The sequence below is a fragment of the Hypomesus transpacificus genome, chromosome 14, assembly GCF_021917145.1.
Source record: "Hypomesus transpacificus isolate Combined female chromosome 14, fHypTra1, whole genome shotgun sequence".
In the NCBI taxonomy this organism is placed as follows: domain Eukaryota; kingdom Metazoa; phylum Chordata; class Actinopteri; order Osmeriformes; family Osmeridae; genus Hypomesus; species Hypomesus transpacificus.
The window spans coordinates 7,156,216-7,207,388 of record NC_061073.1 but is presented as its reverse complement, the minus strand read 5'-3'; the positions used below and the strand labels follow the sequence as shown (position 1 = coordinate 7,207,388).

Here is a 51,173-nt window from a genome sequence, read left to right as displayed (position 1 = left end):
CCTATATGAATATTAATAGTTTAATTTTCTGAATTTCTATTTTGACCAAGAGATGGTGTACTTAGGGCAGAAGAATAAAGGCTGATCTTGTAAGGCTAGCAACCTGCCCCCACCTCTCATGGTAAAATATGGAGTTACTGGATGGAGTCTCAACTTGATGGCTTTCACATCTCATTGTGTAACTTACTGTAGCATTGCTAGTCATGTTATTAAGTAAGGGTCAAGATTCTGGTGTGATTGTAGTTGTTCTTAAGGAATTGTGAAGCATTGTTCTGTGGATTATTGATCTCCTGAGACGTTCTCCTCAGCTCTAACTTGTCCTACTCCTTCTTCCTCACTCTTGCTTTCTATCTCTAGTTTACAATAATCATGGTAGAGTAGGCCTAAGAGTTAACCTTCATTGATATAATTCATTTGCAATATGATAAAAATTATTTAACCTTAATTTGACCACTCTTGCTCTGATTTAACCCAAAAATCAAAATAGTCAAATAACTGTAATTCCATTGGTATTGGCATTATTTGATTAATGTTAATACACTGTTCAGTTTCCCATCTTCCTTCAAACCATAGGGGAATTAGTTTAGGTTGTTTGGCCAGTATTGACCCCCTACAATTTTGAAATAGATTTGCTGAAACACCAGTTTCTGGATGGTAGACTACATCATGTAAATTGTAGGAATCATATGAATCATGTAAATTGAAGGAACAATAGCCGATAGAAATAGGCTAGGCTACTCATTGTGATTTCTCTTTGTAGGCAATGAAGAAGACCAAATACAATTTCAATTATTTGTATTTATTTCAGTGCCCAAAAGCATTTGGTCAATTCTGAGTGCATGTCCACGGCATGTAACACTAGCGACGAAGGCCGAAGGGCTGAGAATGTTGCTAAAATAAATTACAGATTGTGACGGGAAACGATAACGATTAACCTAAGTATTCATCAGGGAATTAAAGCACATCAAATCGCAATCTTAAAATCGTCTCCCAGCGTATAACTAAGCAAATTAAATTTTGTTCGAGATCGCTCGGCTGAACCAGGAAATGATATGCCGTGTCTGCCAAAGCTATCGGGCTCATAAAGTGGGAAGGGATCGGTAGAAACGCTGAGTTTGGCATGGAAAACCTGCTAGCGAGCAGGTTAGTTTCACGGAGTAAGTTACCATGGAAACTTACCAAAGGGTTTCGTTACCTCTCTTTCTGGAACATGGAACTCGAGTATGCCTCTTTTCAGGGTTAAACAACTCAAAGTTTTAACTAAACCCGCTACCTGGAATACCCTCCTGGAGCTACAATTCTTGTATGAAATGTGCTATATAAATAAAGTCTTACTTACTTACAACAGCATTGGTAATTTGACTATATTAGATGTGGAGGTTCAACAAGTACTTTAAAGATGACAGAGAATATAAATTGTGATCTGAGAAATATAGGTACCAAAACCACTGAAAAGAACTGTCATCACCAGCTCAAATTCCCTGTGGTGTGGGGGGTTTGAGCTGTCAGGACCTGCTTGGTCGTCGGTCTGCCAACGTTGGACCAGGTCGTCACCCGGAATCCAGTCTCCATGACGGCCAACAGCGAGTTTCCCGGTCCCATCCAACGTCTATAAAGGCGAACAATGGGTTTTGGTGTTTCAAAACCCTTTGACACTGTATGACTATGTTTAGCTGGTGTTCTGCTCCTCTCTCCTACCAACCGTCTCTGGAGGAGGGGATCCCTCTCTGAATTGCTCCTCCCAAGGTTTCTTCCATTTTTTCTCCCGTTGGGAGTTTTTCTGGGAGTTTTTCCTTGTCTTCCTTGAGGGTTTAGGTTGGTTGAGGGGCAGTTCTATGAGCGCATGTGAAGCCCTCTGTGACATGCTTACGTGTAAAAAGGGCTATACAAATACATTTGATTTGAGCTGCATCCATCTATCTACAATTCCAGGAAACTGTGGTGTGCCACCAATTTTATCACAGCACTATGCACTATCTATAGTCCAAGGAATCTGTATTTGTTTATTTCACTGACATCTTAATCACGAACTGCATCACGGGCACTGTGCACTAGCATACAAACATGGGTGATAAAAGTTTCAAGTTAACTCCTATACTTTTGTAGGCCACCCGACTTTCTGCACATTCTGTTTTTTACAGCATATGTGTCGTTAGATAAGAACAATAAAGCAAATGAGCACATGAGTGATACAAATGTGTTTTAAATGTGTATTAATGCTTTATTCCAAAATGTGTTTGCGATGCAGCGTCAAAGGCACGTTTCATTTCAGCCAACAGTCCAGAGTGTGGAAACTAAACGTCCACTCCATGTGCCTTGATAACCCACGTAACTAATGCTGCATTCCATTTGTCATCAGAAGTCTTGACCATATACCTATTTATAAAACAATTGGGTTCTATCGACTTATTTAGCTGTTTCTGATTGGGCGAGAGACGTTCCATGAGTTGAAATATCCCAGAACAACCCAACTCTGACTTTTCACAGCTAATAATAAATCACTCCGCGATGAAACATTTGCGTTGAAACAAATAAGTAACCATAACAACAGGGACGAGTCAAAGTCTCCATTTACAATTTTAAAAGACTTGAACAAGCTAACTTGTATTTAAAACAATGAGTGACTTCAATATTTATTTATGTGTTAGGTTCTGTGTACTTTTATGTTATGCCAGGTTGCTTTGCTTCTTGTCCTAAGAATTTCCGTGCCCAGTCGGCACCGTGTTGTTCTGTGCACCTGACAATAAGAGACTTGAACATTTATATTTGTAGTAGCCTACTTGATGCAAGTTGAATCAAATCTAGATAGCAATCACACCAGCAACTGCTTAATTTAAGACAAGAAAGGAGTTTGGTAAATAGAACAGAATATACAAGGCAACCAATTGCATTCATTTCCAAGTAAAAAAAAAGAAGCTAAGTATACTAAATCTTAGCATACTTGAGTATATTTTAAGACTGATTAATCATCAGTATGCTTCAAGTTATTGAATGATTAGTTAATCATATGCGTGCTATTTTGGAACTATTAATTTTGTACTTAATATATTCAAGTTGTAATTAAATTGTACTAAAGCACAATTTAAAGTATAGTGCACTTTTATGTGCTAAAGTGGAACAACTTCAAGTATACTTAGTACACTTTAAGTATACGGCTATGTCCATATACTTAAAGTGTACTAAGTTTACTTGAAGTTGTTCCACTTTAACATATAAAAGTACACTTAATACACTTTAAATTGTGCCTTAGTACAATTTAATTACAATATACGTGTTACAAAATTGGTTGTTCCTAAATAGCACATGTCAAATTAACTTATCATTCATTAACTTGAAGTATACTGATGATAAGTCAGTCTTCAAATATACTCAAAATTCCTAATTTTAGCATACTTACATATATTTTTTACCTGGGCCCCCAGAGCAAGCACTTTGTGCAACTTATTAACAAACCGCACTTATACAGTAACCGTTACCGTTGCGCCCCAGCGTTGAGCGAATTCAAACTCACGATAAGTTACCTGCTTAAACTTGCAACGGACAGCTTGGATATCTATACAATATGGATAACTAGTCAACATTCCCAATCAGGGTGAACACTCAAATTATCTAAACTATAGACCATAGCATTTATCAAAACAAAACGAACACAACAGTAAAACTCCAAACAATGCTTATTTAACTATATATATATAGTTAAATAAGCGATCTCACAGCATTGTGTAACATACTTCGGTTGTGGATAGTATCTCCAGAAATAAAGCCAAGCCACTCATTTAGTGGCGGAATCCATTGTTATATCCCAAAAAATATTTTAGTGTAAGTTTAGCTAGCTTGCAAATCATGAGGATAGCCTGTTGTAGCAGACCTTTCTATGTGACAACGGTCCTAAAGAATTTATAATATTACAGTACAATTCATGAACTGTCATCACCAGCTGTATCACGGGCACGGCACTATCCATAATTCCAGTTATTAATATTTGTGACATCTTAGTCACCGAATGCATCACGGGCACTGTGCACTAGTGAATATAGCAACGGGAACAATGCTTGTACGACTTTATAAAGGAAGCATGTATTAAAGTTATGTATTGTGCTTATTAAATTTGTCTTATGAACTTAGAAGTGTGCTCAGGCTTAAACATTGTGTCTCACACAAGGTGTGGGAAACAGGCTGTATTTTGTGTTGTTATCTCTCCATTTCAGAAGCAACCTTGACACCGGGCTGAGACAGCACCCAAGCAGGTGGGATGCGTGGGTAAGAACAAACTCCCTGATGCACGAGAAAACAAGCTCAACCCTTTTTTGATATTTCTATTTCAATTGCACTGTATAATATATGCTGGGGCAGGGACAGATAGTCAGTTGGACTTCTGAACCAGCCCAAAACTCTGTTGCGGGTAGGGAAACGTAGACAACCCCAGAGCTCTGTACTGTTGATTTCCAACTGCTGCATTAAAGCTGATATTATCGGACCTCTGCGACTCCAGACCACTCTTTCTAGAACACAGACTTGTGTCATTGAATACCATCATTACATATTGGATTAGACACAAAGATTTTGAGTCCTTCAGTCCCTCGGGAGTTGCCGTAGGCTTGATGCTGAAACCGGAATGTTTTGAGCTTGGTATGTATCTACCTATTAAAGTACAATGTTTTGTCATAACAGTTTTTTTTTATATCCTATCCACATTTCTGACGAGGGACTAGAAAAAGCTCTAGCCATTAGCACTAGCTAGCTACAGTACCAGTACAGAGTTGGTAAATTGGCTATACACATTCAAGAATACAATATTGATGGAAACTTCACTATGACTAAATTTAATGTGGACAATAAACGTCAGCCAATATTACATTTGGTACAATTTCACATTAGATCAATATTCTGCTTACCTGATGTGGATCCACAAATGAGAAGAACAAGTTCATCTGACAGTGATTTACCAAACGATGATCTCCCGGTCAACTATAACTCAATGACTTTTCGATCATATTTCCCTGTCAACTATAACTCAATGACCTTTCGATCATATTTCCCTTTCAACTATAACTCAATTACTTTTAGATCATATTTCCCGGTCAACTATAACTCAATGACCTTTCGATCATATTTCCCGGTCAACTATAATTCAATTACTTTTCAATCATTGTTCCCTGTCAACTAGCTCTATAATCATGTTTTCATTTACCAGTCAACTATAATTCAATCACTTTTTAACAATTTTGCTGTTTACCTGGTGAACTACAAATCGATGTTTAATCAATTAATCAGGACAACTATAAATCAATGTTGTTCCAATGTACCCTGTGTTTCATCGATATTGCAATAGTGATTCAATGTTTATATAGCATTGAGATTTCAATCTCAACCATTCTGATGATTTAGATGGAAAATCTATATTAATTCAATGTCATCTTGCTATCTGGGTAGTATTTTTTTTAAAAGTGTGTTCAAGTATTAACGTTAAAATTGGTAAAAGCATGATGGTAGTATACTTTTTATTGGGGATGGGAAGATTCACCGATTTGCATCGGTGCATCGGCATAAAAGCTCAGGATGCGATGGCCCGGATCAAACAAGTGTGCACCGGATACAATGTGGGATGATATCGCGATGCATCGTTTCTAACATTTTAGCACATTTTTGGATTGAGGCCTGCCTCACAGACATCTCCGCCTGGATGACCGAGCACCACCTCCAGCTGAACCTCGCCAAAACAGAAGTTCTCATCATCCCGGCTAAACCTTCCATCTCCCACGATCTTGCACCCTGGGATCTGCGACGGTGACCCCTTCATCCTCTGCCAGGAACCTTGGGGTTACCATGGATGACGAGCTCTCCCTCACGGCCCACATTTCTGCAGTCTCCCGGTCGTGTATATTCACCCTCTACATCATCCGGAAGATCAGGAGATACCTGTCCGAGTAGTCCACCTAGCTGCTAGTCCAAGCACTTGTCCTCTCCAAGTTGGACTACTGCAACTCGCTGCTCGCTGGTCTCCCAGCATGTGCAACCCGCCCTCTTCAGAGGATTCAGAACGCAGCGGCCCGCCTGGTCTACAATCCAGCCAGACGCTCCCATGTTACCCCGCTCCTTATCTCTCTCCACTGACTACCCATCACAGCCCATCTCAGATTCAAGACCTTGGTACTTACCTTCCGAGCAGTGAACGGGACTGCACCCGACTACATCAAGTCTCTCCTGCAGCCTTACACCCCCACCCGCCACCCATGGTCTTCTTCAGACAACCGCCTGGTGGTCCCACCGCTCAAGACCGCCCGATCCTAACACAAGCTCTTCTCCTGCGTGGCCCCCCAATGGTAGAACCCGCTCCCCACCTCCATCTAGGACACTGACTGTCTCCCCACCTTCAAGAAAAGGCTCAAGACACACTTGTTCCGGGAGTACAACGGCACTTAGGAATGCTTGGCTGGACCTGATGTTAGTTTCCTCGAGAATCACAATGACTCTTATTGAGAGACTTGTTGCTCTTGTAGGTTAGTTATAACGAAGTTAAGTCTTGTACTCGCTGTGAAATATTTTACTGTTGATTGTTACAGGAGTCTTGTGAGTCGTTGTCTTCAAGTCTTCTCTAACAATAAAATAAAATTGTCTTATTCTTGTGCATCGTACCAAGCTCGCGTGTGTATCAAGGGGCTCTGGCCCCTTGTCTGTGTGAGAATGTGGAGCACGCGAGAGAGGATTTGGGGAAACAGCCAGCGCTAGAAATTAGCCAAGCATGCATATTTCAAATGTTCACCTAAAATCTACTTTTCATCTTTCAATCTACTTTTTCTCGGATTTGTGTACTAAACATTCTTAAGAGTCTTCATATAAACTTGTGATTGAATCAGAGTATCAGTTTTTGACCGGCGGATGTGTATAGCATTATTTAGCGTTAGCAAAAAATGCAATTTGCATCAATCATTTTTGAAGATATGAAGTTGCCTTTGCAATATAGTATAGTGGGGTCGAAACTGACATCAATAGATTCTGCAACATAACCATGAGCACATTTACCTGTATCACACTTACTGAATTTTCCAAAATTGTCAGCAAATCTAACTCCACAACCTCAGATATTGATCCTATACCCACAACATTCTTTAAGCGAGTGTTTGATAGTGTCTCAGGTCCGGTGCTAGAGATTATAAACACATCCCTTAGAACTGGCGTCTTCCCAGATGCCTTCAAAACAGCTGTTGTAAAGGACCTATTAAAGAAACCCAAATTGGATAACAGTCTACTTGCAAATTACAGACCACTATCAAACCTTCCATTTATTAGTAAAGTACTGGAAAATATAGTTTTAGTCCAATTGAATAATTTTCTTGAAGAAAATAACATCCTGGAAGTCTCGCAGTCAGGTTTCAGGAAATATCACAGTACTGAAACTGCTCTCACCAAAATAATTAGCGACCTCAGATTAAACTCTGATGCAAATAAAGTCTCTATCCTTATCCTGCTAGATCTCAGTGCAGGATTTGATACCATTGATCACGACATCCTAATCAATAGACTGGAAAAGCTTATTGAGTTCACGGATAGTGTATTGAACTGGATAAAATCATATATCACAGGAAGGAAGTTTTATGTTAGTTTAGGAGACCATAGGTCCAAGAAACATGAGAACTGCTATGGGGTTGCTCAAGGGAGTTGCTTAGGTCCATTACTTTTTTCTCTACTGTTTCCACTCTGCGACATAATCAGAGAACATAACATAGATTTCCGTAGCTATGCGGATGACACACAACTATATATATCCACTGAACCCAACGATGCAACGGCCATCAATGGCATTACCAACTGCCAGTTGGCAATAAACAAATGGATGAATGATAACTTTCTTAAATTAAATGAAGACAAAACTGAAGTCCTACTATGTGGCCCCAAATCCAAAAGAGAGATGCTTTCTAAGAATCTAGGAGGCTTAACCCCCTGTCTTAAACCAGAGGTGACGAGTCTCGGTGTAATCCTGGACTCAGATTTGAATTTCAACTCTCACATAAATAAAGTGACCAAAACAGCTATCTTTCACCTGAGGATTATAGCAAAGGTACGACCATTCATGAAACAAAATGATGCAGAGAAGTTAATTCATGCTTTTATATCCAGCCGGCTGGACTACTGTAACGCACTTTTCACTGGTCTTCCCAAGCAAACCACTGAAAGACTACAGCTCATTCAAAATTCAGCAGCTAGATTATTAACCAAAACTAAAAGGAGAAAACACATTAGTCCTGTCCTAGCTACTTTACACTGGCTCCCTGTTACCTTCAGAATTGACTTTAACCTTTAGAGGAGTGAGTTCTAAATATTACCGACGCTACCAGCAGAGTGAGTTATTTTTTCGAAACGAAAGCTAGCTAGCTTTAGTTAGCTTCCGTTACCTAGCAACCTAGCATAATACTTGTAGCAATGCTATTACCTGCAAGTGTTACTTGTTAGCCTCCTAATTGTACATTTTAAAGCCATACTATAGCGTTTGTCATATAGTTTTTGTCTATCGGAAAATAGTCGGTTGGAATGTTCAGAATCACATGTGTGACGGTACTCTGTGGGGCCTGCTTTCGAACGATCACATATATGTGACGCTACTAATTAACGGGATAAGGTCCTTTTCCTCACATACAAAGCTATACATGGACAAGGACCGAGCTACATTGCTATCTCCCTTATAAACTACACACCAGCTAGAACACTGCGATCATCAAATGCAGGCCTATTAGAGGTCACCAGAAGCAGTCATAAGAAGATTGGTGATTCGGCCTTTGCTAAGTATGCCCCAAAACTATGGAACAAATTACCCATAAATATTAGGGCAGTAAACACGCTTTTTTTAAAAATTCAGCTTAAAACCTACCTTTTTACCGAAGCATTTAAGTAATTTTATCTCAGAAGGGTTTTACTACTTTTATTAGTTATATTATTGTTGCTATTTTAATTATTACTTTTATCACTTGTATTATTGTTTTTATTGATTTTATGTAAAGCACCTTGAGCTACAATTCTTGTATGAAATGTGCTATAAAAATAAAGTCTTACTTATTTACTTACTTACTTTGCACATGGTAACATGTTAGAGCGTCATTCAACCTTTTTTTCAGATTTGTGTAGTAAACATTCTCTAGAGTCTTCATATGAACTTGATTGAGTATTCGTTTTTGACTAGCTGATGTGTAAAGCATTATTTTAGCGTTAGCAATACATTTGATTTAATGTATATAAATCAGATATACATTAATTTTTGGAGATATAAAGTTGCCTTTGCACATGGTAACATGTTGTAGTGTCTTCCACCGATATACCAAGTTTAGTGTTGATATCTCAGAGATTTGCTGAGATTTGATCCAAATTCCTGTTAGGTTGCTTTGTTGCAGAATTTGATTGGCTGTACCGGACAAACCGTTTTGAAAATCCAATACAAAAGTAATGCCTGAGTGAGGCTTGCTCTGACGATGATGTGTGCCAATTCTGGGGAAGATTGGGGATCAACGTGGGGATCAACATGCTCTACCATAACTTTTGTGCGGCTTGGTCTGAAGAGCATATCTGGTAATTTTGAAGAAGATTTGACAAAAATTGTAGGAGGAGAAGGCTTTCAGAGGTTTTTGATAAAACCGGAAATAGCGGAAAAATCTATATATCCGGAAATTGACGACACGGTGTGCGTTAAATTCGGCTTGATCCAGGGAATCCATTGGTACCTCATTTGTGAAAATTGGTCATACGGTTCAAAAGTTGCGTGTGTAAACACAAGTCCAACTTTGACCCGTTGGTGGCGCTAGAGTGCCCAAGTATGGGACATGAAACTTTGTGAATTGGACCAGGGGACTGTCCCCAATGAGTGTGGCAAATTTCACAACTTTCGACCAAGCGCTTATGGGGGCTGCCATAGACACCCAGTCCTAAGAAGAAGAAGAAGAATAAATGTAGCTGCAAGCAGCAATGGAGGGGCCAAGCAGTCCAAAGCAGGACATGGCCTCCATAGCACTTGTGCAACGATTAAGTCACAATAACCTGTGGCACTCATACGACACACCAAGTTTGGTTGAAATATCTGTTTGCGTTCCAAAGTAGTGAGTGTTCAAAGTGTTTTTTTTCTGGTATAACACCACAGGCCTCCTCTGCTCCTCGTGGGAACGATGGAACCCAAGTTTGGTGACAATCGCACAAATGGTTGCTGAGTTACGCTCTCACGTGTCTTTCGCGGCTTCGCCGCCGCCTTTGATCGTCTCTACCGAACCAACGGTTTTGAAAATGGAAAATCCATCTGACACCTTTGTGAAGCTTGGTCTGAAGATCATCTGTGCCAAATTTAGTAAACATATGACACAATTTGGGGCGTGTAAAAGGTTTTTACACTTTTCCATTAAATCCAAAATGGCGTCCGCGTCAATTCGGTTGTTATGAAATATTATCGATGGTCAAGTTTGATATTTCACGAGACATCAACCGACAAAGAAATTACTTTATTAAGGTAAACACTTCAACAGTTATTAGCCAAAACACGTTTATGCTTCCGGCCACGCCCCCTTTTAGTCACATGACACCATTTTTGGAGGACATACTCAGAATAAGGTTCCGAGTAGGCATATCAAATCTGGTGTCACTGCCTCAAAGAACTGCTGAGATAAGACTTCATTTCCTGTTTGGTGTCTATTCTGCTGATTTTGATTGGCTCTCACGGACAAACGGTTGTGGGGATCAACATGCTCTACCATAACTTTTGTGCGGCTTGGTCTGAAGAGCATATCTGGTAATTTTGAAGAAGATTTGACAAAAATTGTAGGAGGAGAAGGCTTTCAGAGGTTTTTGATAAAACCGGAAATAGCGGAAAATCTATATAACCGGAAATTGACGCCATGGTGTGCATTGAACTCGGCTTGATCCAGGGAATCCAAAGGTACCTCATTTTTGAAAATGGGTCATACGGTTCAAAAGTTGCGTGTGTAAACACAAGTCCAACTTTGACCCGTTGGTGGCGCTAGAGTGCCCAAGTATGGGAAATGAAACTTTGTGAATTGGACCAGGGGACTGTCCCCAATGAGTGTGCCAAATTTCACAACTTTCGACCAAGCACTTATGGGGGCTGCCATAGACACCCAGTCCTAAGAAGAAGAAGAATAATAATACTAACAATAACAATAGGTGCCTCACAGCTTCGCTGCTTGGCCCCTAATAACAATAGGTTTCTCGCAGCTTCGCTGCTTGGCCCCTAATAAGAAAAGGTAGAATCACTTATGTGGCTTCGCCGCTTCGCGGCTTGGCCACCAAATATAGCTGCAAGCAGCAATGTGGTGGCCAAGCAGGTCAGATGTAGCCTGGCTGCCAGCCCAACTTCTCCCCGCCCAAAAGAAATTTGTTTGGGAAATTGGGTCTGGAGGGTCTCGTATTGGGGACCAACTACAGAAAACCAGAATCTGGGCGAACCAATGAAATTGCCAGGGCGGGCTTTATACGATGATGGACAGATGATCAACAGTAACGTAATCACCCACGTCACAAAAGAGCGCTTAAATTGAATTCGTTTTGAACAAACATGGCTACCGCTGGAGATCTGGGATGTTGTGATTCTGCCATCGAGTCTGTTTTAGAAGACATCGACAGCGCATTAATTTTGAAAGAGGAACAGAGAGACGCAATCAAGGCATTTGTCGATGGAAAATATTTTTTTGCCGTCCTTCCTACGGGATTCGGTAAAAGTTTAATTTATCAGCTGGCCCCGATGGAGTTGTAATCCTAAACGGAGAACTTCGTATATGCATTGCCCTTTATTGTTTCGCTCAAAAAGGTTGACCGTGTGAACAAGTACTCTCCCTACCCTTAAATTAATTTTACAACACCGGCAAAAATCGTTTGTATTCATTCTTCAAGCATACTTCAAGTCTGCTTGTAGTTTAGTTCTGTTGACAACAACTATGCGGTGCTTAACATACATCACATAGGCTACTCTGTTGCTCTGATAGGTTGTAGATCTATCCAATTGAGCGAAGTGCCAGGCTCGTTTGAAACACGCCCTGTAGTCAAAGCCCAACGGAGAGTTCTCAGACTCATATTCTGACTAGAATTATGAGTATGACAACGTCAGGCTAGGTCAGATGACCCAGAAGAAACTTTCGACATCTAGTGAATGTGGTTTACCTGGCTTTCTTTGCAGTGGCTTATAGTCTCGCTAAACAGAGAATCAGAGACATAACAAGCTTGTCAGCTTTGGTTGGATTTGAACCTCTGACGTTGCCAGGACACCAATTTATCCTAGTGAGCTATTCTGAGTGCTGGAAATCAGATTTCAGTGACTGCGTAAAAATATAAAGAATTTTTCCTGTGGCAAGCGGTTGTCAGATTTGTCCCAAGTTTAAACAGCTGTAATTCAGTCCTATTTTGATATGTCAATGTGATTGTGGTCTGAAAACGTGCAATTGCCTCAAGTAACATTTTTGAATACGTCAATGATACATATCTGTACCAAATGTCAAGTCAATTAGACCTTTGGTTCAAGAGAAGAGGAATTTTGAAGGTTTTCCAAAATTATCACTGTACAGGAAAATCCATCATGGCGGACCTTATGGGTCCTTGAGACTTTTTTGTTCCTCATGAAAAATGAAGCAAGCACACCAAGTTTCAGAAGAAGTGGAGCAAAGGGTTGGAAATGCCATCACTTTGAAAATCGGACTTGGGCGTGGCCTGTGGCGCCCCCTATGGTCAGATGTGGCCCATATTTGGTTTGGGGGTACCCACTTGGATGTAGTATCAATGTGCCAAATTAGAAAATTTATGACGAGGGACCTTTTGAGATATTGGGGCGCAAGGAGAAGAAAATTATAAATAATAATAAGAATAATAAGAATACCAACAATAACAATAGGTTCCCTCCTACCGGAGGAACCTAATAAGAATACCAACAATAACAATAGGTTCCCCCCTACCTGGAGGAACCTAATAATAAGAATACCAACAATAACAATAGGTTCCCTCCTACCGGAGGAACCTAATAAGAATACCAACAATAACAATAGGTTCCCTCCTACCTGGAGGAACCTAATAATAACAATACAAACAATAACAATAGGTTCCCTCCTACCGGAGGAACCTAATAAGAATACCAACAATAACAATAGGTTCCCCCCTACCTGGAGGAACCTAATAATAACAATACCAACAATAACAATAGGTTCCCTCCTACCGGAGGAACCTAATAAGAATACCACCAGTAACAATAGGTTCCCTCCTACCGGAGGAACCTAATAATAAGAATACCAACAATATCAATAGGTTTCCTCCTACCGGAGGAACCTAATAATAAGAATACCAACAATAACAATAGGTTCCCTCCTACCGGAGGAACCTACTAAGAATACCACCAATAACAATAGGTTCCCTCCTACCGGAGGAACCTAATAATAATACCAACAATTACAATAGGTTCCCTCCTACCGGAGAAACCCGAATTATCCAAACCTTAGATACAGTATAAAAACATCTGCTTCTGCAATTATATTACTTCAAAAACAACATATCTCAGCTGAAAAAAAAGAAAGACAAATGGACACACAGCTGATTTATGTTGGGTAAAGTGGGCCAACCACAGCTGATTCCAGATATTTTGTTCACTGTAAGCATTACTGTAAAACCTTTTCTGTTCTATTCCAGTATACTGTGTTTCTACTGTACTTCCTTTAGTAAACAGTAAGAAAAAAAAACTGATTTGCTTTTTACTGAAATGTGTTTGAATGTGAACACTATTGTCTATGTGGACATACAGTTCCCAACCAAGAAATTTACTGTAAATGGTGGATTGCATGTTTTGCATGCAAATACCTGAAACATAAGTCTATGCAGTTTTTATTATGTCAACAATACCCAGTATTTTGAAACCTGGTGTACTTTGATTGACTGCATGAACCTTGTGAAGTGAAAACCAGTGTTATTCTTTGACAGAATAATTTCATTTTGAGTCAGATTCCAGTGTATCGAAAAGTTACATTTTAATTCAGATGCTGATTTACACGTACTGTTTAGCTGAAATATGAATTGTAAAAACGTACAACAATGGCGGTCAAAGGATTCTGTTCTCTTGTTGGTCACGACAACCCCGCCCCCACCCCTGACGCAAGCGGTTCTTAATACGGACCAATCACAGCCAAGGGGTATCCGTAAAATGACGGACGGACAGACGGATCGTCAGGAAAATCAGTAGGTGCACGCAGAGCTCTCCGAGGGGCTCGGAGAGGACACGGAGAGGGCGTTTCTTGACGGAGAGGGCGTTCCCCGTGTGCGTAAAAACGCAGAAGTATAAATCGGCCTTCAGCTTCTTAGGAGCATTCTAAGAGCGTTCCGTTCTTAAAACGCTCCTACGAAGCTCTTAATAAATCCGCCATTGTGAGTGAATCACTGACGGCTGCTGGTCTTGCAAATAGGGGAAGCTCATTTTCGGCCTACATAATTTTCCATTTATTTTGCTAGTTCACTGGCTAGTTCTTCCCTAAGACACTAGCCTAGCCTACTGTATGAATAAATTAATCAGGGCTCTCAAGTTTTGAAGACAGGCAAAAGTGACATTCTCTCCCCCCCCCCTCCCTCAGGGGGTCAAAATTAATTAATTAATTGCTTTTTACCTGACATCTTTGAAAGGCAGCAATGATTAATGCATTCATGGCCAGGATATAATAATAAATAATAAATAAACTATGACATCATTTTTAAAGTCAAAGCAATCGGGCCTATTTACATGCCGCACTGGTTCGATCCTGCCACCTCTCACGTCCCAAGCGCCGCCACTACCAACTACGCCAACGAAAAGCTAGATAAAAGTTGATGCGGGTGGCCTCTTACTTACCTGACGAGTGAGTTTCACCGATACACACCGGCTACATCTATGAACTACTTGTTCTGAGCAGGTGTTGTCAGTGAACAGGCTGTAAAACTGTTGGTTAAGAGACTCGTGAAAAACTGATGCTAATTATCTGGGAAACATTTTTTTAAAGCAGTGAAGTTGTCATTGTTTGTGTCAAACAAGTTGTGAATTTGTTGTAACATTAAAAAAGGAGATCATGACTGTGCTCAAAGTGATGCTTTTTTAAGTGATGCTTTTTGATTGGCTGATAAGTGGCAGGCTCGACTAAGAACTCCAGGGGAGACGCGCTTGACTGACGGTTCCATAGTGAGAGTGGGGCGGCCAGAGGAATTCTGGTTGGGTGCTGCGGCATATTGAATATATTATAAATATTTTTTTTCGGCGTGAGAAATACAATGTGTGGCGGGAGGGCGTGACTAAGGACCGAAATGAATGACTGTCACTCTCAATGCGTGACACTTGAGAGCCCTGCACTCCTCAGGTAAGTAAAACGCCACCCGCATCAACGGGTATCTAGCTTTTCGTTGGCGTAGTTGGTAGTGGCGGCGCTGGGGATGTTAGAGGTGGCAGGATCGAACCAAGTGCGGGACGTAAATAGACCCGATACCTCTGACTTTTAAATAATGTCATATTTTATTATTATATCCTGGCCATGGATGCATTAATCATTGCTGCCTTTCAAAGATGTCAGGTAAAAAGCAGTTAATTAATTAATTTTGACCCCCTGACGGGGGGGGGGGGGGGGGGGGGGAATGTCACTCTTGCCTGTCTTCAAAACTTGAGAGCCCTGGGAGTGAGTTTCACCGATACACACCGGCTACATCTATGAACTACTTGTTCTGAGCAGTTGTTGTCAGTGAACAGGCTGTAAAACCGTTGGTTAAGAGACCCTGATGCTAATTATCTGGGATTTTTTGAACAGCAGTCAACTTGAACAGCAGTCAAGTTGTCATTGTTTGTGTCAAACAAGTTTTAAGTTTGTTGTAACATTAAAACAGGAGATCATGACTGTGCTCAAAGTGATGCTCGAGCTCCAGCGGTTTGCTTTGTAGGTGAACAAAACTTTCGGAAGACGTATAGAATCACGAAAAATTACAGGATATCCTTTTTTTCCATTGGTTGCATTAAATCTTACCCAGATACAATGGTGCTATTTTCCGATTGGCTATTGTATAGACCCTTTCTATTTTTTGATTGGCTGATAAGTGGCAGGCTCGAATAAGAACTCAAGGGGAGACGCGCTTGCCTGCCGGTTCCATAGTGAGAGTGGCGCGGCCAGAGGAATTTTGGTTGGGTGCTGCGGCATTTTAAATATATGATAAATATTTTTTTCTGCGTGAGAAATACAATGTGTGGCGGGAGGGGCGTGACAAAAGACCGAAATGAGTGACTGTCACTCTCAATGCGTGACACTTGAGAGCCCTGGATTGACTATTTCGCCCTTGATCCCGTGTGTGACACATGATAACTTGTGATAACAGCCGAATTGATGCGGCCGCCATTTTGAATGACTGAAAAAAAGTTTTTTCTCTACTCCTCCTACAAAGTGTTGCCAGCCCAACTTTGCCCCGCCCACAAAACAATTTGGTCGGGAAGTTGGATCTGGAGGGGCTCGTATTGGGGACAAACTATATAAGACCAGGAGCTGGTCGGACCAATGAAATTGCCAGGGCGGGCTTTATATGATGATGGACAGATGATCAACAGAAACTTAATCAACAATGTCACGAAAGAACGCTTGGGTTGAATTTGTTTTCAACAAACAACATATTACGTTGCTCTGATTGGTTGTAGGTCTATCCAATTAAGCGAAGAGGCATTTGTTTTACGAGTTTTGTTGAAACACGCCCCATAGTCACAGCCCAACGGAGAGTTATCAGACTCATATTCTGACTAGAATTATGAGTATGACAACGTCAGGCTAACAAAGTATGTCCAATCTTCACCAAATCTGGCAGAGATTATCTTCAGAACAAGCCTCACGAAAGTTATAACATGGTCTTTTTATTTTCAAAACTGTTTGCCCGGTAGAGCCAAACAAAATCTGCGGCCAAGCTGGCAAACAGGAAGTTGGGTCGTATCTCAGCAAATCTTTGATGGATTCACACCAAACTTGCTGATGTCTAAATGTTTTCGGAGTCATTTGACTGCTTGGCCACCTCATTGCTGCTTGCAGCTATATTGTAGGCTACATGTAATAGTCGCAATTACATTATAATAATGTATAATTTGTTTTCAACAAATGTCAGAATTTAGAATTACATAATCGCATTCAGTATTAAGTTACTTTATTTGGTAAGAGTAGTGCCTTTATTTTAAAGGCCCTTTGGGACGCTCGTGAGTAAGAGAGTCGACAAGCTAACAGTAAGCCAAGCATGGACAATTTAATGCTCCAACAAAAGTTTAAGGTTAAGTATGTTGGCAATCTAAGGAAAACTCTATTCCTTTGGGTACACGACAGCATGCAGCCAATGATGTATGTTGTTTTGTGTCAGTATTTTAGTTTGGTGAATGTTATGTACATGCTGCGCATGCTATTATGTTTATATTAAGCTACTGTGGTCTGTATTTTATCATTATAGGCTACTGTGGGTTTAGTAAACCTGTAGCAAGAAAGCCACCTTTTGTCTGCCCGTGCTTCGAGGGAATTATAGTACACTTGTGATTTACTTGTGTAATAAATACTGTGTTTTAATTTAACCAATTAAATAACTGTTTTCAGATTTTTGGGGTGCGGCATTTTGGGGTCGGCGTTTATTTGAGGGCGGCATTTAATCGAAGAATACGGTACAAGCTGTGAGTCGGTGGAGACCAACTCAGTGAACGACAAGGTTGAAGTCATTTTGCTACCTTCATAGATAGCTACAGCTGAAAAATACAGCCCACGGTAGTTATTGCAAGAAAAATAGCCGGCTAAATCCGCTGCACTCTGTATGTTTTTGCAGATATTTTTCAGCTTTTTGTTAGCTAGCTTGTTAGTCTTCCCTTCCAGACTGCTTCTGGGAGGTAGGCTACTGTATTGCAGTCTGTCTGGCTGGTAGTAGGCCTGCTGCAAAACAACTAGACTACTAAACAACAGCTACAAGTCAGTTAGCTAGATAAATTATTTGTCAGCTTTGTTGTCCATGTCTTTGTGCTGTGGCTCAGATAGGATTGTGATGGGACTGATAGATTATTATAGCAATACACCAAGAGAGGGGTATCAAATTATGATTATAAATCCTGTAGAGCAATCTCGATGCCATTCAATATCTGATAACTGTTTCAACTAAGCTGACGTTCCCACATCACCATTAGCCTATAGGAAAATAAGAGAACCCTGTTTCATTCTACACTTTCACACTTTGTATTTTAAAGAGTAAATAAACAGCAACAAATGTTTGTTGTGTGCTTTTTAATCTATTCAATCTTTGATAGTAAGTATGCATCTTTTTTTCAAACTTATAAGTATCCTACACTTATGAAAAATATTGTCTTTCTCCAAATGTTTGGATGTTTGATATTAGTTTTGACAATAGGTTTGGAGGTGATACCCCATCAATGCCCCAGCTGCAACGGACGCAAGCACACCTCACAATTTCCCCAGAAATCATAAAAATCATGGCTTTAAAGTTTTCTTATCAGAATTCAGTCATGAAGCCTAAATGTTCTTAGTTTCATTTGGACACATTTGACATAATGAATAATTGTAACTGTAAAATCCCGACTTTTCACATTTCAAGTATTCTAAACTTTCAAGTTATTGTCTGAAGTTGGGAGAGGGTAGGCAGGTTCATTTAGGGCCAAACGATATCCAATGAAAAGGCAGTTTCCCTGACGACGCTGCCAAATGCTACCGTTCGACACGCCCCCAGCATGGATACAGTCGGCAAGAACTGGTCCTCAGTAGACGGTGACTATGCTGGCGAGAATATAGCAGCCGCAATGGGAGTTACATGCAAGTTTTCCGGTTTATTATTAGCTGCAGAATTTCGTTAAATAGAGATCCTCTTGTTTTGTTTGTATACATTTTTGTTTTTAACGTTTCCCAGTGAAATGTTGATATTGTTAGAAAGCCGGTAAGATCCCATAGTCCTCTTATGAGAGCAACCGAATCAGCATCACACAAAGGGAACCACGGAACAAGTTCTTATAACAGGCCGACACATTTTCTTTTTGAATGTCTTAAAAGAATAGGGACTGTTTCTATTACGGAATGGATCACTTTGCAGCGGAGTGCCTTGTTTCCATGTCCAGTCGTGCAATTGTCCACGGCCCTAAAGGGGATAGAGAGATAAAACCAGAAACTGCGACTGCTCCCAGGAACGGAGAGGAGATTAAAGAACCTTTGGTAAAAGACAATTCCTCTCTCTTTGTGGTGGCTAGGATTTTGGCGGATTTCAACCAGCAAACCCCCAACAATTTTGCCTATCAGGCAAAAATAAAGGAGGAAAGCCTAGCGCCACCGAATATAACGAAAGATGATGGAAACTCTGCCACACCTACCACCATCTCCGACCCTATGCTCAAACAAAGAGGCAAACGATTGAGAGGTCGAATTGAGCACGAATCACCCCAGAAAAAGCACAAATGCCACTATTCAGGGTGTGAAAAAGTTTATGGGAAATCATCCCACCTCAAAGCTCACCTAAGGACACATACAGGTCAGTGTCACTGGAACGAAATGTAAATTCATTGCTATAAAGAAAATAAAATGCACTGTGGTTTTGCCAAAATACTTTAAGGAACCATTTTCTTTTTTTCCCCAATTCTACTGCAGAATTTCCTTTATTTTATATATATATATTTTTTTATCAAGTTACTTATAGCACATTGATGCCGATGTGTCAGTGTGGGCGATTACATGGATTCTTGTGTTAATTTTCAGACTCATAGATTGGACAATTTGACAAATTAAGATGTTTCTTAAAGTTAAACTAAACTTTGTTCTAGCAAAATACTCTTAATTTGATATGGGGGAGGGTGTCACAAATACTACCACGCCCACTCAAAGCACCCAGCCTTTATCGGAAACTAGTTCTCCCCTTCCCCCTTTGGCTTGATATTCATCTACTCTTTCAGGGCGTATTACCCCGACTGCAGTGCAAAGGCAGAAACAAACTTGTTTTGTTTGCGCACATAAAGTAAATGCAAATACCGGACATATATCAGCATGCAGTAAATAGTTAAATCTGACAAGTTGTTGTACCGTCACGATGCATCAACTGAAAGCAGGGATATCCACACACCAACATCGAAACGTTCCCGATACATTGTGGATGCACAAATTGAAACATTAACACCTAATAGTACAAGTTTGTTGGTAACAGTTTTCCTATCTGCTTGAAAGTCTTTGTTGTGAAGTGCCACACCCCCACTAGACAGTCAGCCAACTGATCTGGCCAGTAACAGACTCAGCTAGTTGAGCGCAGACGTGAGGAAGCGAAAGATCCAATGCATAGTTCACGTCAGAACACATTGAAGTATAAACTCAACTGTATTTTCTCTAGTTACCGTAATAGCCTACATTCCAGTGCGGTGACATTGGTCAAGTCCACACGTATTCTTTTACCCAATCAAATACTTCGTCTTCAAGCTTGTTAAGGTTATTTGTAAATAAATTTCAAAATGTGAATGTGTTTTGTAACGTTTCATATATTTGCTGCGATACTACACTTTAAAAAGTACATACACTACATAGGATCATTTTTAAAGATGAAAGAAAATACAAATAAACTAAAGGTTCCATGTAAAGCAAATAGTTCCAGATTAAACCATAGTACACATTATGTAAATGTGTGCTATGGCTACTGCAAGGACACACCTACTGAAATTGAGGGAATAATACAGACACACGTAGAAAGGCACTGTGTGATGCTATATTAGTGTTTGGGAGAATAAGAATTCTCTTAGTATTATCTAAAGGACAATTGATCTATTACATTAACTACATGCACGTTTTTATGTTACAGAAAACTGCATTGACAGTCCCTTAGTATAAGACACTCACAGCCTTTGTGTCTGAGGGTCACAAAATTGTCTTTGTAAATCCCTTTTTAAATGACTGCATACTGAATTATTACGCTCATATTGAAGACATCTGGCAGGGATCATCACATTTAAAGGTTCCCCATTATTTTATGAATGTATTTTCCTTTTGGAATGTGAAGAATGCCTTGATTTATTGCTTGTCTCTGAGTCTTGCCCATATGTCTTTTTATTGGGGCATTCTACAGTCTCTTGCTCACGATTGGTTTGTCTCATGAGTGTTCCTGCTCTTTTGTTTGGGTAATCAAAGAATGTGGGTCATCTGAGTTCAGCTGCCCTTCTTTAGCCAACCTTCAGTGTCCCAGAGTGCCTTTCCCCCGCACTCAGCACGCTTCCTTTCAGTCCCAACTAGCTGAGCAGAGAGTGAACGGATCATTTAAGCCAACACCACTTTGTACAGAAATTGATGGGGAACGCAGTCTTTCAGAACAGAGGGCCAGAAAGCAGGAGTCCTTATTTGACTTTTGAAATCCCCAAACTCCACCCTCTTTAAAGATTTGTGGTATATAATTTGTGAGGGTACAACAGGAACAGCGAATGAAACAACATTTTAGTCAGTTTGGCAGAACATACATATAGAAACACTTCTGTTTAAACACAAGTTAAAGATAAGCTTTGACATGAAAACAAATGGCATGAAAGAGGCGTTAACTGTTTTGACTCTTATCGAGAACATGTCAAGCAGTGAGTTCAGACTACACATCTTTAGAGGAGTGTTTTTTTCATTGCAGTTAGAGGGAGATGTTTGGCTTCTGTGGACAATAGTCTTTACCTGATTGTGTCTTTCTATTTGCTTTGCCCTCACTGATAATCACATTTGGTCATACAAGGTATTCTGCTTTTCCTTACCACTAAACTGGTGTATTTACATAGGGTGTCTATGACGTCAATTTCCGGTTATATAGATTTTCTGCCATTTCCGGTTTTATTAAAAACCTTTGAAAGCTTACTCCTCCTTAATTTTTTTCCCAATCTTCCCCAGAATTGGCACACATCATCGTCAGAGCAACCCTCAGTTAGGTATTAATTTAATATTTGATTTCAAAACCGTTTGTCCGGTACTGCCAATCAAATTTGGCAACAAAGACACCAAACTGGAAGTTGGGTCATATCTCAGCAAATTAAAAAACACTGCAACATGTTACCATGTACAAAGGCAACTTCATATCTCCAAAAATGCTCTGCCAGGTAGTAGCGGTGCTCGTTCCGTGTACCGTTGGGGGGCGGCCAACGGGGTAGGGGGCAGCACAAGATTTCTTCGTCCCGGGGGGGGGGGGGGGAAATTATTTGGAATTGTAGATGTATGTATGGTTCATCTTAAGGTAACTTTTGGTAATGTTAACTCTATAAAGTTCATCTGTAGCTCTTGGTTTGCCATATGGAAACGAGGTACCGTATTTCTTCGAATAAACGCCTCTGCGTTTATTAAATAACGTTCGAGGGCGGCGTTTATTCGAGGGTTGTGTTTATTTGAGGGCAGCGTTTAATTAGTAAGAGAGATTTCGTAAATTGTAGCTGCAGTTCAGCCATAGACAAATTTGTTGCTGGCATTGTGACAAATGAATCATGCAGTTAAAAACACAGGTTTCATTTACTACCGCTGACCTTGTCTATTCTTTGTTTGTCTATGAGTGCAGCAACTCCCTTTCTCATTGGCCATCAATTAGGTGTGCGTTGGTAGTACAACTGTCTCAAATACAAGTGTTCAACATTGTGTAGGAATCTGAAGCAGCATGCCGAAACGTTCATACACGTTAACTTTCAAACAAAAAGCTGTGCAGAAAGTTATGCAGGCTACAGGTGTAATAAATACTGGGGTTGAATTTAACCAATTAAATAACAGTTTTCAGATTTTTTTGATGCGGCGTTTATTCGAGGGCGGCGCTCATTACACAACGTTCATTTTGGGGCAGCGTTTATTCGGGGGCAACTTTATTCGGGGGCGTTTATTCGAAGAAATACGGTATTAGCACGATCTACTTGATCTACTTGGGATGTAAATAAAACCAAACTGGTACTGCTAACTCGACTGCTCTAATTCTTTGGGTCAGAACTACTGTTTTTCCTTTGAGCTCCTGAGCCATATACTGATAAGCCTCCAGCACACGGTCACCCTCTTCCAGCTCCACTCTTTCTACTTTATTTACTACACTATTACGTAAGGGATAATGCCCAACGAGGTGTCCAATATCTCCTGATAGTGGACAATGCGGAGGCGTGAACCGTCCGGCGCGCAGCGGAGTCCATTATCAGGTGATAGTGGAAACCTCGAAGGGCATTATCCCGCGTATACCATGGTCACTTGCCACCGATTTTTTTTACAAACATCAATTTATGTTTTCAGGCGTTTTGCAAACGTTTTTTTACGTTAGCCAACTCTGATATATTTTAGTCCGCTCAGCTCATAGAACCAACACCGGCTTTCCCTTGGCTGAGCTATTAGCCCGAAAGCTAACTTTATGCTAGCAAGATTCAGAGGCAATAACATTGTGTATGGTTGACAAACAAAATAAGATTTGCCAGCCATGTCACTGTCCCAAAATCAACATAAAGATTTTCACGAACAATATCGGCCATGTACTAGTACTAGGCTACAGTATGGCCGCAGCCTGTGGAGCGAGTTGAATAGCAAATGGATGTGATATGACCGTATCAAAGTTGACATTTTCTCCAAACAGTGATTATAATTTGACAGTATCTTTAACAACAAGACTAGCCAGCTATCGAGCCATGTCATAGTCCCCAAATAAAATCTTTTTTCAGAAGAAATAATTGGCCATGTGTAGAGTTGCTGCTACTGTCGTGTTGGCCGCAGCCTGTCTGAAGTAGATTGACTAGCGAGATGAATAGCAAATGGGATGTGAGGTGAGCGGTTACGTGACACTGACACACTGCATTCAGAAAGGAAACATTTTTCAAATAGGTTAAAATAAATATTGAAGTCACTCATTGTTGTAAATTATGGGCTTCACCGCAATGTAACTTGGGGGGGGTCACGTCCCCCTCACTGTAAAAAAAAGTTGTTTGGACCCCAAATATTTGCGATCAAAATATTAGGGCATGACTGGTGTACTAGTCCAGCGATCTTTCCATTGCTTAACAATCAAATCCGTTCCACTTTATCAGTAGGGAGAATATCCATAGCAATAGAATTCCACTCCGCATTTTCTAGACAAACAGCATCACACACGCAGATTCAACTCCCATACTCTTTGATCGACACATCGCGCTTGCAGTTAGCACTTCAGACATGACTGTCCCACAGACGAGACGGACATAAGGAGGTTTTTTTCGAGGAAGAGGAAAGTAAGTCAGAGTTGCCCAAGTTTTCCCTTCAGTGGCCAAAGCACTCTTATGAGACATTTTCTGACTATAATAGCATTAGTTAAGTCACAAAGATCCTTCTGCAAACAATGATTATAGCTAGTTATAGGGGACGGACTGGGGGGGAAAAGTAGCCCGGGAGTTATACTGTCAGACCGGCCCACTCAGTAAACGGCCCGGGGCCCACTCAAAACACGGCGCGTTGTCCAATCAATGCATCGCACGTATCGACCAGTCATTGGCCTACTTGGAAAGATACCCATACACTAAGCATTTTTTTGGATGATTATAAAGAAATTACATGATATGTTTAATTTCATATGTTAAACTTCCGAAGTCCGTAAGAACACATTTCAGAAGACAAATTTCAAAAAATCGGCACCATGTGTGTGAATACAGATCGCGAGGAGCAGTACAAGTTCAGTCAATGATTTTAGACTACAAAAGGTCTTAGAGCAATTTTTACGTAGTCAAGCTGTAACATGTGAAATATTATGAGATGCTGACGATGATGACAGAGTTGGTAATGAAAGTGGGCAGGTATTTTGGACCATTCCAACCCCGTCGGCCCACCGGGGATTCGGTATCCCCGATGACCAGTCCGCCCCTGGCTAGCTAGATATGCAAACTTTTTACCTACATCTAGCACTACGCAATACCATACTTTATTTACCCATTACAAGTGGAACAGCATTTGTTAATTTCTTAATCTGGGTCTGAAATATGTTGTGCTTTTGGCCGTTTTCAGACCTAGGCGTCTGTTTCAGGCAGAAAAAGATGACAAGGATATTTTTTCCAAGTAGCTACAAAATAAATTGCTGGTGTTTTTTTTTATTGCTATAACAACCGTGAGCTAATCTGGAGTTAACCTTAGCTTACATGCTAGTTTTTCTAAAGACTGAATAAAGAAGATTTGTATTTGTTTTTTCAGAATTGTCTTCCAAATTAAACAAGATTGCTCAACTTGTAATTTTGGCAATTCGCAGAATTTCATTGCTACATGTTAGTCTGTAACATAAAGGCAAAACTGATTCAACCATTAAAACCATATATGCTCTGAAAGCTTATAATACCCTCAGGATGTTATCTAATGAGACAAGAGACACGTCCTTCTCTCCATATTAGTATGCTGCCCATACATAATAAATTTGGTATTGGTAAATGGAGTATATGGCCGATACCTTTTGGGCTGTGCCATTTAGGGAAACTGATTCAACCACCTAAAACATGTATTTTCTGAAAGCTGTGGAAAAGACTACAGGTTTGAACACACATTTGACCATTTCCGAACTGTCCAGTCATGCTTTAGGGAGATGCACGTTTTTTATATAGCCTACATAATTATTAGGCTACTAAACCTACCAATTGTGAATTTGATATGCCGATAACGTGATTAACATCTCAGAAATCTTCATATGAACAATCTACATTGAGCTTATTTAAATTATCAATATGAAAGAATGCTCAATGCATCTCCATGTCTCCTGATATAGCCTAGGTGGCTGAGATTGAGAGTGAGTCAGAGGCAGGGGCAGCAGGCAGGGGCAGTGGAGACAGCGCTGTTGCTGAGGTGAGTGCTGAAAGGTGACAGATAGTTGGAGATGTCCCATTGCTTATTGGGAAATTTAGTTTTAAAATATTTTAATGTCCAGCCCCTCAGTATATATATAACAACTATGGTAAATAGTTGTGGTAAATGCAGCAGAATGCGGGAAATTGCATCTTCATCTCTTAATGTAGTCCCCCCAGACCCCCTGGCAAAATGTGTCCCCCCCACTCTCAAAATGCTGCTGACGCCCATGTTGTAAATACAAGTTAGCTTGTATTTAGGGCTCCTGTGCAGCCAGCAGGCTCCTGTGTAGCCAGCAGAATAATTTAGAACGGTGAAAAGACAGTTTTGCTGCAATGACGCAGTAGGTTCTAGCCTGGCTTTGCCCTCCAACGTACTTCCGCTCAATTTGGATTTTGCGTCTGTACTAGGTCTGGCCATTCAGTACGTAAGAACGATTTTTCAGGTAGATTTTCTACTGGCGAATCAGCGAACAGAAGGAGTGGCTGAGAAAGATGACGTTGATGTCGTGCGCCAGTTTGTGTTGTAGTTCCATAATGGTGGCGGAGAAAGATGCGAGCGAAGCCATTCGGTCCGTTGTGGCAACACTGCCGAATATCTATCAACTAAAGCCGGAGCAAGAACAAGGCCGAATCCCAATACTCCCCCTTACCCCTTCCCCGCTCCCCTTAGTTTTGCGCGTTCCCGTGAGAGCTAGTGGTATCCCAATACTCTTTTGGAGCTAGGGGTAGGGCTAAGCAGAGGGGTATACACCCCTTAAAACCAAGTAAGATCGGGAGCTTACTTGAAACCTAGGGCTATGTGAATACTGCGCGACAGGCAACAATGGTAGCCAGATCATCCAGAGAGTCCGAAAAATGTAATATTTTTGTCGTAATTAATTGATAAAAAATTATGACAGTCTTGTCATATATACCTATATTTGCATCCATTTTCCTAGTTGAAACGTACCAAACTAGCGATTACGCTGATGATTTCTCTGACTAACATGTCTACAGTTTTAAGTAAACTCCATTAGCAGCGAATTTCGTTTGAAATCAGTGCATAACACTACTTGCTTTGGAGATATTGATACGTGCTAGAGGACGTACCCGTAACCAAGTGGCGTCCCATTTCTTAGGGATATGTAGCCCTTACCCCTCAGTTCCGAGGGCCAAGGGCTAGGGGTAAGTTAAGGGCTAGGGGGAAGGGGTAAGGGGAAGTATTGGGATTCGGCCCAAGTTTTGCAGGGTTTTGTTGGTGGCCATGATGTTGTGGCCCTTCTCCCCACAGGGTTCGGGAACAGTTTGATTTTCCAGCTACGGCAGCTAGCTCTGTTACAGTAGTGGTGAAGGAATTGGCTAAGGCGAAGGCTAGCGATTGGTTATGGCAGATCAGAGTGGCTCTGGGTAGATCCAATAGTTTTAAACTTTAACAGGGTACCCGCCTACAAGGAAGTCAATGCTTGTCAATGGAGCGAGGCCAGATTCTCTGTACAAATGAAATGCACAAGAGTGTGGTTAGGCCCAGGCTAGTAGGTCTCCGTTATCACCCGATAATGGACACCCCTGCAGCCAATCAGAATCAAGTATTCTCCCAGACCATGGTATAATCAGTAGTAACTCACTTCCTTTGTATGTGGCTGTGATTAAGAAACCAATCATAGATAGGCATTTGTGCAGCCTGCACTGAAAGACCTTTGTAAGGCTGTGGGTTTACTAAGATCATTTCAATGGACCACAGAGCCCATGTATTCTTTAGTTATCTTTGGAGAAGTCTTATAAAAGCCACTTTTGTACATTTTTCCCTCTGCCCCGCCCTCTGTTCTCAAGCCTGCTAAAATGCAGGGAATAACAACCGGGCTGAGGGTTTGCGTGTTTTGAGGTCTATCCCCAGCCACTGTCAGCAGTCCGGTGTCGATTACCCCACGCAGGAAGAGAAGGATCTAGAACTGCTATGGCTTGGCATACCTCTCCACCACAAAAGCCACCACCCGCATCTCTCACGTAATGCCAGAGATTTGCAGCTCAGGGAGGATGGGGCCAGGAGTGGGAATGTACTGTACAGCAGCATAGTGGGGGTGGAGGCAGATGTAGGGATATTCTTGCCGCTGTCAATGCCCTGCATGGATGTAGGTCATTTATTTAGCTGCATCTGCAGGCCATCTGATAAGTGTGTTCAGAGTGGTGACAGTCCTACAGAAAGAGAGAAAGCGTCAGCCTGAACCCGAACTGCATCCAGCCATGGGTTGAAATAGTGAGGACTGGCTAACAGATGTGTGTAACTCTAGGCAAATACGGCCTCCTGTCTCTAGCAGGTCTGTTATTCACCGTGGTGTGTAAGGTGTATTAATCTCTACCTTGTGATCAATCAGACTGGGGCAGATCTTGGCAGCATGTGTGCTGTAGGGCGAGAGATGAACAGCAGCAGTCAACGCCCTGGGGGAGGGGACCAAGGCCTTTTCACATCAAGACGTGAAGAGATTCCAGTCTATGAGGATGACCCAAGATGTTTTTAAGATAGCTCGCCGCCTTCAATGGTAGCCCAAATGTAGCTATGGCCTTGTGATTCCACTATGTGTCGGGGTGAGGGATATAGGCTTGATACTGAGCCGAGGGGAGATCTCTTCATGGGAGATAGCAGTGTACAGCCTCTGTGACTTGAGTCATGGATGATAGGGTATCTCTGCCCCCACCTACCAGTGCCAATCCGTCTGTAGACGTAAACATCCTCTAATGGCTGCAGCTGTTTCTTTACCCTTAGCTAACCAGGTTAAAAAGATTTGTCTGGGCTAACAGACGACTGCTGGCCATTTTACCTAACCCCAAAGGTTGGGCCACTATCTAATTGAGGCAATAGTGATGAGATGGTCAATGTGTTTCAACCCCCCTCCCCCCACCCAGAGACAAGGGGATGTAATAATGTATGTCGGAGTATGTGCGGATCCCATGGTTGCTCTATGTCAATAGCCCTGAAGAGCGGGTGGGGGTGAGTTACGGTTAGCTTGCATGGTTCTTATTTGAAAGGCATTACAATGTGAAGGTGCTCCTGATGACTAGTGATGCTGCTACCATTGTGCACAGCCTGATGACTATTGGCCCAGAAGGTGTAACATGTCAATCAGGGGCTAGGAAGGTTCTCTATGTAAATACAATAAGTGAGAATGCTTTGTACTGCCCCTTGTTTGAGAACTTTCACTCAGCCCCAACCAGTCTTGATGACAAACGTCTGACTCACATATGACTCTGAAATTCTGGAGCCATTTGTATCTAGCACTAAATGATAATAAGTCAGACTCTGAAAGGGGCTGTGTGATGAAAGCTGTTATGTTCTAATATATGAAAAATGACGGAGTAGGCAGAGCTTAACCAACAGGTACTTTACTCAGGGCAGAACTAGCATGGCATCTCCCGGAAGTCACTTCTTCATGTCTACACAACCTGTATCAGTACTTCCTGTGCTGCATTAAAGGTACAGGACATTTTCCCCTTTGTAGAAAAGGAGTAACTACCCTACTGAAATACGTACAAGTATAATAGAAAACACAGGTATGCAGAGCAACTTACCCTTTTGACTAACATTACTGTGCAATTAAAATAACTACAGTGCAATTACTACAGTAACAGTGTATCAGAAATAGTGCGTATAGTAACTAGAGAGGGTACAATTTCTGGAGAAATTGTAGGGTGTGCTTTCTTGCGTCGGTTACAGGTGGGTCCGTTTTCCCTTCTAGTGATATTTTCAAGCATTTAGCCTACTCATATTGCATAATTCATTAAGAACACCCTTTGAAACAAGGAACCCCCTTTGAAACAAGCTACTGTAACAACGTTGTCACTGGCAGTATTTCAGATGGAATTGCGATTCAAATAGTACCGTCTGCTAACTGAAAATAAGCCCCCCCAAAACGTAAATAAGTTCGATATTAATTTAGGGGGACATGGCTAATTCAGAAGCAGTTTGCTAGAGGCAAGCTAGCTGCCGTTGCTATCCACACTTCACTGATTGTTTGAAAGCGCCGGAAATGAGAATGTTTCTTTTGAAAGGGATAATGTATAGAACGCCGGTCATTATCGGGAAAACAAGCCCCGACAGGACGAACAGCAGAAGCCCTGAAGGGGCTTATTTTCCCAATAATGACCGGCGTTCTATGCATTATCCCGCTTATTACACGGCTACTTGCCAACAAAAATAACTTAACACAGTGTGTCTTTATACAATGTATTTGTTACCATTCGTATTGTTGATCAGCAGAGAAATAGTTCGCCAAAGACGTTGAACTTCATAGACTTTGAACATTCTTTAGTCTTCAAATCAGCTGACGTCGCTAAGCAACAGAGTACGCTGGGGTTGAAAAGTTACCGGACTACTTGCGGAGTGCTACGAAAGACGTGAATCCGAGGCAAAAAGGCCACTTCCCTTGACAGCGGTCAAATGTGCATAGCAACGGTCAGATATGAGAAAATAGTTCACCGCAGAACGTTGGGAAGCCCCATTCAAGTAAATGGAGCATTCTACAGCATTAAAGAACAGCCGTGTAATAAGACATAATAAAGTTTAGCCATAGCTGTGGCATTGAAGACAGTACTGTAGCCATGGGCGTCAGCAGCATTTTGAGAGTGGGGGGACACACATTATGCGGGGGGTCTGGGGGTTTCTCCCCTAGATTGTTTTGAGATGTAGATGCAATTTCCCGCATTCTGGTGCATTTACCAACTATTTACCATAGTTGTTATACATATACTGAGGGGCAATGGGACATCTTCAACTACCTGTCACCTTTCAGCACTCACCTCAGCAACAGAGCTGTCTCCACTGCCCCTGCATGCTGCCCCTGTCTCTGACTCACTCTCAATCTCTACCACCTATATCAGGAGACATGGAGATGCATTGAGCATTCTTTCATATTGATAATAATAAGCTTAATGTAGATTTTTCATATGAAGATTTCTGAGATGTACATCATGTTATCAGCATATACAATTCAGAATTGGTATAGGTTTAGTAGCCTAATAATTATGTAGGCTACATTAAAAAAAAGCATCTCCCTAAAGCATGACTGGACAGTTCAGAAATGATCAAATTTGTGTTCAAACCTGTAGTCTTTTCCACAGATCACATCCTTAGGATGTAAGCTTTCAGAAAATACATGGTTTAGGTGGTTGAATCAGTTTCCCTAAATGGCACAGCCCAAAAAAGTATCAGCCATAGCCTACTCCATTTACCAATACCGAATTTATTATGCATGGACAGTATCCTAATATGGAGAGATGGAGGTGTCTCTTGTCTCATTAGATAACATCCTGAGGGTATAAGCTTTCAGAGGATATATGGTTTTAATGGTTGAATCAGTTTGTCCTTAAAATTGCACATAAAATTCTGCGAATTGACAAAATTACAAGTTGAGCAACCTTATTTAAATTGGAAGACAATGTTACACAAACTAGACAAACTAGCATGTTAGCTAAGGTTAACTCTAGATTAGCTCAAGGTTGTTATGGCAATAAAAAAACACCAGCAATTTCTTTTGTAGCTACTTGGAAAAAACATCCGTGTCATTTATTTCTGCCTGAAACAGACGCCTAAATTTGAACACGGCCAAAAGCACAACATATTTCAGACCCAGATTAAGAAATCAACAAATGCTGTTCCACTTGTAATGGGTAAATAAAGTATGGTATAGCCTAGTGCTAGATGTAGGTAAAAAGCTTGCTTATCTAGCTAGCAATAATCATAATGTTTGCAGAAGGATCTTTGTGACTTAACTAACGCTATTATAGTCAGAGAATGTCTCATAAGGGTGCTTTGGCCACTGAAGGGAAAACTGGGAAACTTTCACTTACTTTCCTCTTCGTCGAAAAAACCCTCCTTAAGTCTATCTCGTCTGTGGAACCGTCATGTCTGAAGTGCTAGCTACAAGCGCGATGCGTCAATCATAGAATATGGGAGTTAAATCTGCGTGCATGATGCTGTTTTTTAGAAAACGTGGAGTGGAATTCTATTGCTATGGGTATTCTCCCTACTGATAAAGTGGAATGGATTTGATTGTGAAGCAACGGAAAGATCCCTGGACTAGTAGACCAGTCATGCACTAATATTTTGATCGCAAATGTGGAGGAGTCCAAACGGACTGTAGCCTACTGCTACACACTGCCAGAGGGCGAGCCGAGTCTGTAACGTCAAAAGAAGAAGCAGTCTCACTCAAATTCCAAGTTTTACACAAATAACAAAAATATGCTGACCCGCTGCCATATCTTTAAAACACTGCTCTCCATTTGGATGTAGAATTGACCCTGGTACGAAATTAAACAAAGACGCAGATCGACAACACTGTTGTTGCTGCCGCAATCCTCAATGGAGGCTGACGACAAGCAACGCAATCAAGACCAAGACGAACATTTTGACACAGCCGTTGTCAGTGTGGTCCAAATATTGACTGAGCCTTAGGGGGGCGAAAATAAACAATAAATAATAAGAAAAAGAATATATGAAGGGAATATATGCTTCATGCTTGGCTAGACCTGTTGCTAGTTTCCTCCAGGATCACAATGACTCTTATTGAGTGACTTGTTGCTCCTGTAGGTTAGTTATAACGAAGTTAAGTCTTGTACTCACTGTGAAATATTGCTCTTGTAGGTTAGTTATAACGAAGTTAAGTCTTGTACTCACTGGGAAATATTTTACTATTGATTGTTCTTCCACAGGTACAGTCCTGCACTTTTTGTGGTTCATGTTGTTTAATTTGTAAACTTGTATAACTGCATGCTCTTATGGGTCTTCCCTTTTGGCACTTGTTTAGTTTTCCACAACGTATGCTTCATGTTTTGGCTGCTTGCAATGTTTGGGACTACCTCGTTGTTATGATCAGTGACCTATGCTCTTTTGTAAAGCTCTCTCTTGGAAGTCACTTTGGATAAAAGCGTCTGCTAAATGCATAAATGTAAATGTAAATAAATGTAAATATATATGTGAGATAACAATGGTTTGTGCTCGCCGAAGGCAGCACACCCCAATTTCAACAATCGATGGTCACTGATTCAAAGTGCAAGTGAAACAATCGTATGCATCACCAGAATCACAGTATAGTATTACATTCTTAAGTAACAAAGTCTTGCAGCCAGGTAGGCTGACGAGTATCTCGCATGGGCCTAGGCTCAGGTGATTCGTCAGGTGGTTTAGTGTCTTCGTGTGGAAGTGTGTGTGTAGTGATGGGAAAGCCAGTAAGGTGGGAGGCATTTCAGGTATTTCCATTACTCAGTCTGTATGTACCCTCACCAATCTTCTTGCTTATTGTCAGAGGATCACTGAACTTCCTGTGTCCTTTAGAAACATGTAGTGGATTTCTCACCCCGCACTCTATCCCCTTTTTGAAAGGCAGGAGGACGAGCACCAGGTCTGGCATCCGTGTATGTCTTCATTTTGTGCTGACGTTGGCCGACCCTGTGACGTATGTCCATGTCCATGCTGTCTGAGCCCACTTGTGACAGTACGCCACCAATGCCGTAGTCCGATGCGTCTGTAGACACTATGGTGCGCAATGTGGAATCAAACAAAGCCAAGGCCTGGCTATCCAGCAGCATGCTTTTAACATTCTCGAAACTAGTCTGTGCCTCATCAGTTCACTGAAAAGCACTGTGAGTTGATCTCAGGCATTTACATTTACATTTATTCATTTAGCAGACGCTTTTATCCAAAGCGACTTCCAAGAGAGAGCTTTACAAAGTGCATAGGTAGCTGATAATAACAACAAGATAGCCCCAAAGCATTGCGGGTAGCCAAAACAAGCACACATTGTGAACAACCAAAAAATAAGTGCCAAAGGGAAAAACCATAAGAGCATGTAGTTAAGCAAGTTACAATTTAAACATGAATCTGTAAGTGCAAGTGTACCTGTAGAAAAACAAGCAACAGTAAAATAAAATAAAAATATAAGATTAACTAAAATAAAATACAACAGTTTAAATCAGCTACCACTAACCAACAAGAGCAACAAGTCTCTAAGCAAAAGTCATTGTGATCCTTGAGGAAACTAGCATTGGGTTCAGCAAACCATTCCTTAGTACCATTGTACTCCCTGAACAAGTGCGTCTTGAGCCTTCTCTTGAAGGTGGAGAGACAGTCTGTGTCTCTGATGGAGGTGGGGAGTTGATTCCACCACTGGGGGGCCAGGCAGGAGAAGAGCTTGTGTTGGGACCGGGCAGTCTTGAGCGGTGGGACCACCAGGCGGTTGTCTGAAGAAGACCGTAGGTGGCGGGTGGGGGTGTAAGGCTGCAGGAGAGACTTGATGTAGTCGGGTACAGTCCCGTTCACTGCTCGGAAAGTCAGTACCAGGGTCTTGAATCTGATGCGGGCCGTGATGGGTAGCCAGTGGAGGGAGATGAGGAGCGGGGTAACGTGGGAGCGTCTGGGTAGATTGTAGACCAGGCGGGCTGCCGCATTCTGAATCCTCTGAAGAGGGCGGGTTGCGCATGCTGGGAGACCCGCGAGCGGCGAGTTGCAGTAGTCCAACTTGGAGAGGACAAGTGCTTGAACAAGCAGCTTGGTGGAATGCTCAGACAGGTATATCCTGATCTTCCGTGAGGGAGAGCTTGTCATCCATGGTAACCCCAAGGTTCCTGGCAAAGAATGAGGGGGTCACTGTCGCAGTTCCCAGGGTGATTGAGAGGTCGTGGGAGATGGAGGGTTTGGCCGATGGAGGCATGCTCTCATTGGTTCCACCACAGTAGCGTGGTTGGACAGGAACTTGGAGGACCATGAGAGCAGTCCAAGGAAGGAGTACAGAGTTGAGGCATCAGTAGGTGCAGGTGCATTAGCAATGGCCTGTATACGTTCAGGATCAGGCTGCAGTCCATCAGCTGAAACGACATGTCCCAGGAAAGGCAAGCTGGGCTGACGGAAACAACACTTCTCATCGTTGAGTTGTAGGCCAGCAGATTTCAAGCGATGTAGAACGGTGTCCAGAGCTTTGTCGTGGGCAGGCATGTCATGGGCATGTACAATTATGTCGTCCAGGTAGTTGTCCACCCCTGGCAGGCCAGAGAGGACGATGCTCATCATTTTCTGGAACGCAGAAGAAAGTCCATATAGCACACGACGAAAGCGAAACAAGCCATCATGTGTAATGAATGCTGTGAGGTCACGGCTGTCTTCATGCAAAGGCATTTGGTAGTAAGCACTAGTCAGCCCTTACGGAAGGAAAATATATTGCAGTATATTGGAAAATATGATGTGATATATTAGGCATAGGATTTAATAATTTTATTGTACGGAAATACATGGGATAATATATTGATGATAAATATATTACTAATATATTATAAACTATTATATATATTCATGTAATATATTGCAATATATTGCAGAATACAGCAATGATTGCCGTTTTCCATATAGTGCAACATATTCAACATGAATATATGATATATGTGTTTATATATCCCAAAATATATGCAATTTTAAATCTATAAATACCACCATAATGTATTCCGATTTATATGGGAAAATGTATTGGTAATATATGTAAAGATATAATGTCACATGTATGTTTAATATACGGTAGAATATATTTGAATTATATGTAAAAAAAATATAGCAGTAAGCAGCAATGGCGAATTCCTCCTTCAAAATGGCAAAATATTGTAAAATTGATATAATAGTTACACTGGGATTACCCAGAAAACTAGAAACTGTTTTGTAAAAAAAAAAAAAAACGCTTATGTTTGGAGTTGAACCTGGAACCTTCGGTTACCAGCACAACCTCTCATCCAATTGAGCCATTCCAAGACCTAGACTTTGCAGTGTTCAGTTACTGAATAATAAAATAAGGCGTTTCTCCTATGGCAATCATAGTCACATTTGGTCCAAGCTCAAACAGCTCTAATTCAGTCATATTTTCACATATTAAGATGAAACTTTGCAGGGTACTTCAGGGGGAAGTCACCTTAAAGCCTATTCCTGACGGGGGAATCCTAATTATATGGAAAGATATACATGAAATATATGTACAGATATGTGTTCAATATATTGTGGAATATATTTTAAATATAGGTAAAATTATATGGAAAAATATTTGAAATATATGACAATGATCGCTTCCAGCAAACCTCTTTTGAATTAGCCACTTCCCCCTAAATAAATGTCAATCTTACGGTATTTACGTGTTTGGGGACAAATTTTCAGTTAGCAGGTGGTACTGTTTGAATCGGGATTCCATTTGAAATACTGCCGTTTACAACCTTATTCGAATACCTTCTAGATGGGTGAGCGGTTAGGGAATCAGGCTATTAATCAGAAGGTTGCCAGTTCGATTCCCGGAAGCGCAAAAAATGAAGCTACTTGCCTCGGGGTATGTCCCTGTACTCACTGTAACTTACTGTAAGTCACTAGATAAGATCGTCTAGTAAATGACTAAATGTAAATATCACCATATACCAGGGCTCTCGTATATGTACACATGCATTGTACAATATATCTTTCCATATATTTAAAATATATTCTACCATATATGAAGCCTACATTTGACACTATATCTTTACATATATCCCATACATTTTCCCATATAAAGCGGCATAGATTATGGTGGTTATTTATGAATACATAATTGCATATAATTTGGGATATATAACCCCATATATTGTATATTCATGTTCCATATATTGCAATATATGGAAAACGGCAATCATTGCTGTATTCTGCAATATATTGCAATATATTACATGAATATACATTACAGTTTATAATATATTAGTAATATATTTATCATCAATATATTATCCCATGTATTTCCATATATAATATATTGGTCAATGTAATGGAAAATAACATATTACAATATATTAAAATGTATTTCAAATCATATATTGGTAAATACATTTTCTTTCCGTAAGGGAGGTCAATTGTAGAGAAGACCTTGTAGCACCTTGTAGGTTGGACAGCAGTTCATCCATATGGGGCAATGGGAAGGCATCCACAATGACTGCTTTATTGGGTTCGCGCTTGTCAACACACATGCACATTTTTCCTGACTTTTTCTGAATGACAACAATTGGTGACACCCATGCTGAAGCATCAATGTGCTCAATTATGCCCGCTGCTTGCAGGTGATTCAGTTCCTCTATCACGGCACTTCGAACAGACAATGGCAGGCGACGTAGCTTTTGGCGTACTGGTGTAACGGTGTCATACATTTTCACCAAGTGAACAAAGTTCTTTACACAGCCAAAAGTAGGTGTAGGTGTAGCGGCGCATTCCAGCACCAGAGCAGGAGACGTAGAGGCATCAGGAGGCAGGACCCTGTTGTGCGCTATGCAAAGCTGTAGTGCTGTCATGAGTCTCTCCCCAGCAGTGGAGTCCCAGTGTTCACAATGTAGAGTGTGCATGGAGCTGTGCGGCCATGTAGTGACACATTCGCGGACAAACAGCCAAGAACAGGGATGTGCGTTTTAGAATAGGACACAAGCCTGACCTAGGACTGAGTCAGCTGAACGTGGTTGAAATGGCGCATGTAGAGGCTTTGGGACAGGATGGATACAGAAGACCCAGTGTCGACGACTAAGTCCACTGTACATGGTTGTGAGTGATGGGCGGTAATTTCCACTGTGCATGTAATTTGTAAAACGTATCATTTCGTTTTCACGATCACCAAAATCACAAGTTGACACAAGATCACATAAAGCAGCAACATTCTGTAAAATTGACTCGTGGGGAGCTTGAGAACGCTTACGAAAAGCATGACGCTCCGCCACTGTATTAGTCTTCGGATTAAAGTGTGCTTTCAATGCATTAACGGCTGTATCACAAGTGGTACCCGTGTTAGGAAGATTGTAGAAGATTCTTTGTCCCTCCGTACCGAGGCAGTGTAGGAGAACAGCTCTTCTCCTGGCAACTGGCCAAGCATCTCCGGTCGCGTCGATAACGACCAGGTAGTTTTGAAAGATTTGAATCCAAGTTTTAAACGGCACAGCAGGCTCACCGTAGCCTGGCTGCCAGCCCAACTTCTCCCCGCCCAAAAAAAAATTTGTTCGGGAAGTTGGGTCTGGAGGGTCTCGTATTGGGGACCAACTACAGAAAACCAGAATCTGGGCGAACCAATTAAATTGCCGGGCGGGCTTTATAGGATGATGGACAGATGATCGACAGTAACGTAATCACCCACGTCACAAAACAGCGTTTAAGTTGAATTCGTTTTGAACAAACATGGCTACCGCTGGAGATCTGGGATGTTATGATTCTGCCATCGAGTCTGTTTTAGAAGACATCGACAGCGCATTAATTTTGAAAGAGGAACAGAGAGACGCAATCAAGGCATTTGTCAATGGAAAATATGTTTTTGCCGTCCTTCCTACGGGATTCGGTAAAAGTTTAATTTATCAGCTGGCCCCGATGGAGTTGTAATCCTAAACGGAGAACTTGTTCGTATATGCATTGCCCTTTATTGTTTCGCTCAAAAAGGTTAACCGTGTGAACAAGTACTCTCCCTACCCTTAAATTAATTTTACAACACCGGCAAAAATCGTTTGTATTCATTCTTCAAGCATACTTCAAGTCTGCTTGTAGTTTAGTTATGTTGACAACAACTATGCGGTGCTTAACATACGTCACATACTCTGTTGCTCTGATTGGTTGTAGATCTATCCAATCGAGCGAAGAGGCATTTGTTTTCCAGGCTCGTTTGAAACACGCCCTGTAGTCAAAGCCCAACGGAGAGTTCTCAGACTCATATTCTGAATAGAATTATGAGTATGACAACGTCAGGCTAGGCTCACCGGGGCACGGGAGAAAAAAACTTGGGAAAGTAAAATAAATCTCGTTGCCAATTTACTTATGTTCTAATATTTGGAAAATGACGGAGTAGGCAGAGCTTAACCAACAGGTACTTTACTCAGGGCAGTCTTGATGTGTCGTTCGTGAACGATTCCTTCATTTTGAACGAATCCTTACAAGGACTTGGGAGTAACGAGTCCTCTCAAAGAGTGATTCGTTCATTTTCTCGTGGCCGCGCATCGGGACTGTTGCATAGGCTTGTCCAAGTAGGCTTGTCCTGACAGGGAGTCAGGTGGCTGAGCGGTGGGGAATCGGGCTAGTAATTTAAAGGTCGCCGGTTCAATTCCCGGCTGAGCCAAATGACGTTGTGTCCTTGGGAAAGGCACTTCACCCTACTTGCCTCGGGGGAATGTCCCTGTACTTACTGTAAGTCGCTCTGGATAAGAGCGTCTGCTAAATGACTAAATGTAAATGTTGGTAAACAGAAATGATTCTTGCATTTCCCAAATCGGTCTTCGGGTACAAGTCTTGTATTATTTTCCTCATTCAAAGTCGCATGGCATTATACACTTTGGAAATATTGTGATCTCTGATTTGCCTTAGGGTTAGGGGTAGTCACACCTTACAAAGACCCAACTTATGGCTATGCAGGCATAATAAAACTGAATAATATCAATTCATCAATAAAACAATAAACATAATGAATAGATAGGCATATTTCTCTCCTGGACATAACCAAAGGTTATGTGCTCATGAGATTAATATTGCAAGGTATAGATCAAACATCGTTTATTATATTCAGAACATTTTAAACCGTATACAAATAATAGAGTAAACATTTTCTTTAATTGTTGTTAACTGATCAGTGGTTTAAGGACAGACCTCTTCATTTGCTAGTGGCCTATGGCTGAGAAAGCAACAGGAATGTTATCTGTCTTGCCTTGAGATGCTGGTATCTGTTAATGGAACAGGTCATTGTTGTAGATTCTTGGATCTACTGCTGCTCACGTCAAACACTAACATCATCTCCAAATTTCACCAGATTCTTTCAGATTCCCAACCCATTTTCATCTCTGGGCAAACTCAGATTCATAGGACAAACATTCACAAGAAGGATCGAAAGAGGGAGAAAGAGAGAAAAAGAACCCAGGATAAGCATTATATTTACTGACCCAGTGGCCCCAAAGAGAACAGTTGTATAACATGAGCACCTGTGACATAATCTCATCGTCCCAGAGGGGAGACACGAGTGCTAGTGCTTAGGGAAGCAGGCATGATGTAACTCACTCTCCGGCTAACTGGGTCACTGTGTTCGTTAGAGGAAAGTGTCCTAATTACTCCCCCACCACACTCCATCCCTGCTCTCGCCCATTCTCAGAAAGACAGGCCACGCGCCACCCTGCAGCTTGATATACCGACCATCCAATCACAGTGTCCGGCGTTACAGATGCCACGTTGCTGTGGCGGGATGGCTCTGGAACTGAAATCAAAGGGATGCAGGGAGTGGCTGACAAGATTAACTTTTTCATGGAGATGTGGTCTGACTGATGCTGAATGCTAGAGTGTGTGATACTATCACACTGTTGAGGGGCAGCCTCTACCTTTGTCTACCCTCGAGAACAAAGTGTTCGTTTTCCAAGCCTCCCTTTTGCTTCCTCTTATTGGATGGATGGCACTAAACAGAGACCCCTTGCCTGGTGTTATAAAAGCGTTGTGTCTTCATGCTCTGCAATTGAATGTTAGGGCTTTCATTACATTTCTTAAGAAAACAACACACACTCTTATGTGGTGGGGGTGGGGCAGAGTTCTTCTCCTACTTCAGATCAGTGCAATTCTAACTGTAGTCAGTCCTCAGTGGACTGCTGTTGGTTTCCTGAAGTGTTATGTTGGACCAACTGGCTACTGGGGTGTGGACCCAAATGCACGACTCCACTGAAGGTCAAGTTGACTGTTTTATTGAATTGAGGTGAAGGAGAGCGAAGGAGATCCGGTGGGGCAGGCAGGTGTGGCAGGCAGGCTGATGAACCGGAGGATGTGGTCTGTAGCAGGCAGAGAGGAAACAAGGTTTTAGGATGGACTAGATATAGTACCATATACTAGGAGCCTATACTACCTTCTGGACGAAGCGTTGAACTGGCGATGAGTGACGGGAAAACCGGGGTTGAAATACTGTGGTGCTGATGAGGGGATGGGTTGCAGGTGTGTCAATTACACAGGAGGAATGGAGTATGGCATGAAACCTGGAGCCGGCACATGGGTAAAACAGAAATCCCGGCCCGGATTAGGCCGGGGACATAACATGAAGCTTCTACTATGTCTGCACAGTGCCGGTCCTAGCACATTCGGCACCCTATGCGAGATGTATGAACAGCCACCCCCCCCAACCGCAACACGGATATGTGACTTGGCGCCCTCTGCTGGTGGTGCGGGACGGTTAATTAATGGATGAACTTCGGAATTTGCCGCCCCCTTGTCGCCTATGACTAGGACCGGCCCTGTGTATGCATTACTGTTGTGGAGTTGCAGAGACTGAGTTTCTCAGCTCTGTAGTGCACAGTGAAATATAGATGTTGTTGGATCTTTTACACTGCAGCTTGCAGAGCACAGCTCTACATTTCAGCCCATAACTCACTTTGTATTGTCCTGTCCAGCCACCCAAGCTGTTTCTCTTCTTAATAAGACACCAAATCAGACACTGCTAAGAGAAGGCCTACATAGTAGATGGGCACCACAAGTGCCGGTAAAACTGATCTTCCCTCTGTATCTTTAGGAACTACAAGCTAATCTTAGATTTAGGCCGAATCCCAATACTCTGTCTTACCCCTACCCCTTACCCCTAGCCTAGCCCTTAGTTTACCCCTAGCCCTTATGTCTCGAAACTGATGGGTAAGGGCTACATAGCTAGGAACTGAGAAAATGAGGCACCACTTGGTTACGGTTACGTATATTGATGTCTCTAAAGTAAGTAGTGTCATGCACTGATATCAAACGAAATTCATGTAAAATTCGCTGCTAATGGAGTTTAATTAAAACTGTAGACCAACCCTAACCCTGTCCATTAATGGCTCATCAGAGAAATGCGGGACTGTTGAACAAATCAGCAATGTAACGTTAGCGTAGCAAACTAGCGATTGAAAAAAACGTTTCAATTAAGAACATTGTAAATACATATGTATTGGACTATGTAGAAAACAAAACAAGACTGTCATAATTGTTTAAATTTTTTTTAAGCCAAAAATATTACATTTATGGGACACTTGATGATCTGTCCGCCATTGTTGCAGGTAGCGCAGTATTTACATACCCCTAGGTTTCAAGTAAGCTCCCGAGCTTACTTGGTTTTAGGGGGTGTATACCCCTTCGTCTTAGCCCTACCCCTCGATCAAAAAGAGAATTGGGACACAACTTACTCTCACGGGAACGCGCAAAACTAAGGGCCAGGGGTAAGGGGTAGGGGTAAGACAGAGTATAGGGATTCGGCCTATTTCAGTCTATTTTTGTATATATGCTCAAAGGAGGTTCAATCCAGGATGTTTAAAAAAGGTTAAAAAGCATGCCCTTTTTGTTTGTATATGTGCATTGTATCTGTGTATGAAAAAGACGGCTTGAGAATGTCTTTTTCTTTGTGTATTTGTTCTACTGTGAGAAGGGAACAGGGCATGGGAGGGTGTGTGTTTCATTTGAAACTGCTGTACTATAGGGTGAGAGAGTTTTTTTTTAATGAGTTTGCAGGCATGTGTGAGATGTGCGTACGTGTGTGTCAATGCCCATGTGTGCACGTAGCGTGTATGCACCCCGTCCTGGGAGGAAGGGAGGAGAGGTGGGCTGGGTGCTGTTGGGCTCAGATGAGTCTGTCTGGAGATGAGGTGAGATGCCTCATCTCCAGACAGCCTGAGCCCAGGATGCAGACTAGAGCTGTCTAGACTTGCCATGTCTGGAGTCTGTCTGCTTTGGTAACCAGGAGGGGAAAGGGAATCCCCCCTACTGATCGCAGAGTTGCTGTTTTGTTTATGTAGTACTGGCATCAGGTACTAAGAGTATTTGAAGTTACCCATAGGTAAACCACAAAGAAAAGGCAGCAGTTTGGCAGACTTTGCCCACATGTGCAACTGTACTCCGTCATCCCAGTTACTGTATAAGCTTCTAGCTCTCCTTTCCGTTTATTTAAAAAAAATGTTTCCGACATTCTCTGTTAGGCAGATATGATCCTATCCCAAAAGGAACATTATAAAAGCCATACTTCCTGTATCATCAGTAAATGGCACTGCTGTAGAGTCAAAGTGCAGCAAATACTGCCTTAACGTTGGTAAAATTAGAATGCTGGGTTAACTATTGTCAGGCAGAAAATTACTGAGACAGAACTAAAGGGAATACTGTATTAACTGTATTGGCCATTGAATGCAGTATACTGGATTTAGACTCGATCCACATGAAAATCTTAAGAAACCACACTAAGATATATAGGACCATCTGGCTTTGGATACATTTGTGTCAAAGCCTACTTTTATTTCCCATGGAGGGGGAAGGGTATAATTTCCTAAGTGTAGAGTCACAGATAGTTACATGTTGGAACATGGGCAGGGGAACTATTAGCATCTGGAGTGTAGCTAATTAAACTGTGTCTGGTTCCTAACTTCAAAATCAGTGTTTTGGGCAAAAACCCCAAACCCCAAAAAGATTCAGTTGAGGCCCTTTGAGTCACTTTCCCAACACATAATTTGTGTTTGTGTTGCGTTGATGTGTGTGACAGATTCCTCAGACAACATGTCTTCCACTTAATTGCATCTGAAAAAAGGCACTTTGTTCAAGCCATCATTTTGAAAGCACGGTAGCTTAGTTTGATGATGGTGAGCCAAGATAAGGAAGACAGATGGTTTTGAGCTAGTGACATGTAAAATGGCTAATTTCTCCCACAATGTGAATTGAAGCGTTCATGTAACAGATTAAGTTATTGGACTTTATGTATAAATATGCACCCTTATTATAATTCCCCAAGGTCTGTAGCAGGAGCGTAGCCACGGGTAGGCCTGGGTAGGCACAGGCCTACCCAATTTGTTCTAAGGCCTACCCAAAAAATAAAATATCTCCAAAGAAATTGTGCACCGGGTTCACATCGGCAGTGGCGCCTTTTGCACGGGCTTACATCCGTATTCGCGTTGTCATTACTCTGCTCTACAGTGGCATCCGGTGGTGGATGTGGAGGGAGGCCCCTCTCCCCTCTCCCTTATCTAAACAAAATGTAATAAAATGTAACAAAAACTATAGAGGGTAGAGTGTGCTTGCTTGCGTCAGTTGCAAATGGGTCAATTTATGAAACAAGCTGAACCCCCTTTGAGACAAGCTATTTTAACAACGTTGTCATCACTGACAGTATTTTTCAGATGGAATCGCGATTTAAACAGTGGCTACCATATACTAACTGAAAATATGCCCCTTAACATGACTTTTTGGCCTCAGTCAGTCTAGAGCCCTGATTGGAGAAGCTGAATTGTGCTACGAGCAAGCTAGCCTAGTTGCTGTTGCTAACCAAATTACACTGAGGGGATTGTTTGAATGCGCCGGAAATGTAAAACAATTATTTTGACATACATTTTAGGCTGTGGCATTAAAGACAGTGACGCACCACACAAGCTTGAGTTTAAATACATTATTTAATGTTACATTACGTACTGTACATGCAAGTCTTGAATTGCTTAAATGTGTAAAGATACAGTACACCCTGGCACAATACCATACTTGCTGTGCAGCAATGCACGTTGTATCCATGTGTCGTTGCTAACGTGTGCTGACGTGTGACGTAGGCTAGCACAGTTCCCTTCGTTGACACAAGGCACTTTTTGCCTGAATTTTTGCCTAAACCATGCAACGGAACATAAACATAAATAAAAATAAAAGCAATTCAATCGCAACCAAGACGAAACTTTTAACATTTGTGAGTAGCGGGCGGGGGCCTCAAAAAATATAAATAAAAGTCCATAGCCCAGGGGCCTCAAGTGCTATTAAGACGCCCCTGCACATGTCAAACTAAATGAGTAAAGAAAAACTGAAAAGATGCCTCTCCGTATTTTTCTAGGCCTACCCAAAAGTATTTTTCTGGCTACGCCCCTGGTCTGCAAGCATGGGCGTCAGCAGCATTTTGAGAGCGGGGACACACATTTTGCTGGGGGGTCTGGAGGTTTGTCTTCCAGATTCTTTTAAAAGATGTAGATGCAATTTCCTGCATTCTGGTGCATTTACCACAACTATTTACCATAGTTGTTATACATACTGAGGGGCCAGAAATATTTTGTCAACTAAACTTCCCAATAAGCAATTGGACATCTTCAATTACCTGTCACCTTTCAGCACTCACCTCAGCAACAGAGCTGTCTCCACTGCCCCTGCATGCTGCCCCTGCCTCTGACTCACTCTCAACCACCTATATTAGGAGACACGGAGATACATTAAGCATTCTTTCATTTTGATAATTGAAATGAGCTTAATTTAGATAGTTCATATGAAGATTTCTGAGATATAAATCATGTTATCGGCATATCCAATTCACAAATGGTATAGGTTTAGTAGCCTAATAATTATGTAGGCTACATAAAAAATTCATTTTGGCAGGTTTCGCGGGTGTCGCGAGCAGATTTGCGTCCGTCACTTCCGCCAAGTGTTTAACGTAAGTGTTCCATTTCAGACAGCACTTATCAGCGACGGAGTGCACTGATAGTGTTTATATATATCTATGGTCGTAGCTACGCCTGGTTTTAATGTCCTTGTGAAAATGCGAAAGCGTCGATCTTTGCCAAGCAACACATTTAAGAGGCTAACATAACCAGGCGTAGCTACGACCGTGGTCTGTCAAGCTTGGTGCACTTGGTGTAAATTCAAATCACAAAGTCGGACGTAGCTAACACCGACGTAGGAGTTTTTTTTACGCCCAGCTGGTGCACTTGTTGATAACTTGGCTATCTGTTTGCAAGAGATAGAGAAGGTCAAAAAACTGCACAGTCTTGTTCAACTGGCTTGGTCTAGTCTCTGATAATTACTGTTAGCAATGCCCGTGTTCATGAATTGTCAGCTCCTTAACACCCTCCATGGAAAACTTCATTCTGCTGTAAGCAGTCATTAAAGCTAGACTGTGTGGCATTTTGTCTACCGGTTTTATGATCCATTGAAGGAAAAACATATTCAACTGTTATTGTTTGGCATGTAGCAGAGAAGTGTGGTTTCTTTCAGCTCCTTTTAGGTCAATTAGTCTTTCACAGTTATAAGTAAATGGTCGACCCTCTAATCTGTTCAAATATACCATATTGATATATTCCTTTATTAGTGATGAGTAAATACTGACAGCTGATTCTCCTTTCCTCCTGTGTTGTAGGTGAGCGTCCTTTCCCCTGCACCTGGCCAGACTGCAGCAAGAAGTTTGCCCGTTCGGATGAACTGGCACGCCACTACCGCACGCATACGGGGGAAAAGAAATTTGGCTGCCCACTCTGCGACAAGCGCTTCATGCGCAGTGACCATTTGATGAAACATGCTCGCCGTCACACGAATTTCCAGCCTGGCATGCTGAAAAGGTCTCATGGAGGGGCTGGTAGCAGCGCCATGCGTCCTGGATCGCTTAGCGACTACAGCCGCTCCAATGCCTCCAGCCCCACCCTCAGTCCCACCCTCAGCCCAGCCAACTCGCCTTAAACCCAGACGCACTTTCCGCCTCCTGCTCCCGAGACCTTCTTCTCCTCATAGCACCCGTGTTGCACAGTCGTTAACAATGCCCCTTTGCTAATCCCGCTCTTGCTGTGGTGTACCAAAATGTACATAGCTGCTTGTTGTAGTGCAATTCCTTGTTTTATCCTAAGGTAATGCCTTTCCCAGATGGCAATATTCACATCCTGTACAATATGTCTGTATTTTTCTAGCTACTGTCCATGGCAAGTTGTCCCTTGTGTTGTATTTCTCTTTTTCATCTAAGGTTTAGAAGAACAGAAATGTAAAAAACAGACTGACAAGTCGATTGAATCATTTTAGAAGAAACGGGTGATGGGAAGAGGTATACACATACACCTCAGGACTCAAGATAGTTGCTTTTTCTAAGTACTCACCTTGACTGCACAATACAAGCATCACTTTACTCTGAAATTCAACAGAGGTTGAATTTTGCGCCCTGCTCAGGGATGGCCTCGTTAGCTTGCAAGAATGAACACGATGAAGAGAAACATACATTAAGCAGCCTTACACTCAACAAGATTTGCACTCTTTCCTTTAGTTATTCACCTTTAGGAGAACTAGGTTCAGTCTCAAAGTCATTATAACTGTGTGTTTCTTGCCTTTCTGTAGAAAGATATAGTTAAAATGGTGAGGATGGAACTCAGATGAAATTGTGTTGTGAGAATGGAAAAGACGTGTGCTTAATATCTCCTGCAAACAAGAATATCCCCTGGTTCTTTAGCTCTGTGTTCTGCCTTTTGAACTGATTTGATTTCTAAAGGTTCAAATCAAATGGACAAATGTCATGCATAATTGATGTCAACCAGCAATGAGAAGATAACAGTGAGTGCTGGAACACTCACATTCAAAAATACATCTACGCCTCCCTCCTACACACACACACACAAATGAGAAAATCTAGTTTCAAAGCAACTGTTTCTTTAAAAAGCACTGTGCAGTGATCAACACTAATATTTCACGCAATAATACAGAGAAAGGGACTCATACTGCACATGAAAGGAATTGCAGCCCTTACACAAGCGCATGGAGAAATCACTAGAGACAGGAGTGAAAGAGGGTTATATTCTCAGCCAGTCTTTACTAGGCCTAAGCGTGGCTGTTGGCAATCTCTCAGGTAGAACCAGACACCCTGCCCACTTCCCCTCTTACCACTGCCTGGTGTTTGCCCCTCCACAGAGGAAACGTCTGCATCCCACAAGCAGCTATTCATAGCCCACAGGAGAAGTGGCAAAATGCCATTCCTTTGGAGTCCTCCTTGCCTGGCTGGCTCTACCTGCCTATCAGTTGAGGCAGAGAAAGTGAGAACAGCGCAGAGCCCACAGCACTCAAACCACAAGGAGGCCCCTAACCTGACCACCAGCGGATAAATGTAGGCCAGGATGTTACAGAGCATGCCGGGTCAGGTCAAAGCAGGGATGGGTTTTGGCCAGTGAGGAACACCAGATCAGTATTACAAAACGGCAGCTGTAAGAGGCAAAAGGCTGGCCAGGTTCAGAGGTCCCCTGATAAAGAGAGAAGGTTTGTCACAGGCTTATCAGTCCAACAGATGAGACAGTCAGAATGCCCATCTCCTGTAGAAGGAGAAAAAGAGCTGAGAAAATAATATGACCTAAACATTATCCAGCTTTATCCTGAGCATAGAGTACTTCCCAAAACACTGTGAGGAGACATATTTGAAGTGCACACAGACCAAATACAACGCTTCTGTAACTGTAGAGCTTTGAAACAGTTGCTTTCAAACTTTACTCTGAACCAGTGCAACCAAAATGACAGCATAGCAGACATGATTAAGTGCTCTGATGTTCCTTGAGAAAGCTGACTTGTGTTCACAGGCACAGACATGCATCCCTAATTCAGGATAAAGGCACTGTTGATCTTCCTGAAAAAGGTTAACAATGTCCAAACTCTGTCAGTCCATGTACTACACATGTTCTTTTGATGCTGAATCACCAGGGTATAGAATGATCTCATCCTACTCCCTTTAACGTGCCTAGAATTCTACTCATCTCTCATGTGACCATTCAAAATGCAGTACCCTTGTCCTATATCCCCCATCCCTTTGTCATATATGCTCCCTAAGCCCTTATTTTCTCTGCAAATTAGACCTAGCAGACTGGTAGCCAGACTGGTATATGGGTATAACGTTTTTCAGCCAAAGAAGCAAGTGTAGGACTCTGAACAGCAGCCCTTGTCCCTGGGTGTCCCTATTCTGTCACTCCAGTCTCTGAAGAAAGGCACACATAATATCCCGTTCTATATCATCCTTCAGAAAGAAAACATCCCTTATTTAGATCAAATTAATGGGTATGTTCAATGGGCCACTCACTTGAAGATTAATCTAAATAGTTTCCAAGCTGCAAGATGACACTTTGAATGCCATTGTTCTACTGCAAGCTCCCATTGAAATACTATGTGAGCAGGCATGTCTCATTCTAGTTATCTGTCTCAGTTCCAAATCCATTGTGCAAGTTTCTGCATATTTTTCCCATCACACAATTTTTTTTTACCTGCTATTTAATTACCTTGGTTTGTAGCACAATTATTTCAATATATTGAATTCCTGTGATGCATTTTAAAGTGAACATTTTACTGTTGTCTAGAAGGTCTTAAATTATAATGTACAGCACATACAGAGAAAGAAACAAATCCTATTGTTATGAGACTGTCACTTCCTTGTCGAACAGGGTACATGAATCATTTCTTAATCCTAATCTGCACATTTACCTCAGGGTCAAAGTCAGCAGGGCAAATTTGGACTGTTTGCCTATTTTAAACAGTTATTAATCAGTGCACGGATACAGCATCTATCAGCCTTTCTGGTGCTCTTGAGTGTTTAATCATCACTGCTGGTCAGTGGTTAACAAACACTGGTGACACAAAGACCTCAGAGCAGACCAAGCCCTTTCCTGTTTGCTTGTACCTTCGGTACCTACAAAACCCAGTCTGTCTAAAAGACACTGGTGCAATGGAGATGTTCCCTGTGGAACGCCCCTTTGAAATACCTTCCGTCCTATAGTGTCAATGGATTTATACAGAGCTCCTATTATACTGAGATCAAATACAAGATGGTGGTAAATCCCGTCTGTCCATCTTTGCGCATTATCATTGACATGCACAGGCAACTGTAGATTTATGGACGTTGTGTTTTAGACAAGTTTCTTTTGTTTTCACTGTACTAAAACTACTTGAAATGAAATATGAGAGGCCATCGAACACATACATGTCCAGTTTTACTGTACTTGCTTTGTCAACAGAACAACATTCATATTCATTCTACAGAATTAGGTTTATAGACCACGGGTGTAGCCAGAAATATATTTTTGGGTAGGCCTAGAACAAAACGGATAGGCATCTTTTCATTTTTTTTTTTTTTACTTATTTACTTTGCGATGTGCACCCGGTGCATAATTCTTCGGAGATATTTTCGTTTCGTTTCTGTATTTTGTTGTATTTTCCTTTTTTTTGTTCAAGTTTCATTTAAATATTATTTTAACCATTGATTTGAGAGTGTCACGGCATTATGTTATTGTAGCTCTTTTGCTATGCTGTCAGTTTTTTTCCTTACTTTTCATACAAGGCACCCTTTTTTCAAATACACTGAATGCTCCATGATGGTATCTGGACGAAGTGTTTTACTTGTCCTAGGATATATAGAAAAGAGGAGTAAGGGGAGGGGTTGGCAAAGCAGGGCCTGAAGATAAAAAAGGGAAATCTTTCGACCTCTAAATCATCTTAGAGAAGTGTGGAAGTAATGTTCTCATATTTACTGTACTTAAAAGTGTTTCATAACCATCGAGACCACAACATTGTGAGTTAGTCATGTAGTTGTTTGTCATTTTAATTTCAATATCTGTGATGCTTGATGTTTTATTTAGTTTATCCAAAATGCATACCTGTCTTTAAAAGATGAGTTACTCTAGCCTAAGAAGTAATTTGACTACATATCTTTTTCATTCATCCAATGAATTGGCTAATGTTAACTCCTTTAACTTAATTGTTGGTTTATTTGTCTTTGTAAACTAACGCTTCATTTTAACTTATCTACAACAGAGGATTTGTGTATTTTGTGGGGTAGCCTATGTACAGAATACAATATTTAAAAAAAATCATACATCAGACATAAACTCAATCACCTGTTGGACGGTGTCATGACTCATGATCGGTGCTTGATCACAAGTTAAACCATGATAGATGCTACTGTATGCCAAATGCATAGTGGTAATTCCATGAAAGTGCTATACAACTTCAAGGATGCAAAATACAAACTAAAATGACTTAGTGTACAGTTTTGTAAGTGTGATGTTTTTATGTTTGTACAGGATTGGATGAAACGACTTTGTGTATTAGATATTAAGTGTTAAGATATTCCTTGTCCGCTTATTGTCAACATTATTTGCATTATATGTACACATGCATTCATTTGTTATTATTTTTACTGTATTATACAGGAACAATGTAAAATAGTTTGTTACTGGTATTTCTAACATAACCAATCTTTATTACAAATGAATGCCCGACCATTCCAAAGGATTGCAATTGGATTTGTTATAAATGTGCTGCTTGCGTCAAACCAATGCACCAATGCTTCATGTTTTTGTATTGTTTTTGTTCTGAGGTTTGTGCTTGAACAGTGAGGGAGACCTGCTCAGACAGACAGACCTAGACTAACGTTGCTCTTCCTCAGTTTAAAGTTATTACCAAAGGCTTAAAGAAATGTATGAATGTTATTCCATTGGTTGGTTAGTCCAACCAGTTTTGGACTCTAATGATTGACTGCATATTTGTTGACACACCATAGGTGTTTATTAACACGTGTCATTGACAACAAGTAACTTTCTTCTCTTGCGTCGTCTTTTTCAAATGTGAACAAAGGAAGCTACAGTATGGATGTGTCAGTGAAAGGACTTAAACAACATACAAATATGGAAATGTATAAAT

General features: G+C 41.4%; 1 protein-coding gene across 1 annotated transcript; it reads left to right on the top strand.

Annotated features, from left to right (window-relative positions):
* Nucleotides 1-18,192: 18,192 nt before the first annotated feature.
* klf13 (Kruppel-like factor 13) lies at nucleotides 18,193-50,570 on the top strand. Its single transcript, XM_047033306.1, has 2 exons — nucleotides 18,193-19,503; nucleotides 45,886-50,570. Exons 1-2 carry the CDS (start codon nucleotides 19,056-19,058, stop codon nucleotides 46,200-46,202), a joined length of 765 nt encoding a protein of 254 aa, XP_046889262.1. The 5' UTR covers nucleotides 18,193-19,055; the 3' UTR covers nucleotides 46,203-50,570.
* Nucleotides 50,571-51,173: the final 603 nt, after the last annotated feature.

Coding starts and splice junctions, on each gene's coding strand:
- klf13 (XM_047033306.1), top strand. CDS start 19,056: ATGGATCACTTTGCAGCGGAGTGCCTTGTTTCCATGTCCAGTCGTGCA. Junction 19,504..45,885: donor TCACCTAAGGACACATACAG/GTCAGTGTCACT, acceptor CCTGTGTTGTAG/GTGAGCGTCCTTTCCCCTGC.